Source organism: Apium graveolens, chromosome 11 (assembly GCF_009905375.1).
Source record: "Apium graveolens cultivar Ventura chromosome 11, ASM990537v1, whole genome shotgun sequence".
NCBI classification, from domain to species: Eukaryota; Viridiplantae; Streptophyta; class Magnoliopsida; order Apiales; family Apiaceae; genus Apium; species Apium graveolens.
The window spans coordinates 164,667,359-164,739,447 of record NC_133657.1 but is presented as its reverse complement, the minus strand read 5'-3'; the positions used below and the strand labels follow the sequence as shown (position 1 = coordinate 164,739,447).

Genomic DNA, 72,089 nt, shown 5'->3' with positions numbered 1-72,089 from the left:
ACATTTTTCCTAGAACGTCATTATTCAACTCCAAGCTTCTACATATTTTCTCTTAGTCATGATCATGACTTGATCTTCTTCTAGAGTTTAATCCTTAGCTTGAAACTGTTCACAGAAAAATCCTCCAGTCTAATCTACTAAACATTCTTATAGACTCAAGGAATACAATTACAAAATACAAATATTGATCATCATACAACTTAATTTTATGGTTGTCAATTTGACTTAGTCTTGTTATTATGCAGGCATGTGTTGCACAACAGTAATGCTTTATAAAGAGTAATTAACTTTGTAATTGAAATGGTAGTCTAGGTGATGCTTGAAAGAGACAACCTAGATGAGACCCAATCAATATAACTTGTGATTCATAATGATGTTAATTTGTGTTTAGGATTGGAATATACATAATCACCACAAGTAGTCAAATTAGGGCAATGTGTTAATACTGCTCATGGATTTAAATTCTGCATAGAAATATGGGAGTTAATCTTTGAGTTAGATTCACTTGAGATTCAGAAGGTCAAAGTGATTATTGATGTACCCTAGACTAGAGATCAAAATATTAAAATAGAGATGACGATGGATGCTTGTTAAACTCAAGAGGAAGTTAAAGGCATGGATACTTTCTATCTTGTTTGATTCTCAAGTTGATTTATATATTTTCATATTTTAGGAGTAGTTATTAATATAAATTTTAATTTTAGTTTTATTAACTTGAATTGAGAGAATAATAGTTTTTGATATTTAACAGCTTAAACTAGTCCTCGTGGGAATGAATTATTATACTACTTGTTCGATACGTGCACTTGCATTAGTGTTGGTATAATCGATAATTGTGCTATTAGCGATGGTTGCACGTTAGAATTTTAAACTTGAGTAACTAGATGTGAAGATAGCTTTCCTGCACGGAGAGTTGAAGGAAGAAATTTATATGACTCAACTGTTGGGCTTTTGCTAAGCAGGCCTAACTCCACGTTAGTATGATATTTTCCGCTTTGGGTCGAGCCCGCGCGGATTTAATTTTGGGCACATCCCAAAAGGCCTCATACGAATGGAGTTATATGCTGTTTATATTTCAACAATTTGTCCCTCTCACAAACAATGTGGGACAACTCCTAACAATCTCCCCCTTCACACATTGGGCTCGACACCGGTCGGATCTATCTCCTTCAGTGTGATATGGTTCCCCCTTAACTCATACTGAAAGTCCATCTGACTATCTGCTCCCCTATGCCCATACTGGAATACACGTCTGCCTCCCCCTTTAACCCATCTTGGGGTAGCCCATCTGCCACTTCCTAGGTACATTATGGAGAAGATTGTTATGGACTGTCTCAACCTGAAGCTCTGATACCACTTGTTGGGATTTTGCTAAGCAGGCCTAACTCCATATTAGTATGATATTATCTGCTTTGGGTCGAGCCCGCACGGATTTGATTTTGGGCACATCCCAAAAGGCCTCATATTAATGGAGTTATATGGCTGCATATATTTCAGCAATTTGTCCCTCCCACAAACGATGTGGGACAACTCCTAACATCAACCAAAGGTGTTCGAAGTTCCTAACAAAGAAGACGATGTCTGCAAGCTAAAAAAGTCTTTGTATGGGTTAAAGTTGTCTCCTAGACAGGGGTACAAGAGATCTGATAGCTACATGGTGGAGTTAGGTTACAACAGGAGTCCGTATGATTATTGTGTGTATCACAATGAGTTGGCTGATGGTTCGATGATTTATCTGGTCATGTATGTAAATGATATGCCCATAGTTGTTAAGTCCAAATATGATATAAAGAAGTTGAAGGGTCTTCTCAATGTTGAATTTGATATGAAGAATTTCAGTGATGCACAAATTTTTTTGGATATATAGATTTATGGAGAAAGGGATCAAAAGAAGTTTTTTATGTCACAAAAGGGTTATATTCATAAGATATTGTCAATATTTGGCATGTCATCAGCTAAGCCTGTAACACCCCCAGATCCGGGGTCGGGGATCCAGGTTGTCACGAGTTCCATTTCCCTTAATAACACCCAATCTTAATAATTACTCAACTACTCTGTACTGTGACCCCACAATAAACACACACACCACACGTTATAGTCTCAGAGATGAATACTCAAAAAATAACACAAGTCGTTTTATTCCACAATTATAAGCCATTACACCTCAAAAGGGTTCTGAATAAATTTACATTTCTTTGCCATTATTACAATTCATAGATATACATAAATCTGGTACATCAAAAGTTGAAGCCTAGTCTATTGGTAGTTCCCTACCTCAGCTACAGTGACTTCAATGCCTATAGGAAGCTGCGGAACGCTTCCTATCCGCTCGCGAATTGGGAGTTTGGTCCTGTTCATCTTGTCTATCTGATGTTGTGTGATGAAAGAAGAAAGCAAGGGTGAGCAGCAAGCCCACCAAAATAACATGTATAATGATTAACAATATATGAGCCTTCTCATAGTACTCATGAAAATCTTGGTCAAAAGAAATGAACCAAGTTGATAACTTAATGCGATGAAGTCGCAAAATATTCAGTATATATATATATACATATATACTTTTCAAAATATTGGAAGTCCTCTTCCATGCATAATATACACAAAGTCCCAGTGTATAACTGTATAAAAATATCGTTGCAAGGTGATCTCATATATCTAACCTTGTCTCAACGTTTTTCTGAAAATCTTTGTCATTCATAAGACAATTATTAATTAGATATAAGTTTAAAAGATGAAGTTACAAGATACCCCAAAATACTTATATATTTCCCAAATACTACTTGAACTACCACCGTTCAAGTTATAATTAGTTTCAAAAGTTCATCCCACTGATGAGACCACAAGATAAGACTTGAATAGATTCAATCTTTGAAATATTATTAAAGGAAATGAAGTCATGATATACTTCATTAAGTTCTGATATATATATATATATCCACATATACATCTTCTTTATACAATTTCCTGAAAACCTCTGTCATGTAAAGTATGAACAGAATTGCAATATCCAATAAATTTGGAAAGGAAAAGAATTTGGCATAAACCAGATATCTTGCTGATCAGGCAAAGATACCCATAAGTAACCTTTTCTACTAGTAGATGGACGAATTCCCCACTGGTCATCACCCTGGCCGCATTAGGACCTATGCTGGACTGCCACTCAGCCACTTATGCATTTGATGGACTCCCACTGAGCCACTTACACTATCATGGACGCCCACTGAGCCCATGTTACTTATGCCGACTCAATAGATGGACTTACTTCCCGAACGTTGGGTAAGTAATCAATTCATTAACCAAAACTGCAACCGTGTTGCGAATATAAAATACACCACAGAGCCGGATCCCTCAGGTTTTGAGCAAGTATTTAAATCCCCTTAAAAAGGAAGATCTTAAATATAAAAATAAGTTTTTTGGGATCCGCTCTAACTTTTAAAAATCCTTTTAAGACTCGAAAACACTTTATAGAGTGTTTGGAGTAAAGCTGATTTAATGAAGTAAATCAGTCCCCAGAATATTTAGAAAATGACTGAATATTATTATTTAAATAATATTCCCATAAAGAATAATCTTTATAAAAATAATTGAAGTAGAAGTATTAAAATTTATACTTGAAACGAGTATTAAATAACCAAAGATATACTTATATGAAAGTATTATCTTCATTTGAATAATCGAAAATAAGTTTGATTATCGAAACATTATTCTTTAATAAAATACAAAATATATTTCAGCAAATAATCGGAGTCATAGATCCTCAAATGAATATTCAAATAATATTCATTAAATAATATAAACTGAGTCATAAGCCCTCGAATGAATATTCAAATAATATTCAATAAATAATATAAAAGGAGTCATAAGTCCTCGAATGAATATTCAAATAATATTCAATAAATAATATAAAAGGAGTCATAAGTCCTCGAATGAATATTCAAAATAATATTCAATAATAAAATAAAGTTAAAGTAATCGAATAACCCTTATTCGATTAATAGTTTTGAAAACTATAACCATATATATATATATAAGTATATACTTATATTTATATACATATATACAAAATCTACTCGGGATCCTCGACTCCCGGTTTTAGAAAATGTTTTCACCTTTGGGTCCCTATACTAAGGGTATTTGCAAGTTACCGCTATCCTCTAGCATAGGTATTATCAACAATTATATATGGAAAGAATACGAAACAGGCATGCATATGTATCATATAACATGCTACAATATATCGCAAGAATTTGCTATCATAAATATGCATTTATCGCAAGATCATGCATATACACATATACATCACAACAACAGTTATAACGGGTAGAAAACTTGCCTGAGCGACTGGGGGTTACGAATGGCTCGGGACGAGTCTGGTAACCTATAAGCAACAAGTAAGTTGGAATTAAACCAAAGTCACTTGTAAATCTATACTCTAACAAACTCAGACTCTAACGCTCGCTTTGCGCTTACTGATTCTCTTAAGTCACTCGAGTACCCTCGGCTCCACCATTTTTAATGATTTAACCTTTACGAGTTTTAAGGCGATTCTTTCGCGAGTGTCTTACCAACTGCCTAACACTCTTACCATAATTGTTTCATACATTAATTAACCCTTTTTGGTCTTTAACCTATGTTTCAAAGTAAGGCGAGGGAAAAAGTTTCGTTCGCGAAATGCCGTTACTTGAAACGGTCGTTTCTCCTAAACCGTAAATCGGAATCGAACGAACTACATATCAAAACGAAGCTCGTAACATGAGCTATCTAAACATGGCAGTGGTCATAATCTAGCAGGGGGTTCTCGGGTCCTAATGCTATGCACAAAAACAGTCCAAAGAAAATCGGACGTTACGACGGCTATGTTTACGCGATTACCAATATTTATACCACTCCAATTCTTTACCAATTCACTACAAACCACCCAACCATCATCAATACATCAAACACAACTTATATCAAGGCAAAGTCAGTCCATAATCTCAAGGTTGTCCAACTTATTCAACCACAAACATGATCTACTAACCATAACTTAAGATTCATTAACCATTAACCAAGATTCATATCCAAAATCACCACAAATCCAACCAAACTATCTAACATACATGGATCTTGCTATACATACATGGATATTTCTATATATACATTAATCCATCCATAAACTCATCAAAACTCAAAGTTCAAACTATAAGTTAAAGGTGAAAGTTGTTTTATACCTCCTTGAAGCTTCCTAACACAACCCAAGAGCTTTGAATACCTAAAAGAACCTTGATCCTTGCTTGTATAACCTTAATCTTTCATAAAAATTCAAGAAAACTAAAGTTATTTCTTGAAGGTTACTATTCACCATCTTCTTCCTTGATTTATTGGAAGAGATTGTGAAGGAATTAGGAGCTTAAACTTATAGCATATCCATATCTATGTACAAGGAAGCTTAGATAATTACCTTGTGATTTAACAATGCTTGGAACTTGATTTTTGAAATTCTTGCCCTTGAAAAAGATGAAAAGCCGAGAGCAAGATGATGAGAATGAAATGATTTTGTGTTTTTTGATTTGTTTGGCTTAGCTTGGTTGTTTTTTGTTTTGTTTTTGGTTAATTACCTTAATAACCTTTTATTTGTGTGGTTATAAACCAACCATACCTCCTCCTTCCCTATGTCATGCTTACATCACATTCCTATGTCATCCTCCCTTCCTTGTCCTCTTCTCATTGGTTGGGTGACATCACTTCCTCTAATCCCTTTGCTTAACTTCCTAATTGTTTGCCTAATGACCGCTGATCTGTTATACGGTTCGCTTAACTTTCGTTTTCGTTTATCGTTTGAAGGATCATACCCGGGATTTTATTACTTAGGTTCCCTTAACCTTTCTCAATACATTATATTCCTTTTTATGATCCTCTATCATAATCCTTTAATTTAAATCCTTTTTATCCTGTTACCTTATACTCAATTCTTTCCGCATCTAGGGTATTTCCGGGAAAAATCAAAGTGTTCGGATTTGGATTCTGACGATCTTTACATACACTTATATCCCATATAAAGTACTAATAAAATCTCAGAATATCCATATCAGAACCCCTACATAGTGTGGCATGAAAAGTTTTCTCATTCAGCAAAAACACTATTCATAAGGGTTTCAAAAATTTCCAAAAATTGGGGTTATTACAGTCTCCCCTCCTTAAAAGGATTCCGTCCCGGAATCAGATAGAAAACAAATGGGGATACTTTCTTAGCATTACACTTTCTAACTCTCGAGTCAATTTTCCCACATTGTGGTTCTACCACCAAACTCTGCCTAGTTTGATAATCCTTCTCCTAAGCACTTGTTCCTTTTCACTCTATAACTCTTCCTGGTTGCTCCATATAGGTTACGTCGGGTTGCATATCTATGCGCTCATATGCCTCTATTTATCTGGCATCTGAATTTCGCTTCCTTAACATTGATACGTGAAACACGTTACGACCTGCTACATGTTCGGGGTTAGGGCTAGCTCATATGCTAACTTCCCAAACGTCTTAATATATCCAAGGGTCCAACAAATTGTAGACTTAGCTTTCCTTTCTTTCCGAACCTCATCAATCCTTTCCAAGGGATACCTATAACATTACTAGGTCCCCTATTTCATACTCTTTATCCTTTCGTGTCAAATCAACATACTTATCATGTCCATCTTGGGCTACTACCAGCCGTCCTCTGATTCGATCTATCATATCCTTGGTCCTTTGGACTACTGCGGGTCCGAGCATCTTGCGCTCTACAACTCCATCCTAACATAAGGGAGATCGACATTGTCTTCCCTCAAGGATCTCATAAGGCGACATCTTGATAATGACATATGATCTATTGTCGTAAGATAACTCAATCCGCATTAAGTGATCATTCCAAATTCTTTCAAGTCTATTGCATGGAATTTTATCACAGCTTCTAGCACTATAGCTTTGGCGTCTCAATACCCATTCTTTTCCAGTTCGTAATCGCTACTACCTTCCGTTCCTAATATTATACCGGTTACACTTTTGCTCACTAGCGTTCTATAACCTTTTAATAACCACGTCAACCTTAGTATCACGAATGTGTTTCCATTCCGAATACCACCATAACTTTACTACTCCTTTTTCAGCTGTTTCTATCTTCGAAAGCTTAATCCTTCATATAGAAGTAAAAGAATTTATTGAGAGATCACTATGATCATGAACACTTGTTATATCGCATAGTTAGTACAGAAGGTGGCCAGCCTTTAGTACTTGACAAGCAATTAAACAATAGCTGGTATCCTACTCGGCTTCTATCACACAGATAGATAGTCATTCGGCAATACCTCCCCTTCTGGAAGGGTTGTTCTTCTCAGCTTACATGAAATGAAAAGAAGAGAAAAGAACGAACTGAAGAGAATTGTATATATGAAAAAAAATATACTGCCACAAAATATCTGGTTTGGAACCTACCTCTGAACTATAGAGGTTTGTCATAGGAGAACAAAACATATACGTATTTATATCAGCATCAAGCATTATAGCCTCGTATTTCCCATGCCTAAATATTTTCGCTATCCCGTCCATCATTCTATGGACCCACACTCTTCCTCGAGCTTATACATAATCACCTTTGAAACTCCCTTGATATCGAAAATCGAATCTGGGATCTCATTCTAGACATCATCGTTAATAGAATTCTATGCTTGCACCGCAACCTTCCTCATATAGTAATACGACTCTCTTTTCATAAGAGGGAATAAATATTCAATAGGTAGATACTCTACTTAATTAGTCTATCATTGATAACTTATACACTACCACGACCCGATTAGTGGTACTCAATCTCAACATCCATTCCAATACAACTCTCACGGTTGTAATCAGCTCATTACTCGCAGAATCATTGCTGCATTATTATGGTCCACCACTGACCTACTGTCGTCATTCGTTTTTCATGAAGTCTTAATAGCTAACCATACGGAGTCCATACATATCATATCTAATTCTCCTAAGGAGTTAACATAACCACCAATCACAATTCATGAAGAACACTCCAAACTCTGACGTACTTTCATGACATGAAGCAGATAAAATTGCAGAAGAGTTTCAATCAAAGCAACGATAGCAGGTTAATACCATTCTTAATCGTATGCCTTTAATAGGAGACTTAACTCAAAGGTTCGTCTAGTCCTTTTGGAAACATGGTCCTGGCTTATCCCAAGATAGGACCTCCTAAGATAGATAGCCCGTTCATGGCGATTACACGAATTAAACCTTTACCAATTACTATTACGGTTGGGTATTGCACAGTCATCAGAAGGAATGTCAATCTTCCAAACCATAATTCAACCTTCACATTTTTAACCATCATCACTGTTTTCTTTTGGCACACGCGCCTAGAATTATCCACTTACCTTTAAAGTGTCGGCCACCTCTTTGGCCTTTCCTGATAGTAAAATTTCCTTACAGTCAATCTCTTTTTAACCACCTCCAAATAAATTTTCTACCTTATTTCCGATCACTGCTTGAGTGAAGATGTTTTCCTTAAAATCTGATGAGTAAAAAAAAAATATCACCATTTTTCCATAAGTTATTGCCTCAGTCTTTAGAGGTTAATCACTGTCACGACTGACTCTCAATCATACTTAGAACATCTTTTTATCTTAAGTCCTAATTGCCCTGAATAATTTCGACCTTTACTGGTTCGATCCATACTTTCTCGTGGTTTAACACGTACCCCCCTTGGCATCATTATAATTACGTCATATTTCCTTTATCAACATTTTTATTCTTGAGAATTTTGAATATTACCTTTCTCCTTGTAAACCTCTAAGGTTATCCTTCAATCGTTCTTCCTGTATTCCCTAGATACAGGGCATATCAAAATACCATTTACTAATACCAGAATCATAGTCTATATACTTCTGAAAAAATTTCTCCATTGATCCTTAAAGGTTGTTACTACCTTAACCCTTTCCAATTCATACTGTCAAAACTCATACTATCCCTATTAAGGGTGAAATGCCAACCTTTATGCATTCCCCTAGGATTCATTTTAAGTTACCGATGTTCTATCCTTAATTCCACCTTTAAAAGGTACCTGCATCCTTCCATGGATAAATCAAGTCATATATCCCTGATAAGGGTGTCTTATTCAATCATTCCCACCTCGATAGTACATGTCAAATTTCATAATAACATCTGTATTCAAAATGGGGTCAATCAATATGGCCTCCAAAAGATAACAATGGTTATCCGCTTGTCTTGCCTAATTTGGTAGCGATAACAAGGATGTTCTGGAAGATATTGGTCGTGTTCAACGTGAACTTCTTCTTAATAATTCCTTATTTACTTTTGTTGTTTATCTCAACAGTCATCTCAATGTTGGGATATCTCTCATACCTGGCGTCTCCCTTTCTGGGTATCAAGCCACCGATCTTACCCTTCACATTCTTGAAGGTCACTCCCTTCATCCAATTTTCCTAATTTCTTACTTCCTTGTCTCCTTAGTCTATCCGCGTCTCATTATTTATCCTTCGAACTATCTCAAGGTTTCCTCGAATCCTCCCAACTTACAGGGGATAAACTATATGTATCTCTTATACCTTCAACCATCAACTTTAACTCATGGTGAATCATCCCCATCCTGACGATTACTTACTTTTCTATTTCTATTGCTATGAGTCTTGAGGGTTTCCTCATACCCAACTTCCTTATCATTCCTCAAACTCTATTGCCTTTTTATTCCTTTCCACTTCAGTTTCTTTTTTTATTTTCCTTTCTCTTATCATTATTTCATGAACCAACACAACATAAGCATTGATTTCAAACATCCCGTCATTCTGGATTCGTGTCCTTAGAACGAATCTTGACAACTTTTTACAACTTAGATTCATAATTCATCATACTCGTCTGCCTTTGTTCTGGCTCTTAAGCTTTTACACTATCTCCATAACCTTGGGAAGTACTTTCCCGAAAATAATTGTCTGAACTTAAATCAGTTTATTATAATCTCTTGCTCTGTGCCTTCCTTGGTCTTTCACCAGCGGGTGGTCTCTCTCTTAGGAATGTAAGTGACAAAAACAGTCCTTTGTGGTTCGTCAATCATTTAGAATCTCAAATGATTCCTCTATTTCCTTTAGCCAGGCTCTTGCCTCGGCTGGGTCAGCTTGTTCCATGGAACTCTGAGAGCTTAGCGACTTAAAGGTCCTGCAAGAATTTCTCACCGCACTGTCTCCTCAGGGTGGTGGTTGGGGATAATAGTCTAAGTTCTTTTTAGACAGGTCCATGAATTTCCGTATAGGAGTACCGTCTCGGGTCTCCTTATCTCGCTCGACTTTTGTTTTCTCAGTCTAAATATTTCTTTCTACTCCCCATACTTGGGGTTATCTTATATGTTAAAATCCTCATTTTCCACTTCATTATGTTATGGGTTCCTTCTATCTTGATGGCGTCCTCCCTGACTATCACATTCAGGGTTTGCCCTTAATCTTATTCCTTGAACTATGACTTTCATCTAAGATCTCATCTTTAAGCTCTTGAACATTTGGAATCCAAATTCTATAGGAATACCTCATTATTCCCTTATCATCTTTCTCGGTATTAATCTCATATTTATTTGTTGGCTCTCTGCCTTCATTCATCACCTTTCTCTGGCACCGTATGCTCTTTTCCAATAATTCGGTCTCTATTGCAATCTCAAACAGCTTTTCGGTACCGGCTCCGGTTACCTTCACTACTATTTCCAAAATCTCTTATAAACTCTCCCAAAGACATTATCATCTTGAGTCTCTCCTTTTTACTAAGGGCATCAGCCACCACATTGGCTTTCCCCGAATGATAAAGAATCTCCCAATCATTATTCTTGATTAGCTCTAACTGCCTCCTCTGGCACATGTTGAGCTCTTTCTACGTGAAGATGTACTAGAGCACTTATGGCTTAGGTAATTCTCGCACTTCTCTCCATACAAGTAGTGCCTCCAATCTTTAGGGTAAAACTATTGCCACGAGCCTAAGCTCATGGGCGGGGATATCGAATTTCATATTACCTTAATTGTCTTGACATGTAGGCGATTATCTTGCTGTGCTGTATAAGAAGCACCCTAATTCCTTATGCGAAGCGTCTCTTCCAAATCACAAAATCTCCTTTTCCATCCGGCAACGCCAACATAGGGGCCGTCACCAACCTTTGCTTCAGTTCTTAACAGTTGTTCTCGCATTTCTCTGTCTATTCGAACTTCTCATTCTTATGAGTAAGCCGCGTCAAAGGGGCTGCGATCTTCACAAAGTCTTGTACCAATCTACGATAGTAGCCGGCCAATCCTACCTCTGGGAGTTGCCCTAACCATGGTCATCAATTCCTCAGTGGTCCTTTATTCATTCTTGTCAGGATCCTTCACGGAATCCTCCTCAGCAACAATCCCTTCTAGGACAACATCCTCAACCGTTACATCCTCAATATCAACATCATCCGGTCCTGCGTTAGGACGCTCTATCGGATCCATAATCTGATCTCCAATAAGTAATAATACATCATCGCGTTGTTGCTCATCAACCTCAGGGTTCGGTTTCCCGCTACCATATACGATAACGAACTACGCCTCTATCGCTACATTTATAAGGGTTCCCATAAGGGTTTTAACTGTCAGTACTACATTAGGTAGTCCGACTATGAACTTGGCAAGAGTTCTTATTATCTTAGTGAACTTATTATCTTAACGTCCTATCATCTCTGAGGTTTATAACGCTTAGCTCTGATACCACTTCTGTAACACCCCCAGATCCGGGGTCGGGGATCCAGGTTGTCACGAGTTCCATTTCCCTTAATAACACCCAATCTTAATAATTACTCAACTACTCTGTACTGTGACCCCACAATAAACACACACACCACACGTTATAGTCTCAGAGATGAATACTCAAAAAATAACACAAGTCGTTTTATTCCATAATTATAAGCCATTACACCTCAAAAGGGTTCTGAATAAATTTACATTTCTTTGCCATTATTACAATTCATAGATATACATAAATCTGGTACATCAAAAGTTGAAGCCTAGTCTATTGGTAGTTCCCTACCTCAGCTACAGTGACTTCAATGCCTATAGGAAGCTGCGGAACGCTTCCTATCCGCTCGCGAATTGGGAGTTTGGTCCTGTTCATCTTGTCTATCTGATGTTGTGTGATGAAAGAAGAAAGCAAGGGTGAGCAGCAAGCCCACCAAAATAACATGTATAATGATTAACAATATATGAGCCTTCTCATAGTACTCATGAAAATCTTGGTCAAAAGAAATGAACCAAGTTGATAACTTAATGCGATGAAGTCGCAAAATATTCAGTATATATATATATACATATATACTTTTCAAAATATTGGAAGTCCTCTTCCATGCATAATATACACAAAGTCCCAGTGTATAACTGTATAAAAATATCGTTGCAAGGTGATCTCATATATCTAACCTTGTCTCAACGTTTTTCTGAAAATCTTTGTCATTCATAAGACAATTATTAATTAGATATAAGTTTAAAAGATGAAGTTACAAGATACCCCAAAATACTTATATCTTTCCCAAATACTACTTGAACTACCACCGTTCAAGTTATAATTAGTTTCAAAAGTTCATCCCACTGATGAGACCACAAGATAAGACTTGAATAGATTCAATCTTTGAAATATTATTAAAGGAAATGAAGTCATGATATACTTCATTAAGTTCTGATATATATATATATATCCACATATACATCTTCTTTATACAATTTCCTGAAAACCTCTGTCATGTAAAGTATGAACAGAATTGCAATATCCAATAAATTTGGAAAGGAAAAGAATTTGGCATAAACCAGATATCTTGCTGATCAGGCAAAGATACCCATAAGTAACCTTTTCTACTAGTAGATGGACGAATTCCCCACTGGTCATCACCCTGGCCGCATTAGGACCTATGCTGGACTGCCACTCAGCCACTTATGCATTTGATGGACTCCCACTGAGCCACTTACACTATCATGGACGCCCACTGAGCCCATGTTACTTATGCCGACTCAATAGATGGACTTACTTCCCGAACGTTGGGTAAGTAATCAATTCATTAACCAAAACTGCAACCGTGTTGCGAATATAAAATACACCACAGAGCCGGATCCCTCAGGTTTTGAGCAAGTATTTAAATCCCCTTAAAAAGGAAGATCTTAAATATAAAAATAAGTTTTTTGGGATCCGCTCTAACTTTTAAAAATCCTTTTTAAGACTCGAAAACACTTTATAGAGTGTTTGGAGTAAAGCTGATTTAATGAAGTAAATCAGTCCCCAGAATATTTAGAAAATGACTGAATATTATTATTTAAATAATATTCCCATAAAGAATAATCTTTATAAAAATAATTGAAGTAGAAGTATTAAAATTTATACTTGAAACGAGTATTAAATAACCAAAGATATACTTATATGAAAGTATTATCTTCATTTGAATAATCGAAAATAAGTTTGATTATCGAAACATTATTCTTTAATAAAATACAAAATATATTTCAGCAAATAATCGGAGTCATAGATCCTCAAATGAATATTCAAATAATATTCATTAAATAATATAAACTGAGTCATAAGCCCTCGAATGAATATTCAAATAATATTCAATAAATAATATAAAAGGAGTCATAAGTCCTCGAATGAATATTCAAATAATATTCAATAAATAATATAAAAGGAGTCATAAGTCCTCGAATGAATATTCAAAATAATATTCAATAATAAAATAAAGTTAAAGTAATCGAATAACCCTTATTCGATTAATAGTTTTGAAAACTATAACCATATATATATATATAAGTATATACTTATATTTATATACATATATACAAAATCTACTCGGGATCCTCGACTCCCGGTTTTAGAAAATGTTTTCACATTTGGGTCCCTATACTAAGGGTATTTGCAAGTTACCGCTATCCTCTAGCATAGGTATTATCAACAATTATATATGGAAAGAATACGAAACAGGCATGCATATGTATCATATAACATGCTACAATATATCGCAAGAATTTGCTATCATAAATATGCATTTATCGCAAGATCATGCATATACACATATACATCACAACAACAGTTATAACGGGTAGAAAACTTGCCTGAGCGACTGGGGGTTACGAATGGCTCGGGACGAGTCTGGTAACCTATAAGCAACAAGTAAGTTGGAATTAAACCAAAGTCACTTGTAAATCTATACTCTAACAAACTCAGACTCTAACGCTCGCTTTGCGCTTACTGATTCTCTTAAGTCACTCGAGTACCCTCGGCTCCACCATTTTTAATGATTTAACCTTTACGAGTTTTAAGGCGATTCTTTCGCGAGTGTCTTACCAACTGCCTAACACTCTTACCATAATTGTTTCATATATTAATTAACCCTTTTTGGTCTTTAACCTATGTTTCAAAGTAAGGCGAGGGAAAAAGTTTCGTTCGCGAAATGCCGTTACTTGAAACGGTCGTTTCTCCTAAACCGTAAATCGGAATCGAACGAACTACATATCAAAACGAAGCTCATAACATGAGCTATCTAAACATGGCAGTGGTCATAATCTAGCAGGGGGTTCTCGGGTCCTAATGCTATGCACAAAAACAGTCCAAAGAAAATCGGATGTTACGACGGCTATGTTTACGCGATTACCAATATTTATACCACTCCAATTCTTTACCAATTCACTACAAACCACCCAACCATCATCAATACATCAAACACAACTTATATCAAGGCAAAGTCAGTCCATAATCTCAAGGTTGTCCAACTTATTCAACCACAAACATGATCTACTAACCATAACTTAAGATTCATTAACCATTAACCAAGATTCATATCCAAAATCACCACAAATCCAACCAAACTATCTAACATACATGGATCTTGCTATACATACATGGATATTTCTATATATACATTAATCCATCCATAAACTCATCAAAACTCAAAGTTCAAACTATAAGTTAAAGGTGAAAGTTGTTTTATACCTCCTTGAAGCTTCCTAACACAACCCAAGAGCTTTGAATGCCTAAAAGAACCTTGATCCTTGCTTGTATAACCTTAATCTTTCATAAAAATTCAAGAAAACTAAAGTTATTTCTTGAAGGTTACTATTCACCATCTTCTTCCTTGATTTATTGGAAGAGATTGTGAAGGAATTAGGAGCTTAAACTTATAGCATATCCATATCTATGTACAAGGAAGCTTAGATAATTACCTTGTGATTTAACAATGCTTGGAACTTGATTTTTGAAATTCTTGCCCTTGAAAAAGATGAAAAGCCGAGAGCAAGATGATGAGAATGAAATGATTTTGTGTTTTTTGATTTGTTTGGCTTAGCTTGGTTGTTTTTTGTTTTGTTTTTGGTTAATTACCTTAATAACCTTTTATTTGTGTGGTTATAAACCAACCATACCTCCTCCTTCCCTATGTCATGCTTACATCACATTCCTATGTCATCCTCCCTTCCTTGTCCTCTTCTCATTGGTTGGGTGACATCACTTCCTCTAATCCCTTTGCTTAACTTCCTAATTGTTTGCCTAATGACCGCTGATCTGTTATACGGTTCGCTTAACTTTCGTTTTCGTTTATCGTTTGAAGGATCATACCCGGGATTTTATTACTTAGGTTCCCTTAACCTTTCTCAATACATTATATTCCTTTTTATGATCCTCTATCATAATCCTTTAATTTAAATCCTTTTTATCCTGTTACCTTATACTCAATTCTTTCCGCATCTAGGGTATTTCCGGGAAAAATCAAAGTGTTCGGATTTGGATTCTGACGATCTTTACATACACTTATATCCCATATAAAGTACTAATAAAATCTCAGAATATCCATATCAGAACCCCTACATAGTGTGGCATGAAAAGTTTTCTCATTCAGCAAAAACACTATTCATAAGGGTTTCAAAAATTTCCAAAAATTGGGGTTATTACAAAGCCTATAGATGCTCCTAGTATTGTAAATATTCTAAACTGTTAATCTAGGCCCTGAAGAGCATTCTAAGGCAAAGTGAGTGTTCGGGTACATCTGGAAATGTTGATGTTGCATCTAGTACATCTGTCATCTAGGAGAATTCAAGTCAAAGTGGAGATTTGTTAGATAGGATCTTGAATTGTCTTGCATTTGGGCTCGTTTTAGTCCCAGTCCATTTAGGTTTATTATGAGGGTATTTGTAATATCCCGTAATTTTTAGAATTTGATTAATAATAGAATAATAGAATAAAAAGTATTAAAATTGGATAAGGATTAGGATTTAAAATTTGAATTAGACTAATGGGCCTAAAATTTGGACCAGATTCTAATATAGATAACTTGTAGGTTAATATACATGATTTTGTCTCGTTATAAATACACCATATTCGTCTTCCTCGTTTTAATCATTAAAATTCGTAGGGCTTTGTACACAAAAATCAGCGGTTTTGTAAAATTCATAAAAAATTCATCGTTAGTCGGATTTTGGTGATCCTGGACTTTTTGAAAATCTCTTTTCGTTCTCTTCAACTTTCGTGGTTTATGTTTTTCAAGATAACGTTGTTTAGAGGGTCAAAATCGAGTATTTTCAGATCTGGTCAGGTTTTGAGGTAAGTTTTTGATCGATTTTGCTAGTGTTTTCTAAATTATATGTTACGTGTGTATATTTGATTTAAAAAACATGGGCTAAGTGATGATATATTTGAAAGTATTATATGTTATAGAATATGTATCGAGGTGTATGTGTGGTGTCTAGGCGATAATTTTGGATCTGTGATTTATGCCATGGTTTGTGAAAATATTGAATAAGAACTTAGGACCGCAGTCACCGGATTGTAGTGACAGTTTTCAGAAAATTTAGGACCGTTATCACCGGGTTGTAGTGGTTGTGGCATGAATTATAGGTTTTGAATTATTGGTATTTATGTGTTATGTGTATTGTGTGTATCGAATAAGAATAAGAATAAGAATATGTATCGAAAGTGTTTGTTTCGTATATCGTACCGTATAGATTATCGTTTTTTGTTATATGTGTGTGTGTTACTTGGCCTACTAGTTAGATCGATTGGTTTCTTGTTGGGCTGTATAGCTCATTACTTACAATTTCAGGTTTCGTCGATTTCGAGTCGGATAACATTGGAGTTCGAGGACTTAGTTTTAGAGTATATTGACTTTTGGACTTCCGCTTTTAGTTGCGTTTTTGTAATAGACACCTTTGTAATAGAGATTTTGAATTAGTAAATTGTATTTTGTTTTAGTTTTGATTTAAAAATTAATAGTCCGAAAGTGCGGGTTGTTACAGTATTATATAAACCCTATAGTAATTAACTAATTCTGTAATTTTCGCAAATCTGTATTCCCTCCTATAATAAAATGGTTTATCCCTCTACGTCATGGACGTAGCAAACATGTTGTTAGTGAACCACGTTAAATCTGTGTGTACTCATTATTGTTCTTCTTTCTCTAATTTTGTTTGTAAATTTGATTTATCATAACATTGGTGGGGCATTTAGGTGACTCTGTGCACTATGGATGTATAAACGAACTGTTCTAACACTCGTATCGCTCGTAATCGAATCGTAGTTTGCGGATCATTGCATAATATGGGTTGTGTGCGGATGAAAATTTAGTAATCACTTATTTACGGTTTGGATGTAATTTTAGATTTTTAAAAATCACAACCGCGACCGCAAAAATCATTTATAATAAAATATATATTATAGTATATAACTAATAAGTAAACACATTTAGTTTGTCAAATTTTTAATTATTAAAATATTATAAGATTAATAGATTAACACTCTTTTTTTATGACTTTAAACCTAATTTATTACTTCAAGCCTCAAGGTTCAAGTTCAATTGGTCAATTACCTACCCGCCCATTACCCATTTCACTCTATTAGTCGCACATCTGCCTCTTCGATACCTTATATCTTATACTCTCACTACGCTTCACTATATTATCCTATACTCACACTGCGCTTCACTATATTATCTTTTTGCATTTTTTATTTTCTTAATATTAACTTATCAATCAACTCGAACTCGAACCTAAATTTTTTAAGATTTTGATTTTTTTATTAATTTTTTTATTCTTAAAATTTTATATTAAGTGGTTGAACCGTAAATCGAACCGAAGTAATTGCAAATTCGCAACCGTAAATTATGCGATTAACCGCAACCGCGTTTGCCATTACGGATGAATTTTTTTTAAAATCGCTATTCAGATTTTGGTTTGACTTTTACACCAAGATCAATCCGACCCGAGTCACGTATACTCTTACTATGAATGGTATAGCTACAAAAATTAACAAGTACTACACATATATTTGAACTAGTAATCTTCTATCACTTGGGTAAAAAAAATCTTATCATAACTTTTACCATATACAGCGGGGCTGTAACTTTTCGGAATACTGCTATGTAGCCCAATATTTGTTATCCTCTTTATCATATTATTGAATACTGATAATGAACCTGTATTTATAAATTTTACACTTTACTGCTAAACTAATTTCTAAAATTTATATAAAACTTAAACGATTGTTTTTTATAAAGAAACGGGTACCTGGTACATCAATACATGTCATTCACTGAAAATAAAAAGACTTAATGACCTTTTCGACCTTCCCTAAAGTTTAAAACCATACTTTTTCGTCACCCGTGTATTAAAAATATGCCTTTTTTATCCTCGGGTCGAGAATGAGAAAACGTTACAAAATGGATTGTATTGGTAGGGCTATTTCAGTCATTTAACACTCGAAATTCAGACAAGTTTAAAATCATACATTTTGAACCTTAAAATTTGAAATATTGCACCCATAAATCATTTTGATGTTGTTTCCAAACTCAATGAAATCATGAAAGAAAAAATTAAGCTCAGCAGTGAGACATTCAACACCATTTATAAGGTAGATATGCATTCTGGGATGACCTTATCGCACGAGACTAAACTTTGTTGATAGGATTATTATTCGATATAAGTAACAAAATGATTAGAGAGCTTGAAAGGTTAAGTCAGCTCGTTCATAATAATTTGATTTGACCCATTGGTTATGTAATCTATGAAGATGTTGCTCTTCTATGGTTGGTGAGGTTGAAATATCAATGCTCTTAGACCCTTCAAGAGGTACTTGCGAGTATTAGTTCTGTTGCATGCTCATTTGGCTATATCCCACCAGGTACTGTTAAGTTATACCTTATAATTGACCTGCTTCATTGGTTCTTTTCGTATCTGAATTTTTTTGGTGAAGTGGGTTGATGCAACAACAACAAGGGAAACTTCAGAACAGATACTTGACTCATTCTTGATCTCCTCCAACTTACTCTCATTAGGACATTGTAAATACAAACACGTTAAAATAATTACAGCACAAACCTCAAGCACTAGCTCATGACAAGTTAAAATCCCTAATCCAAATCTTTTCGAAACAAACCTTGATGGCTCACCAGTGGCAAATCTCCATATACAAACAACAATCCTTAGTTGAACCGGAAATTACTAACCGCAATCTTTTCGACTTGTCTTTCACCCACAATCTCCTATGTTGCTGCCCTCCACCACTCTGAACAACACTACACCTGCAACACCTTCTTGTTGAGATCGTTTCGCACGTAATTAATCAAATTTACTCACATCACTGTACTTATCACTCAAAAGGGTCACCTAATCTCCGACTTTCTTGAAAAATTGATTATTTCTAGACTATAAAGTTCCAATCTTTACAGTCAACCACCAACATATTCACTTCAAAATTATATGATACAAACACATAAGAGTTTAAGAGGCTAAACTTATACAATACAAACACGATTAATTTAAAATCAAAAATACAGTTTAAGAGTCATACCGGGAGATTGTTCATCACTACCCACTAGTCCTAGCCAAAAATTTTGGGGTGCCCTTCCCCAACCATGGTTGGTTGGGGTCTATTTCGTAGCCAACCAATCTTTCCATAATGAATCATTACGGAAGGACTCATGGCTTCCGCAATGAATCAATGCGAAAGTCCAGAGGCTTCCGCAATGAATCATTGCGGAAACATTGAAATTACCCTTTTGCCCTTAATACTTCCGCAATGATTCATTGCGGAAGTCGTTAACTGATAAACACAACTAGCGACTGTTAACAGTTTTCATTCGATTAAAACACTAAAAACACACACAGCCACACCGATTTCAGGCGATTTCAAGGTTATTTTCAGGAGATTCATTATTCTTCTTCCTCCTCGATTTTCTGAGGTTTGTTTTTCTCACCGTATACACACACACGAGATGTATGTATATATACGACTATAAACACATACACACACAAGATTGTTCTTGATTATACACACACATGATGTACTTGATTTTTTTTAAAATTTGTTTCGAATTATATGTTGACTTGATGATTATTAGTTCGAATTTTGTGTTCTTGATTTTTTTGGTGATTTAATTCAAATTTAGGTTTATTTAACAATTAGGGTTAGGATTAATTAGAAATAAAATGCATCATGAATTATTATTTCGAATTAAATGTTGATGTTATGCTTTTTAGTTCGAATTATATGTTGATTTGATTCTTTTTAGTTTGAATTTTATGTTCTTCATTATTTGTGGTGATTTAATTCGAATTTAGGTTGAATTTTGGATTTTATAACAATTATGGTTAGGATTAATTAGGACATTTTAATTCAAATAAACTAGTTGAGAAATTAGTTTAGGTTTAATTTTGAGTTGTGAATTTCATTCGAATAATTAGGTTAATTATATACATATTAATTCAAATTATTAGATTAAATTTAGTATTAATGATAGATGATTTGGGATAATTATGGGTGATTAGGCATGCTTTTAGTATTTAAATATATGAGTTAGGCATACTTGTTTATTTGGGCTAATTAGGATGACTAAATATGATTAGAATAATTAATTTGAATTTAAAGTAATAATTTGAAATAAGCATTAGGTCATTTTAATTTTTTAATTTGAAATAAATTAGTTAAGAAATGAATTTAGGTTTAATTTTGAGTTGTGAATTTCATTCGAATAATTATGTTAATAATTAAAATTAATGATAAATGGTTTGGAATAGTTATGAATAATTATTAGGTTAATTTGAATAAATAATTTCAATTAAGGATATTTCTTAGTATTTAAATATATATTTGTTCAAATACTTGTTTAATTGGGGCTAATGAAAATGACTTTATATGATTAGAATAATTAATTTGAATTTGAAATAAAGATATATTTAAAGATATCCTTGTTTACACTTATTTAATTGCAAATTACTTGTTTAATTGTTAATTAATTGTTCATAATCTATCCTTATTTAATTACTTGTTTATTTGCAGTTATTTGTTTAGTTTCTTGTTATTCTGCCCTTATTTGTGCATTATAATATCAAACTGAAATAATTCTTGTTTTGAAAATTGCAGATAAAATGAATATGGAATGCGGGCCTATGGATCGATCATTGCTGACTTTAATTAAAAATTAGAGGAGACACTGAAATTATCAAAAAACAGTGTCGCTAATTTTTTCTCACCATTTCTGAGTTTTTTCCTTTTTTGATTTTTTTCCTTTAATAATATGTATTAATTCGAATTAAAAATAAAGAAAAAATAAAAAAATGGACTTTTCTTAAAAATTAATCAAAAATTAGAGGAGACACTGAAATTATCAAAAAATAGTGTCACTAATTTGTTTTCACTATTTCTGACTTTTTTCCTTTTTTTGATTTTTTTTTCCTTTAATAATATGTATTAATTCGAATTAAAAATAAATAAAAAATAAAAAAATGGACTTTTCTTAAAAAATAATCAAAAATTAGAAGAGACACTGAAATTATAAAAAAATAGTGTCACTAATTGTTCTTCACCATTTCTGACTTTATTCCTTTTTTTGATTTTTTTTCCTTTAATAATATGTATTAATTCGAATTAAAAATAAAGAAACAATAAAAAAATGGACTTTTCTTAAAAATTAATCAAAAATTAGAGGAGACACTGAAATTTTCAAAAAACAGTGTCACTAATTTTTTTTCACCATTTCTGACTTTTTTCCTTTTTTTTGATTTTTTTTCCTTTAATAATATGTATTAATTTGAATTAAAAATAAAGAAAAAATAAAAAAAATAGACTTTTCTTAAAAATTAATCAAAAATTAGAGGAGACACTGAAATTATCAAAAAAAATAGTGTCACTAATTTGTTTTCACCATTTCTGACTTTTTTCCTTTTTTTGATTTTTTTTCCTTTAATAATATGTATTAATTCGAATTAAAAATAAAGAAAAAATAAAAAAATAGACTTTTCTTAAAAAAAATCAAAAATTAGAGGAGACACTGAAATTATCAAAAAATAGTGTCACTAATTTTTTTCACCATTTCTGACTTCTTTCCTTTTCTTTTTATTTTTTTTCCTTTAATAATATGTATTAATTCAAATTAAAAATAAAGAAAAAATAAAAATAATGGACATTTCTTAAAAATTAATCAAAAATTAGAGGAGACACTGAAATTATCAAAAAATAGTGTCACTAATTGTTTTTCACCATTTCTGACTTTTTTCCTTTTTTTTTTATTTTTTTTCCTTTAATAATATGTAATAATTCGAATTAAAAATAAAGAAAATATAAAAAAATGGACTTTTCTTAAAAATTAATCAAAAATTAGAGGAGACACTGAAATTATCAAAAAACAGTGTCACTAATTTGTTTTCACCATTTCTGAATTTTTTCCATTTTTTGATTTTTTTCCCTTTAATAATATGTATTAATTCGAATTAAAAATAAAGAAAAAATTAAAAAAAAATGGACTTTTCTTAAAGATTAATCAAAAATTAGAGGAGACACTGAAATTATCAAAAAATAGTGTCACTAATTTTTTTCACCATTTCTGACTTTTTTCCATTTAATATTGAATTTTTTAAAAAATTTAAAATTGAGTTAATTCCTCAAAAATTCGAAGCTAAGCAAAAACAGGGGAAACGGGGGACCTTCCGCAATGAATCATTGCGGAAGCAAAACATTTCCGCGATGAATCATTGCGGAAGTGGGCTCTGCTGCTCCCCTGTTTTTTTCAATTTCGAATTTTTTAAAATTTGTACTTATAAAAATGTAAATAATAGCTCAAATACATACCAAATAATATTTAAAAGCCAAATTCAAATATTACATTCCAAATTCAAATATTACATTCCAAATTTAAATTTCTACATTCAAATAAATTGTGAATTAAATCATTTAAAATTTCTATTTGGGTTTTTTAGACAACGCCTCCTATCATGTCCGGCCACACCACAAAAGCCGCAATAACGGATTTTTTCAGTTGACGTCTCAATACCACTTTTAGACCTTCCCGAATTCTTCTTTGTTGTTGACGTCTCAATGCCACTTTTATACCTTGCTGAATCCTTCTTTCTTCCCTTTGTTTGTGACATTGGAGGATTAAATATTGGATCATGTTCATCGTAAGCTTTGAACTCCTCCTCCATTCTTGAATTATTTTCTTCTTCACGAAACTTTTCAATCACGTAATATTTTCTTTTCTCAATCAAATCCATCACATAATTGTATCGTGGTTTTGAACAACTTCCAAGAGCACCCAAACCTTGAAAAGATTTACACAAAGCACTATACCTTGCCGTTGTTGAATCACCAACATCAACAAAACGGGAGGATTATAAGGCGAAAAACCATCAATTTTATTTGCGCTCGCCGTCCATCTTGATTTGATAAAATTGTTGGTATCATAATTTTTTGTTTCTTGTCAAGATAGCGTAGGATATGTTTGCAAAACATCCCGGAATGTTCAAATTTTTTACATTCACAATCAATATTTCCTTCCAAAGAAACCATTATCCGATACCTTCTTCTAAGATTCTCCGGCACATTATACTTCTCAACTAAATATAACTTCCACATGTAATTGGAACCATCTTTGCAACTATTTACCACATAAGATGTGCTCTTTCTAAGCTCATTTTGAAATTGCCTAAGCATTTCTTTTGTGTAAATAGAAGAAGCATGATTTTCCAATGCGGAATTAAATATCAATCTCCTTTCCTTATACTCGGTCCTCGTAGTCGGCTTTAACCTCATTAAGAATTTGTGTTTCCAAAGCCTTTTGTGAATTCTCAATGAATTCTTTCAACCCGGTTGAAGCTTTCACATACTCGTCAATAAATGAATTCATGGACTCGCTTCTTGAGGTGGTGGTCATATCGGCGGAGAAATGTTGTTTTGTGTAAGCACGAATCCATTTATCTTGTATGGCACACATATCGTTTAGCCAAACATGATCCTGGAGTCCATACTTATCAACCAAAACCTCACACTTACCAACAAATTTCGTGGGTGACAGCGACTTGTACAGACAATCATTAAAATCCCCTTTAAATTCTGGATATTGTGTGTACAAATCCGACAATTTTTCAGAAAATTTATTACTTATGTGCCTACGAACATAATATGTGCTTGGTATCCGGAAAAATCTCGGCAATAGCATTTCCCAATGCTATATCTTGATCCGTAATAATAGTGAGGGGAGGTTTGTTTCCGACGGCTTCCAACCATGTCTTCAAAACCCATTTATATGAAATCTCCGTCTCATCCCGCATGAGTGCAAACCCGAACAAGATATTTTGGTAATGGTGATTGACCCAGGTTATTGGTATAAACGGCATACAATACCTATTGGTCCTATATGTGGATTCAAATGAAACAACATCTTCAAAATTCGTGTATGCGTTCAATGATCGATGATTAACCCAAACCAAACCTCTAACTTTATTTTCTTCATCCAAATCAACTCGATAGAAAAAGTTTCCAAAACTTTTTTCTTTCAATTGTCGTAGCAATGCCATCCCACTCCCCGCATCACCGGAATCGAACACCCGTCGTCGAATATCACGAATTACGTTACGAACATCTTGATTAGAAAATCCAAGTTTTTCCACACCACCCCATGTTTCACCAAGAAATCTCATCGCTTTAGCGGTTTTAATGCCTGATTTATCAAATAACTCAAGCAATGCTCGGGTAACCAGATCTATATTTTTGGACATTTGCATGAATTGTACTTTATCTGAGGTTACCATATCATGATCATGCTCTAATTTAACCAAAGTTACTTCCCATTTATCATTTTTAACTCTACGAGTGATACACATTCGAGCACTATAATTTGTTCTCGGAATTACATCTCTAATCCTTCTTTTTTCCTTTCTTTCATCATCAACATCCAATGTCGTACTAGAACCTAGTCTTCCACCCTTACGATAAATATACAAACGAGAGGAGATACCATTACCCAGTGAATATCTATGATTACTCCTAATAATAATCTCAAATCCAACACTTCTACCATAATCTCTATAAAAAATTTCGGCTTCATCCAAAGTGTTAAAAAATATACCAACGCAAGGCACAACACTATTCATATTTGATTTTGAAAAACCGTAACCTTTTTTGTCAAAACTCATATCATCATCTCCATCATCATCATCAACATCATCATTACTTTTTTTTCATTTTCTCTTCTCTACAAAAATTCATCATCATTCATTTTTCTTTTTCCCTTACAATCTCCCTCTTCTTTTTTATGATATTTCTCTTTTTCCATATACTCAATATCATCATCATCCATATTCTTTTTTTCCATATACTCAATATCATCATCATCCATATCCAATTTTTTCTTACATTTATAATTATCAACATCTATCAATTCATTAGCATCATCTACAATAAGCTTACGATAAACCGGATTTTTCCCAACGGGTGTAAAATAATCAAAATCATCATGCTCACTAGATGAACTTGAATAATTAAATAAATGAGATACCATTAAAAGTATTAAAGAAAAACTAACCTCTTTTTGGCTCCAAATTGAAAAATGATAGAGAAAAATGGTGAAATTGGGTTTACAAAGCAAAAAATGACAAATTTAATGCACACTTCCGCAACGAATTATTGCGGAAGGTGTATTTAATGCTTCAGCCAACCCACGCGCTAAAACGCGCAGAAATTGTCAAAACATTAATTCCTTCCGCAATGATTCATTGCGGAAGCCAAAGCTTACGCTATGGTTCATTGCGGAAGCAATTTTGATAATTGTTTATTTTTTGATTTTTTTTTGTGAAGAAAATAATTAGTAAAAAAAATTTAAAATTCATAATAACATTCATATTACTTGTCAATATTACATAAATTTTTTATATCAAAAAATTAATTTTTTTTTGTAATTATTATTGTATATTTTGCCTTTTGATGAAAAAAATACATTAAATATTTAAAAAAATGTCTAAACATATAATACTTAATTTTAATTTATTTTTTATAATATATAGGTATGTGAAAAAATAAATAAATATTATTTTGTTGAGAAAATATATTAAGCACTTGATAAGTATAAATGGAGTACAATGTCTATAAGTAAGTTATATCATTTTATTTGAAATTTCTAATATTGAATGTTTAATGTTATCTTCAACACTTAAATCTTCATTATTAAATTTGATGATAAATAAATTTGAATTTATAGTCTTATGTTTGATTTTTATTTTTTTTTAAATAAAGTACTTAATAAAATTTAAGAAAGAAATTTATATTGAATTAAATATTGAATAATTTTTTTTTTAAAAAAAAGAACCTACTTCCCTTACTTACCATCATATTAGTTCGAGGGACGTATACCCGGGTACCACTTCCCTTACTTACCATCATATTAGTTCGAGGGACGTATACCCAGTACCCGGGTATACATCCCTCGAACTAATATGATGGTAAGTAAGGGAAGTGGTTATTTTTTTTATTTTAAATTTTATTCAATGTTTAATTCAATATAAATCTCTTTCTTAAATTTTATTAAGTACTTTATTTTTAAAAAATAACTTAATTGTTTTAAATTATAAATATTATATTTGTTTTAAATTATAAATATATTTAAATTAGAAACACATTTAAAGCACTTATTATTTAAATAAATAATTAAAAAAAAAAAACCCTTGTGCATTGTATCAATGCGGCTTCCGCAATGCATCATAGCGGATGTCTTCCGCATTGTTTCATTGCGGAAGCTTCCGCAATGTATCATAGCGGATGTCTTCCGTATTGTTTCATTGCAGAAGCGTTTTTTCTGTCCGGAATGTATCATAGCGGATGTCTTCCTGCATTGTTTAATTGCGAAAGCCTTTTTCTGTTGGCTCCCAACCACGTGGAGTCAACCGTGGCTGTGGAATTTTGCCCAAGATTTTGATCCAGATTAAAAGGGGACGAGAGGAGATGAAAGGATAGGGGTTAAGGTTTATAGAGTTCATATTTATGTTTGTATAAATATATTATATGTATCTACTATTAAATGAGTTAAATGACCCTGTCGATTTGGTCCTTTCTTTAATCAACTCGGCCCACTGTTAAACAGACAACTCGACCATAGGTTAAACATACATATTTTTTATACCAGAGTGGCGAAAATGTAGGGTTTTAAAATTCAGGAATTTATAGATTACACCGATGCAAACACTAAGGCCGAAAATGTCATTAAACCTAAATAAAATGTTACTTCTACATTTTTAAAATTAAATTACAATGTACACATTTTACGTATTAAAAGAATTAGCTTAAAACCAATGCGATGCAAGGTTTCCTTTAATATTTATATATTTATATTTATATTATATATATTTTTTATTAAAAATTTGATGTAAATAATCAAATATTATTTATTAATCATATGAATATTATTTTAATTTATAACCTCAAGATTATATAAAATAGTATATGATTGAAACTTGAACTATTAACTTTATTTTTTTAATTATAAATAATAACATAAATACTTGTTGGTGTGATTCGACCATTAAATATATAAATGTGTGTTGTTGGAGAGATTCGAACTTGAAAGTTGGGGAATGTATTATTTATTTATTGAATAATATTTATTGTTGGTGTGATTCGAAACTTGGAAACTCATTTGAATCTCTATAAATAATAGTATAAATATTTGTTGTCGGGGATTCGAACATATGAGCAGCTTGAGTATTGTATTATTTAAATATTTAGATTTAACGGTTATTTAAATATTTAGATTTAAATATTATTTAAAAATCAGTGGTCTCCCAGTTCCCCCTATTTCATCTCCCCGCCATTTCTTTGTCCCGATAAAAAACACACATGCACCCTTCTCCTCTTTCAATACTCACAAACTATCTCCATCTCTCAATCAATTCTCACCCAATATCATTACCCAATACTACTACATTTTGCCATGCAAACTTTTACATATCAATCACTATGACCTGAAAATATTAAAACCATGAAAACAATTTACATTTTTTTGACATTTACGATCGCTACGGTGATCGTAACACTCGTTTCCCCGGTACGTTCAGCTAATTCTGCTTATGCCTCTATGGCGTCTTCCGATGAGGATTCGTCATCTGCAGCCGAGGATGTGGTTGCACAAGCAGCCTTTAAACGCTTCAGTAATTTCACGTCGTTGTTCGGTCCCGAGGCTGCCAAGAGATTAAAATTCTGTATCAAGGACGTGTACGTGTGGTTTGCTTTTTTTTATCTGTTTTTGTTTCTTGATTGATATAATGTAAATCTTTTTGTTTGAGTGATTTTCAGGGATGCTGAATGGAAACTCGCGTTTGATTTCTCTAAGAATACGCAGTTTTTGAGTGCATGCATGAAACAGACCAAAGGTACATTTACAAATTAGATTTACCATTTATTCAAGCATAATTGGTTTAATGAATTAATATTCAAATGTAGGATCGAATAATTTTTTTCAAGCATATGTTTCAGGATTATTTTATGGTAATTTCTTGTGATATATAGGGGATCTTCAACAGCGCTTATGCACGGCAGCTGAGCTAGAGTTCTATGCCCACAGTGTATTTGGCAGTGGTGGCTCTGCAGATAACTATGTGAAACCTAACAAAAATTGTAATCTAACTTCATGGTTGCCTGGATGTGAGCCTGGATGGGCTTGTAGTGCTGGTAAAGGCAAAGAAGTCGACATGAAAAATAAAAAAGAAATGCCTTCTCGAACTCTTGACTGCCTACCTTGTTGTGAAGGCTTTTTTTGCCCACACGGGCTTACCTGCATGATGCGTGAGTATATATTTTGAAAGACATCATAACTTACAAATGCAGTGACCATAATGTATACTGTGTATGTTTGAAAGAAATCTCACTGTTCTAATATATTTGTTTTGTTGAATTTATTGTATCTGTAGCTTGCCCTCTAGGTGCTTATTGTCCCGTTGCAGAACTCAACAAAACTACTGGTGTATGCGATCCGTAAGTTGAAATTCATCCTTCAACTTATTTCTTTTAAATCTCATTAAATGTGATTTTTCTTACACAAGTGCACAAAACAAAATCTCCAGCTATACCTATCAACCACCTTCTGGCGATGAAGGCCATAAGTGTGGAGCAGCAGACATGTGGGGAGATGTTATGTCTACCAAAGAGATATTCTGTTCAGCAGGATATTATTGTCAAACTCCTACAAAGAAAACTACTTGCACCAAGGGGTACTCATTCTAATCTCTAACTTAATTTTTCTCTTCTTGAAAGTGATATAGCTCATTTTTTTGTTATCCATTTTTTAATCACGCAATATGATCTGCTTAACAGTTTAATGACGTGTGTTTATTACAACGCAGGCATTATTGCAGGACTGGATCTACAAAACAATCAAGTATGTCTCTTCTTTTGTCCATGAAAATGTTTAGTTCTTGTTCATCTTTTGATCAGAAATGTGTTTCACAGAAAAGGTGAATTTAGGAAAATGATAATTAGCCCACCTGATAATACATATGAACCGAGCTAGCATGTCATTCTGCTACGTCTCCTTTTGCTTCTGGAAATATGTTTTGTATGCAACAGAGGTCATGCATGAAATTTACTCTATCCTTGATTACATTTAGAATTTGTACTAAAAAAATTACTGAAGATCAAATTTTATGAGCCTAAAAAATACAGACTCGGGTCCTTGACTGTCTACAATCATACCTGATTATGCACTTCTGTGCCTCGCGGAGGTCAAGCATGTAAATTTTGCCAAAGCTCCTTAACTTTATCATCTTCTCCTCAGCTATTGAGTATTTGTACTCAAATTAAGGTTGAAGAAAGAATTGACTACGGATGAATTTTCAGGTTGTTTCAAGCTGGCCACCTGTGATGCACAAACCGAGAATCAGAATATTACAGCTTATGGCATCTTGGTTTCTGTAAGTTTATTGTTCAAAGAAAGTTCAGTTTTCACTTCAGATTGTCCATTTCTGTGATCTACAGATTATATCATATTTCTCTTTTTGCTAATTTAGAGTATATATCCTTTGTAACCCAGAAGTATTTTACCATACACGTAGATTTAGATTGTGAGAATGCACGTGTGTGTGAGTGTGACCATACCTCAGTTTAAGTTTTAGGTGGATAGCTTTAACTAACCCTGTTATCGATCGATATAGGTTGGTTTGACACTCTTACTTCTGATCATCTACAACTTTTCTGATCAAGTTCTCCATCTTAGAGAAAAGAATAAAGCAAAGTCCAGAGAAGCTGCTGAAAGGAGTGCAAGGGAAACAGCTCAGGTGCGAGAAAAATGGAAATCTGCAAAAGATGTTGCCAAAAAAGGACTCCAGAGTTCGTTATCAAGGACATTTTCTCGGCAAAAATCTAACAAGACAACGTCCCTACCACCCGTACCTAAAGGCAAGAAAAAAGACAACCTGCCAGCAATGGGGCATGATTCTGATGATAATTCAGATCATGAAGGCTTTAACGTGGAAATTGGAGATAAAAATCATAAGAAGCCAAAGGGTAAGCAATTGCATACCCGCAGCCAGATTTTCAAGTATGCATATGGTCAAATAGAGAAGGAAAAAGCATTACAGGAGCAGAATGAAAACTTAAGCTTGTCCGGGGTGATTTCATTGGCTACTGATATTGAGATCAGGAATAGACCTCCTATTGAAGTTTCTTTTAATGACTTAACACTAACTCTGAAAGGGAAAAACAAGCATTTGATGAGATGCGTTACAGGAAAACTTTTGCCAGGCAGAGTCTCTGCTGTCATGGGTCCATCCGGGGCAGGGAAAACTACGTTTCTTTCGGCTTTGGCTGGAAAAGCAACTGGTTGCACAATGACTGGTTCAATTCAAATCAATGGGAAAGTAGAAACAATGAACTCCTACAAAAGGATTATTGGATTTGTTCCCCAAGACGACATAGTGCACGGAAACTTGACAGTGGAGGAAAATCTTTGGTTTAGTGCAAGATGCAGGTATGTAACCCAACGCTATTCGTGCAAACTCGTGCTTCGTGTTACTTTTTCGGGTGTATCCTAATTTTTATTTTTGTAACATGTTTAACTAATTTTATGCACGCGGTAATCTAAAACTGTAGTTTACTCTTGTGCATTTGTAGATTACCTGCTAGTTTGGCAAAGGCAGAAAAGGTTTTAGTTGTTGAAAGAGTTATTGTATCTTTGGGGCTATCAAACGTGAGGGGTTCCATTGTCGGGACAGTGGAGAAGCGAGGAATCTCTGGGGGCCAGAGAAAACGAGTAAACGTTGGGCTGGAAATGGTTATGGAACCTTCTCTGTTGATCTTAGATGAGCCTACTTCTGGCTTGGATAGTTCGTCTTCTAGTCTACTACTGAAAGCACTTCGCCGTGAAGCTGCTGAAGGAGTAAATGTATCCATGGTTGTACACCAACCGAGGTAATTACTGCATCAAAATTCTCCAAAAGCATTGCACTTGATAGGATTCTGTTGACACACGAGTTCATGTCATGTATTCTTCAAACAATGAATAATGTTCTGGTACTTATTTTTTGCAAAGCTAATTGCTATTTCCTGTGCTTCAGCTACACCTTGTACAAGATGTTTGACGATTTGATACTTTTAGCAAAAGGAGGTCTTACTGCATATCATGGGCCAGTGAAGAAGGTAGAGGAGTACTTTGCTGGGCTTGGGATCGTTCTCCCTGAGCGTGTTAATCCTCCGGATTACTTCATAGACATTCTGGAAGGAATAGTTAAACCAGAGTCAGAAACAGGAGTTGACTACAAAGAACTTCCTATGAGATGGATGCTTCATAATGGATATCCTGTACCACCAGACATGCTAGGTTCTACTGGACTGGCATCACCATCTATAGACGAATCTTCTGCTCATGGATCAAGTCCTGCTGCACACTCAGAAGGAAAATCATTTCTCGGGGAAATGTGGCAGGATATAAAGACTAATCTTGAGATCAGGAATGACCATATAAGACATAATTTTTTAAAATCATCTGACAAGTCCAACCGCAGAACTCCTGGTGTATATCGGCAGTACAGATATTTTCTGGGAAGGTAATGTCTTCTATTTAAAAAAAATCTACAATTCTGCATTACATTTTGTATCCAATTTTACGATGGCAACTATATTTTCAGAGTTGGCAAACAGCAATTACGAGATGCCAGATTACAAGCAGTTGATTATCTTCTTCTATTGATTGCTGGAATATGTTTAGGAACACTTGCCAAAGTGAGTGATGAAACCCTGGGGTCAACTGGATATACTTATACTGTCATAGCAGTTTGTAAGTTCAAACCTTGCCTCTCTTCTCTAGCATCATAATTATTTCAACCTATGCCATTATGATATAACTATTTAATTCTCTACTTGGCCAAAAACTTGTTATTAGTATATACAGGAAATTGTAGAATTAGCTGAAAACTTCTCTGATATCTGTAGTATGTTTCTTATCAGCTCTCCTGGGTATGATTGCTGCATTGAGATCATTTTCTCTGGATAAATTGCACTACTGGAGAGAAAGTGCCTCTGGCATGAGCAGCTTGGCTTATTTCCTTGCAAAAGATACAGTTGACCATTTTGCTACAATTGTAAAGCCTGGTGTTTATCTCAGCATGTTCTACTTCTTCAACAACCCGAGATCGACTATATACGATAATTATTTCGTTTTAGTTTGTCTGGTGTATTGTGTGACCGGCATTGCTTATGCACTTGCCATTTACTTTGAAGCTGGTTCAGCTCAACTGGTACCAACTGAACTGCTGTTTTGCTTCTCTTTTATTCATCTTAACTGCTTCAGGTAATGACTGTGTACATTTCTACACAGTGGTCCGTGTTACTTCCCGTTGTCTTAACTCTAATCGCAATTCAAGAGGACGAAGACAATGGATTTTTCAACAAGGTGAAGAAATTTTGCTACCCTCAGTGGGCAATAGAGGCATTCATTATCGCGAATGCATCAAGGTCAGATCAAGATCCCTCTATACTCGTTCATATTTCTAGATGCAAAAATAGTAAAATGCTTCTTGTTTTCTTTTCGATAAACTTTGTTCTCCTTTAATTGTTCAGATATTCTGGTGTGTGGCTAATTACAAGATGTGGGGCACTGTACAACTCAAACTATGAACTCGATCATTGGACTCCTTGCTTAATTAAGCTGGTCTGTACTGGCGTAGTTAGTCGAATTGTAGCTTATTTTTGTCTGGTAACTTTTCAGAAAAAATAAATCCAGTACATCTTGTCTGGCTTCAATTTTGTACAAACATAACAAATATGCAATACCTTGGACATACTGGCGTACATCCCTCTTGAATTTCAACTTTGCTCGAGCTAGCTGTCTAGTTTCCAGCTTCAACATTATCGTGCAGATATCACGCCTATCTGCAGAATGCGTCAAAGGTGTTAGATTTTGAAGAAATTCATTGTCGAATAACCTGGTAGTTATACCAAATGGTATGTTTGTTATTAGATGCGAGTTGTAATGTTTGCAGGGGACTAACTGAGAACTGTAAATAGCTCAGACAGTAAGCTAGAGGTTATGGTGTATAAAGGATAACTATTTTAGCAGTCATACATGAGAATAATAAAAGTTTCTCAATATTTGATCATTTACCATTGTCCTCCTTGTCAGCTGTTCTGGTCTGTTTAGGTAAAGCATATGCCACAAGTTACAAATGTAGCTAGACATAAATGTCTTCCTCTATTGCAGTAACTTAACAATACCAAATTATAACTAGCACGCATCAAGGAAGCTCGTCAAATTACAGAAGAACTGTTCCTACTGAAAAAAAAACGGGAAACTGTGTTGCCTCATAGTACATGAAAACCATTACAGCTGGAAGCTAACATTCCATTTTCTGCCCCTATATTCGTTCTTGCCAAACCTCTAAATTCTAAATGTTAAAACCCGCAGTTTTATCTTTTGTTTTTGCTTCCCAGATCTGAAACAGCAATAAGCTACTAAATATTAGTTTCATATTCTCTAAAACAGTTTAATATTCTATTGTGTAAATCAGCATTCAGCACTAATTGTGTCCTCATTTCCAGATCATGTCCCCGAAGAATTTAAGAGCTGGAACACCCCTTATCTCTACATCAGTTAGCTCTGCCTTCAATACCATTAAACTTGCTAATTCTGGATCACTTCTGATCATTTCAAGCGCACGCATCTGGTCCTGCAATATTAAGTGATCCCGATTGTTACATAAGAGAAATGGAAAGATAATACAAGTTCCCTGTATGCTGTAACAAACCTAACTGATAGTACATATTCTGCTACTACTTAGATAGGATTCTACAACATACTACAGAATGAAAAAAAAGAAAAGAAAAGAAAAGAAAAAGACAAAATACCAATTCATCCAATTTGAAATTTTAGCAGAAGAGTTTCAGTTATTACCTTCCTTCTCGTTGCACAAAATTTGCAGTCTGTTGCAGATGGAGGTAAGATCTGATTAACTATAAGCCTTTGAACTGGAACTTTTTCCTTTTTCAAAGAGAAATGCAACCGTGAAGATTCACTGATTGCCATAACCTTTGTACACACAGAATTATGTTATAGAGTTAGATATGACAATGAAAGCATTAGAATCATTTAAATATGAGCAAATACACAATTTTAATAACGAGTTAATTTATTTTTACATGGACTTAAATTTCTGTATTTCTGATCAAACATAGACTTTCAGAATGCTTGTGAAGGGGTTGGCACATTATAGTTACAATTCCATGGCAGGGAATTTTCACTTTTAGTAGCGATGAAAGAATTACGGTCTTAGATGCATTACGCTGAGGATGTGAATTATCTTTCTATATATTAGTCCTGCTCATACTTTTCCTTGAAATGAAGGAAATTTTTGGGGGACATGATTCCACACCATGAAAATATGGGTCCTCCACAAGAAAGATTCTTGAGATTACCCTATGATAACACAAAAGAGACCGATAGAGGGTGAAAAATTGGACTATCGCAATACTTCATAGGACTTATAAGAGAGAGTATACAAATAAATGTATACGGGACTCAATAACAAAGACCAAAAGCTTTTATCAGCTGTATCAAATTCACAAGTAAAAACTTATCAAACTGCATATATCTGCACCTTCTTCCTGTTTTTATTAGCAAGGGATCTCAAGAAAATTACAATGCTTCAATAAGGGTGTAGAAAAATGATTATAAAAACCATCAACATGTAGCGTAAAGAGAAATGATGCTTGCAACATAGCATGGAAACAGAAATCAATAGAAACTAAAAAAGAAAAGCACCAAGCCAAAGCCTGAAGGGCGCTCATAAGAAACAATGATTTGATTGAGTTGCTTAAAAATCCTAAATATACATTATAAATTATTTTTCCATAATTGAAAGGGGAAAAAAGAAGTTAGAGCATTACAGTTGGTATTGTCACTATAACAAATTCTGTGGTTTTTCTGTCACGGAAAAGCTCTCTAACTTTTACCATCCTTTCCCTTAGTTGCTCCAACTGGTCACTTCTATAAAAGAAAACGTGCAACTCTTTAGTATTGACATGCTTCGAGTAAATTGTTATAATTCACAAAAGTCTGATGCTTACAGCATCCCGCTGTGGCTCTGATTTCCCCAAAACAGATTTAATAGCTGAAGTTGCTGAATTTATCTTCTTCTTCAGCTGAATATGGTTAACCAGTGGCACTTGAGAAGTCAGTGAGACAGTACTTTAAATAGAAGTCTAGTACATAAATTACATATAGTAAATTAGATAGAATAATGGAATTAAAAAATTGCACAGACCTATATCCGCTAGAGTTATCAGTATCATCTGAGTAGAACAGATAATAAAGCTTTTTATGGCTTGATTATGAAAAAAAATAACAAACAAGGAAAACAGCATTAAATTTTCAATTATCAGTTCTGGACTGAGAACATGATCACTTTAACATAACTTTTCCACCACACTCATGCAGACCAACGTACTAATTGAATGACTAAAATACAGTAATACATGTAATTTTACAGGTACGCCATATAATTCAATCTTGTACACGTTGAAGCTCTTTGTTTCTAGTTTATACTAACCTTGCACAGTACTAATTGCACGAGACCTATATTGTGACTATCAATCGCTTTAGAGTTGGAAACATTTTTTTTTTGAGGTGAAGTAGATGTTCTGAAAGCTCAAACAGGGAGGTCTTTAATCTATAAGAGGGCATCAATCTATAAGCAGTAAAACTAAGATTCGTAAGATGAATCAAAGATTTCAGTGTAAAATAACTTGCCCAAAATTATTAAACACTATAGAATAGCTTAAATAAAGATTGAAACATCAACGAGAAGGGAAAAGAATCATTCCCAGAATATATTGAGAGAACATAAATCATCAAAATTCTCCACAAGGAAGAGTTGAAAGGGAGAAAACCTAGATATGAAAGTTAAGATGCTCAAAAGTGGGGAACTGCCCATGCTTCCCAGAAGAAATATTTGGGAGAAAATAGAACTAAAAAAACTTAAAGCAACATGGGAGGGTTTGAAGAGAAGAAAACTTGGGTCAGAAAGTTAAATATGATCAAACAGGAGAAATTTGAAAGGAGAGAAACAAAAAAACCTTAAAGATGATTTTCCAATAATTCTTTAGCGTATGCGAATCATATGATCATATTTTGGTTAACTTGATGGTTTCAATTAGCTTAAATTGAAACCAATAAGGTCCGATGTGTGCCAAAATAATCTATGAAGATTTTAGTGTACACATGTAAGAACTACAAGGTCTAAAGTATATGTCAGGCATTACATAACTCTTAATATGAATTCAATCGATTTAAAGACAAAATCAGGTACACACCTTCATCATCTTCCCTAAGGATGCATCCAGAAAGTCAGGCAAGGACAAAAGACGCAAAGTATGCCCCTATTAAAACATTTGACAATTAGGAAAGTGACTGATGGTCAAGAAACAATTAGGTTTCATAATATGTACTGACCGTGGGAGCTGTATCAAAAACAATCCGCGTGAATTTGCTATATTCTTGTGAATCCGCAAATTGCATAACCTACAAATCAGCACTAAAATTACTTCTGATTATAAAATGAAAATTGATAATTTTCAGGTTTTTGGTTAGGAATCATTAATCCTTGATGAAATCCATAATGACCAACTGATAAGTTTATAGAAGCCAATCAAATTTGCATGCCTTGAATATTGCAAGAGCCTCATCAAGACCTGGCGGAGGTGTATCCAAAAGCTCTCCTAGTTTCAGGTCCCCCAACTACATGGAAAATTCAAAAAAGAGAAGTAATCTTGTAAATTTGAAACATGTGAAAATCTAACATTCTTAAACTAGATAAATTATAAGCATAGAAATATAATATTTGGGGGGAGGAGGATAAAAGTGAAGCTAAAGATCCGACATAGGAAAAGATGAGTTCAATTTCTTAGGTGACTGGTGGAAGGTTAATCTGCGCAGAATTATTAGAAAAACATTGCTTTATACTTTACGAATGACTTGAGTATCACTTAGATCTGGTTTGGCTTACCTTTATAAAAGTTAATTGTTACAAATTATATTCATAACTTATAAGCAGAAGCAATTTCCAACTTATTACTTATTATCAGTTTGGATAAAAAAATTATTATTACATTATATAACTTACAAGATGGTAAATGCTATCTTAGAAATAGCCATGTATGTCTTTAGAATGATTTCTGAGACCTTGACCAACTTAAACAGATTCACTAAATATACAGAAGGTTATGGGGTGATCGAGCATCCAGCAGTCATCTGCTCCTAGTGCACATAAACACTAGAAGTCTGAAGACCAGGTATTTATAAAACTTGGCATCTAAATATATATACCTGCAGTTATTATTTCCATATGATAGAAATGTGTATTATCAGGAAGAGAAATAAAGGAAAAGGTAACAAGTAATTTATTACATGCTCTCACCTGCTCACCAAGCATTCCAAGCCCCATGCTATCCATTAAATTTTTCATGCCAGTGTCACCATGATTCTTACTTGCGCTCCGGAATTCTTCTCTTGAGAGTTCGGGATTAATCTTTAAAAAAAATGATTCGAGATTTTATATTACCTCATTTACTTTACCTAGCAAGCTCAGATTAGGAAAAAAAAATTGTCAGCAATCTGTATATACCTCTAATGCATAAAGTGGAGAATCTAATCCTTGAACTGGAACAAGCTTCCCTCCAGCCAAATCCTAACAAGCTAGATATTTCAGTCAACACTTTCCTAAAAGATAAAGGGATTTTTGTTATCTAATAGTAAAAGGTAGCTCAATTCAGAAGCAAATCTTACTACCTGACCAAAAGAATCACTCAGGGAGTGAGCAGGATCAGTAGAAACCACAATAGTGGGATGGCCATGGCTCGCAAACTTTACTGCAAGGGATGCAGCACAACTTGTTTTACCTACCCCACCCTTTCCTCCCAGCATGTAATACTTTCTTTGAATACCATCAACCATTGCATTAAACTGTGAACCAGCTTCTGACGGACTAGTATATGATCTCACTACAAGAAAAGCTGGGCATCACGGATACAGTATATAGGTTTAATTAGCTGTACTATAGAAAATCTTCTGACACATCAGACAATGTGGGGCAAAGATCTAGTCAGCTCACTTTGATCCTACTCTTCCGAGGTGGATTTTTAAAGCCCAAGTCAGGCTCTGGAAGCTACTTACTTGACTTAAAGCCATACACACAGTGATCGACTATTCTTAGTTGTGTCGTTCACTACCATTTATGTTTAAATAATGCTGCCACTATTGCATCATGTACAATTTTATAATCTTAGTTGAGTTTTGTGTGAATCTCATCCCCAAAAGTAACCCCAATTTTCTGAAAGTGACTAAAAATAACAGAGTAAGAAATCATTTGCCAATTGCCATAGCATGAAACTTTTTAATTTTTATTTTTAAAAAACAAGGCTCTTACTCTGGCACTCGCAAACACATGCCTGTACTATGGCCAGAAACCTTAACATCTCAACAACGACCGAAGAGGGTATCCGCAGAGCTACATTGCTAAAGACCATACTATAAATTCAGCACTAAAAAAGTACTAGCTAGATTCTATAAGCATAAAGTTAAAATTAGCATTTCTCATACCAATTTTTCAGCACAGAAGATTTGAAATAAAAGTATAGAACATAGCATTGAAGAAGAAAATGCAAGAAAAAACCAATATATTACATCAGACATATTCACTCATATAGCCATCATTGACTTAAATACTGACACTACAGTAGAACCTCGGATAAATTAATATCCATAAATGGATAACCTCGATTAATTAATATTTTTTCCCGTCCAAACATATACTTAACGTAGATATTGCATTTTAAATAATCTGCGCAAGTGAATAAAATTCTTCTGTCTGAGTTTTTAAATGTGAATGTATATAGCCCATTAATTAAAAGCCATATTTTTCTAGCTAAAACGGTTTTGGTAAACCCAAGCAACAACAGCCTGTCTAAAACAGTACAAAGAACTCACCCCACACACAGTATTACATTGAAATTTATACTGGCATTATTTCATAATGTATCATTTACTATTCCTAGTTAGATTTTGTGTGAATCCCATTTCCAAGAGTAGCCCCAATTTTTTAAACGTAACTGAAAATACCCGAGCATGAAATCAATTGCCAATTGACATTGCATAAAACGTTCAATCTTTTTTTTTAAATACAACAAGGGTTCAACAGGACGCTAACTCTAATACTCGCACACACATGTCTCTCCTAAGGCCAGAAACCTTAATATCTTGATAACGAGCGAAGAGGGTATCCGCAAAACTACAATGCTAGAGACTATACTACAAGTTCACAGCTATCCAAGTACTAGCTAGATCCTATAAGCTTATAGTTACACTAAGCATTGCCCATATGAATTCAATAGCACATAATATTAGCAAAACAAAAAAAATGCAAAAAGAAAACCCATTTTATAACATCAGAGACACGAAGATAATCACTCAAATCACTAGCATTAACTTAAATAAATACAAATAAATGTATAATTTCGATAAATTAATATATTTTTTTCGGTGTCAGATATAATAACATAAACATTGTAACCCCAAATGTTAAAACCCAGAAAACCCTCATTTTTTTAGCTTAAACCTCAAAGCAGTTCAAAGAAAAAAGACATACAAACACATAAATATTATATATATTACCTTGAAACTGATGGCAGTGAGTATAAGATGGAGAAGAGAGGAGAGATGAAGGTTTTAGAGCAGCTAAAAAGAGAAGAATACGAAGTTTTTGATTTATGTAAGTGACGAAACAAAGCGCGAGCAGCCATTTTTATTTTCTTGAAATTGCAGCACAGCAGGGGGGTTTTATTGTAGTGACGACACAAAACATTGAATTAAAGGACCAGGGTTTAACCATAAGTATTTTTTATTTTTTATTTATACTAGCTTTACAACCCGTCTTTATTATATTTTTATATTATTTAAATTTATAATAAATTTCTTTTTAAATCACTACATTATTAATCTATTTATAAATAATAATATAAATATTTGTTGTTGTGAAACCTGAATCTTGGGTAGTGTATAAATAATAATATAAATATTTGATATTAGGTGAGGTTCGAACCTGAGAGTTTATAGTAGTGTATAAATAATAATATAAATATTTGTTATTGGCGGGGTTCGAACCTGTGAGTTTAAGTAGTGTATACTATTTTAGTATTTTAATCTAACGATCCTGGTCACTTAAATTAAGAGATCTTAATTTAAGAGATCTGACGGTCATAAACGAGGATAACCAAACCAACTAAAAAAAGACATAACAACAAAAAAAAAAGGCATACCAAATTATAACTAATTCCGGTTATTATAATATAGTATAGATTATTTATAATTTTAATAAACTTGATATATAATAAGATACTGAAATTAATTAAATTATAATTTTAATGTTATTATGAAAACTTTAATTTTAATGTGCATAATTTGTAATATTAAATATCATCGATCAATGAGTCAATATCTTTATTATATACTAGCTGATAACCGTGACAAGCACAGGTGAAAAATGATTAGTCATATTATTTGGTTTTAATACTTAACTATTAGCAATTAATCTTTTTTAATTATAATATATATTTATTTGAAATCGAAGCCGAAATTATGATTAAATCTAATAAGTGAAATTAAAGCTTTCATAATTACATAGTTACGGGGAATTAAAACTGCGAGTTTGAAATGAAATTAATTATTAGATTATATAGTGATAACCAAACATTGATATTTTAATATTATTTCATCATTATTTAATTATAATGTTGCTATGCGAAATTAACCTGAAATTACAATAGAACTAAATATATAAATCTTGTGTAACTATGTAGTTACGTGGCATCGATTTTAATTTTGAATTGAAATTAATTAATTAGATTATGCAATAATAACTATTATCTGGTATTTTGGTATTTTATAGAAAAATGACAAAAATACCTCATTTTTTAAATTTTGTGACAAGAATATCATTTTTTAAAATGTTTGACCAAAAATACCTAACTAATACGTATTTTAAAATTGGGTATTACTAATATGCATTTTATAGATGGGTAACTTAAGTAAAAAAAATAATAATTTTGGATACGTATTCGTGAGATGCGTATCATGACTTTGCAATACATGATAGGCATATCAGGAATGCGTATCATGATTTTACTTTGTTTTTTTAAAATAATATTCATTTGTCAAATGCGTAATAACTTATTCCATTTTTGAAATGATTATTAGAAATGTATTTTTGGCCATATCTTTCAAAAACGGATATTCGTGTTACATTTTCCAAAAAAAAGTATTTTTGGCCATTACCCTACTTTATAATACTATGATGTACGGATTACTTTTAATATTATATTTTTTTAAAAATTATTTTGAATTAAAATTTATAAAATATGATATTTGTTCCTATTCTACTATTTTATTTTATGCCGGATAAAAGTATATATATTATTTTGTTTTGTTTACTTTAATTAATTTGATTTCAATTATGTTTTACCTTTTTTTAGTTGGGTGAATATTTTATATTATTTTATTTTAATGCGACGTTATTATACAAATAACAATTTATCTCTAGTTTCTTTAATAAGATAGCATAGATCTTATAGACATAAAAAAACTTGTAATTATATAAACCCGTTATATCAACCAAATTAAGTAATTGTATTTATTCATTTATATTTTATTTTATCTCTGTTTGAATATTATTTTATTTTAACCCAAATGAAAAGGGGATATTATTTTGCTTAGCCCGATCTCATTACTCGACCAACAAATTATCTTTCTATTTTAATTTTGTTTTAACCCAATTCAATATTATATTTTTTAACCATGTTAGTGTGCAAATACAATAACTATATCCGTTTTTTATTTTGTATATTAGTCCGAATTAATAGGATCATTTTGTTAAAGTCCGGATTAATATGGCATATCATTTTCTTTTATCCCAAGATTATTATACCTAACGAAAAATTATCTTTTAATTTTTAATTTTATTTTAGAGTGGTTCAATAATATTTTTTTGACCCGGGTGAATATATATATATATATATATATATATATATATATATATATATATATATTGCATTTGAACCCGAATCAATAGGATGATTTTTTTAAGTCCGAATGAATATTACATATTATTTTCTTTTATCCCGGTACCATTATATCTACCAAAAAAATAGCTTGTAATTTTAATTCTGTTATGGAATTGTTCAATGATATAATTTTACTTGGCCCGAGTAATTATTATATATCATTTTTTTGGGCTGAGGCCATAATACATATTTAATTTTATATGTATTTAATTATTTATATTTTATCAATATTATTTTATTAATGAACGTATGACCAAACTACATGCCTAATAGCAAAGTTTTCAATGTTTTGAAATAGCATAGTGAAATGTTGTTAGAAAAAAAAGATCGGGGGAGTGATATGGGCGAAAAAGATTTTAAAAGGAAAAAAAACGTAAACTACCAATATATATTCTAAATATAAGATTAAAAAATAATTTAAGTAGGTTAAATATAATTAATTCAATAATGTATTTGAAGTAAATATTACACTAATTAGGTTTTACAAATTGGTAAAATGCTTGTAATAATTTTGTAACTTTACCAAACAGAACCTGACTGTATTAGATCTTAAATTCCCGCGCATGATGAAGCAAACATGCATAGGAAACCTTGATTGACCATATAAGAATATGAAATTATGTATGATAAAATATTTAAGTGTTTATTACTATTGAAAATTTTATATAAGGTTATTATGGTGTTGGTATCTATTTATAAAATTTATTTTTATAAATATATATAAATTAGTAAGGATAATTCGGTAAAATCAACGCGTATCAAAAAATAGGTACTGTATCAAAAATTTTAATATTTCATCTTTTATATAATAGTAATCATAATATATATATATATATATATATATATATATCTATATATATATATATCTTAATAATAATATATATAAAGTAAAATCCCTGGAGTTTCAAATCACTCGAATCATATTTATCTTTTTTTAGAGCTCCTCTGTTATAAATATTAAAATCAAAATTTTCTTCTTTAACTCCTGTTTTTTAGAGAACAAAATCGATTTTTTTTGAAATTGGATAATAGATTAATTTTTTTATTTACATTAATCTTACGAACTATAAATTATAAACCTGATTGGTTTTGATCTTTTATTTCTTTATATAAAGTCTTTATCATTGATGCATCTATATATTTAGATTTCCATTCCTCAAATCCAACATAATTGCATGCATCAAGAATTTTCGTATAACATCACGCGTCTATATTTTATAATTGAGTTAATTGCACTTTGCAACCCCAACTTTCATTTAAAATCAAAACAGTATAACTACTTTGCAAAATACAGTTTGCAACTCTTAATTTTCAATATCAACTACAACATGCATCTCTTGCGGTTATAAAATTGAAATTAAGATGTTAATATTAATAACTAAAATTTCAAATTAATTAAAATATTTATTTTAATAAATTTTTTACATGAAAAAAATTATTTTGTATTAGTAATACCCTAAATTAATCATAATGCTAAATACTTTAAATATATTTATTAAGCAAAATATATGTTTATATATATAATCATAAAGTTTTTAAATATATCTATATTTTAAAATTTTAAAAATTATACTGAGTAATAAAATAATTGACATTAATATTATTTTTATAATTTGAAATTCTAAATTTTAGTTTAATTTAAAAAATTTAAAATTATTATTTAAATATTTTGCTGAATTTCAATTTTACCATTCATAATATAAATATTTTTAACAAAATGGTTAAACAGATGCATATTGTATTTGATGTCTAAAGTTAGAGGGTTGCAAACTGTATTTTTGAAAGTAAGTATATAGTTTTGTTATTAAATGAAAGGTAGGGGTTGCAAAATGTAATTAACTATTTATAATTTTGTATTCTATCTTTGAATAATCCGTTATTTTTTTATAATTTTGTATTGATCTTTCAACCCATGCGTGATTATTGTTTTTATTAATTCTTTTGCTCTTGATGCATGAAGCATTATCTGAACCAAGATTGATGTATTTTAATGATTTGCACCGGTCAATCTCTGCCAAGAAGGTAATTTAACGCTATTAAACCTCAAATAACTGTTACAATAATAATTACAGTAGCCAATTCAAGTTTTTTTACTGTTTGAAGAACAGTTGTAGTGTTCATTAAAATTTTCGTTATTTTCTTATGCTACCTCAATTTTTTACATCCATTTTTTTTAGCAAAACAGACATTAAATCAGCTTAGAAATTTTAAAGAATATATTGATGTAGTATATTGATATAGTCCATTATAAAAGCACAAAACATACTTTTGAGAAAATAAACAAAAAAATATGCTAAATGGATGTTCTATGTGGGAAAAATATAATCTTACAAGTTCTAATAAAGATGATGGTTAGCGATGATGTCGATAAGTTATTTTGAATCTCGTGAAATCAGAAAAATATAGTTCCTAGCAGAGATTATTGCCCATAAGTGGATCAAAACAAGTAGTTGCAAAATTTACTTACAAATTTCCTAAAAATATTTTTTGGGAGATCTAAAATCGCACGAATCATACATATATATTTTTCTAGAGATACTCTATTTTAAATAGGGAAATCAAAACTTCCTTCTTTAGTTCCTTACTTTTAGGATTTAAAATTCGAATCCCTTTTTAAGTTAAATAAATATCTTTTTTTTCCAACAAAAATAATCTCCTCTTTAGTTTTATAAATATTGAATCATCAGTTTATCTATTTATAAGTTTATCATTAAAATATACGTGGACATATATACACTGAAACGATTACAACAATTATTTTGAGCAATTCTTTGTATTTTCAAATCTACAAGTAAGTGCATATCTTTTTTTAAATTATAAATTTGTTATGTTTTTTGCTGAATCGCTACTGTATTTTTTAAAAAACGTATTAATAACCAGTTATCTGGATTTTTCTTAGTTCAAAAATTTAATGTTGCTGGCTGTTTGATGCATACAAAGAAAAAAAAAGTTTTGTACAACGACGGTGTACAAAGAATTAAACATTAAGTTTAAAGAGATTTATAATTACGTCTAGCTAATGCAAGTTCAAGTCCAGAGCAAAATTAGAAGCAATAAGTAGAGGTTTTTTCACATGAGAAGAGTTTCAACTTTATTTAATTAACTATAAGATTTTATTCCCATTCTCTTTTCCTTCTTTTGCTAAATTTTTAAGTCTCAATCTTTATATTAACGGTAACATAGTTCAATATGTATAAGTATAATATACATGAATTTTAGATAATAATAATAATAATAAAATAATAATAATAATAATAATAATAATAATAATAATAATAATAATAATTGGACTAGAATTAGAATAGAAAAAGTTATTTTTAATAAATATAGTTAAATTAGAAAAGGAAAAGGAGTGATTATTGTGTTTAGTCGGTTATTAGACTTTTACAGGATACGTTGTGCAATTATATATACCAACACAGTGCACAAGTCTAAAGAAAAAAAAAACCTAAGAGTAAGCTGCGGCGCAATTATATATACCAACACAGTGCACAAGTCTAAAGAAAAAAAAAACCTAAGAGTAAGCTGCGGCACATAGGTTGGAGAGAAAAAGAGACAGAGGCGCATGGCTGATATTATACTTTGTTATAACAGGTACTAGTTGTTGTTGTGTAATTAATTAAATAAAGTTATAATAGTATTTTATTTAATAAAGTATATGCATGTGTTTTTGCTTCAGAGGGAGTAGAATAGTGTCATGTCATGACATTAAAGTCAATCTGCATGCACAACTGTTTTACATTGTCTTGTTTGATTTTGATTTATTATTATTTTATTAACACAAACTTGTGTCTCTATGATTCAAGTGTTGGAGTATTCTTACATTATTATTATTATTAAAGAATCTAAGTTTCAGTACCATCACGCTTCCACTTGCTTATTTTAAAGTTCCTTTTCTTATGATAGTGTGTGAGTTAATCTGATTAACGTTCTCTCATTTAATTTATATTTACATGTATTAATTAATTAACATATATCTAATTTATTATATTATTGTTTTGTTTAGTTCCTTTATGTCATGCCTAAGTTCGTTTTAAATTATTAATGTATAGATGTGAGTGTTAATATGGTCGGGTGTGTTGTCAATAAAAAAAATTTATTTTCGGGTGTGTTGTCAATAAATAATTTTATTTTCCTTAGTGTTTCTAAAGAAGTTTGTTTGCACCAGGTTGAAACACTATATACTAAATCATGCATTATGAATTTTATAAAGCCTGGTTAAAATTTATGTACATTAGGCTTTAGTTTTACTATTCTAGTTTATATGTCAAGTGTGATCGTAGAGTCTGCTATACAATAATTTAAAATTGGTTGTTGTATCTTGTGATATTTTGCATGATTATAAATATATGATACGATGAATTAATTGACATCTGAAGTACATGATTTTTTAATACACAAGCATGCTAAATGAATGCGCTAACGTATAAATATAAATGTATATATATATATAAAAAGAAACTTATATTGGTTATGAATTATATTTTTAATTAGATTGGGAGCCAAGAGTTTAGAGGATCATTTAAAGATTTCGTTTGTATTAGAGATTGCCATTTTCGAGGTACGGATTCTATCCCCTTTTTATTCAGCGCTACTTATCTTAAAATTGAATGTCTCTGATTCACTCAATTCCATATTTTATTTGCTCCGTTAATATTATCTGATCATTTTGACTTCCGAAAATTATTTTAAAATTTGATTTGGAAAATTTTAGATATCTGTTTATGCGATTTTCAAAAATTATTTATGACACCCTTTGTTTTGGAAATCTGAATTACTTGTATCAGGTGATTTTAAATTGGGAGAATATTTTATTTTGTACCCTTAGTGATTTAGGCTATACCGAGTTAACCAGCTGTAGGGGTACTACAACCATGTCATTGCGGCACCAGTGACATGACACTTCCGTGACAGTGTGATTGGTCACGGCGTATCCTTCTGTTAGCTCTTGGGAGGAGCTTTTGCGCATTTGATATTTGTTCAGGATACGTGGGTGCACCCAGAGTTTGATTTGTGATTTGATTTATGGTGACGTTGTATATGCCGTACACGTTATCCATTTTGTTGCACACATTAGGTACCCTATGATGTGTGTATTTGTATCTGTTCTGATCTCGGTATAAAATGTCCTAACCCCTCGTTGTTTCAGCCTTACTTATTTTTAAAATTGTTGTTTTATTGAAAATTGCTGATTATTTATTTCTGATCTTTTATTTTATAAATTGTATTTCAAATCCGTACTGGGCATTTGGCTCATGCCGTATTCTTTTTCTGGCAGGTGCTTAGGGGGATCTGGGACTGTGTGATGGAGAGCTTCCCTTTATTTCGTTCTTAGGATTTCAGACTTCTATCATTATTTAGACTTAATTTCTTATTAGAGATTTCAGCATTTATATTATTGGTTTAGACATTTCGGAGATTTAATATTATTTTGGAGATTTTAGACTGTTAAATTATTGTTAGAAATATATTAGTGATCTTTTTGCAAGTTTTTGGATTTTAGGTAATATCTCCCTTCTAAATTAAAGAAGGGGGTGTTACAGAGATGGCATCAGAGCTTAGGTTCTTTCTTGTAGAAAACCTACTTAGGTTGACCTGTGAGTTTGGGTAGACGATAGGATGTGTGTTCAATTTATTTTTGTTTCATTCTGCTCCTTATCATTTAATTCTGCTTCATCATTCTAGAATCTGTTTATAACTGCTTCATCATATTTATTCTCGTAATCTTCATTCGTTCGCTATCTTATATTGTAGATGCCTCCTAGACGTGATCCTTTTCATATTGACCCCGCTCGCCTTACTGAGATGATAGGGCAAGCAGTGGCTCAGGCTGTACAGTAGACTTTGGCAAACCAAGGAAATCAGAATGGCGAGGAAAATCAGAATGGACAAGGAAATCAGAATGGCGATGGAAACCAGAATGGACAAGGAAATCAGAATGGCAATGGGAATCAGAATCAGAATGGTCAGGGCCATCAGCTGGAGCCGTTTGTATGGTTGGAGAGGTTTGGAAGCAGAAACCGGACTCTTTTAGTGCAGCACCGACTCCTATTGATGCTGAAAATTAGATTGTTCATCTCGAGAAGATTTTTGATGCACTGGGTTGTGATGAGATTCAGAAGGTCAGGTTAGCTGTGTATAAGTTGGAGGGTGATGCTCAGAGATGGTGGAGAGGAGTGAAAGCTACTAGAGGGGAGCAGTATGTAGAGGCTTTGGAATGACAGGGATTCAAGGAGGTATTCTATGAGCAGTACTTCTCTAATGCTGATAGGGAGGCGTATTTGAGGGAGTTTCATTCGATCGCGCAGCACCATAATGAGAGCATTACTGATTATATGGCGAGATTTATAAGGTTGGCTGGATTTGCTGGGACAGTTGCAGGGACTGCTGCGCAGCAGGCTGATAAATTTAAATGGGGGTTGAAGTCTTATCTGAGGGGTTCCATAATTTCTTTTAAATTTGATAATGTGGCAGAGGCGGCTGATGCAGCAAAGGATGTTAAGAAGGAGCGCATAGATTTCAGGACTTCCAGGTCTAACAGTGGCAGTAAGAGGACTAGGGATGATCAGGGTTTTGCACAGGGTAGACAGTGGTATGGAGGTCAGAATGGTCAGCAGGGACAGTGGCGCAGACAGAATCAGAATAGGGGTGGTCAGTCATTCCACGGCCGGAATCAGTATGTAGGTCAGAATCAGAATCAGAATCAGCAGTTTCAGCGACAGAAGCAGCCTAGGCAGTGGCAGAATCGTCAACAGGGGCAGAACCGTTACTCAGTGCATGGGGGAAACCCCAATATGATTCCAGTGGCTCCTTGTGCTACATGTGGTGGACATCATCCAGGTAGAGCTTGTTACAGACAGACTGGGGCTTGTTTCTTGTGTGGTAGCATGTCCCATAGGGCAAAGGATTGCACAGTGTCACGCAACCCTGGTGGAGGAGGAGCTGGCGGTGGTAGTGGCAGTGGAAGTCAGCAGAATCCTACAGCCAGAGTGTTTGCATTGACGGCAAATCAGGCAGCAGCTAATTCAGGTACCGTTTCAGGAACACTTCTTGTTGGTAGACGTGATGCTTATGTGTTATTTGATACTGGTTCGACCCATTCTGTTGTGTCTTTATCATTTGTTCGTCATCTTGACGTTGCACCTTCATTATTATATCCTCATATGTCTATTTCTACCCCGATGGGGAATTCTGTTGTTATTTCTGATGTGTATCGAGAGTGTCCGATAGCTGTTGGAGATAGAAATTATAAGGTTAACTTGCTTCCGATGGAGATGCATGACTTTGATGTTATCTTGGGTATGGATTGGTTGAGTGAACATCGTGCCACAATTGATTGTCAAGGAAAAAGGGTGATCTTTGGGGATGCAGATAAACCAGAATTTGTATACCAAGGGTCTCAGCCGAAGGGGGATGTTAAGTTAATTTCTACTCTAAAGGCGAGTAAATTATTGTCTAAGGGTTGTGATGGCTACCTTGCTTTCGTGAAGGATACATCGAAGGATGAACCTCGCATCGAGGATTATCCAGTTGTGAGGGAGTATGAAGATGTGTTCCCCGATGAGCTACCGGGTTTGCCACCACATAGAGAGGTGGAGTTTACTATTGAACTTGTTCCAGGTGCCGAGCCTATTTCTAAGGCGCCTTATCGAATGGCACCACTTGAGTTGCAAGAATTGAAGGAGCAGTTGCAAGAGTTGTTGGATAGAGGATTTATTAGGCCAAGTGTGTCTCCTTGGGGCACTCCTGTGCTGTTTGTGAAGAAGAAGGATGGTTCCATGAGATTGTGCATTGACTATAGGGAGTTGAATAAGGTGACTGTCAGAAACAGGTATCCTTTGCCACGCATTGATGATTTGTTTGATCAGTTACAAGGGGCGAAGTACTTTTCGAAGATAGATTTGAGATCTGGTTACCATCAGTTACGAGTTAGAGAGGGGGATATTCCGAAGACTGCATTTCGCACTCGTTATGGTCATTATGAGTTTCTCGTGATGTCCTTTGGGTTGACGAATGCACCAGCGGTATTTATGGATTTGATGAATCGGGTCTTTCATGATTATCTGGATAAATTTGTTGTGGTCTTCATCGATGATATCTTGATATACTCTAGGAGCAGAGAGGAGCATGAAGAGTATTTACGTACTGTACTTGAAATTTTGAGGGAGAGGAAGTTGTTTGCGAAATTTTCCAAGTGTGAATTCTGGTTGGAGGAAGTGGCATTCTTGGGGCATGTTGTATCTGGTAGGGGCATTGAGTTGGATCCTGCGAAAGTCGAGGCTATTACTAATTGGCCCAGACCTAGCAATGTGACGGAGGTGAGGAGTTTCTTGGGTTTGGCAGGCTACTACAGGCGTTTTGTGGAAGGTTTCTCTTCCATAGCTTTACCATTGACTCAGCTAATGAGGAAGGGAATTAAGTTCGAGTGGAATGATGATCGTGAGAAGAGCTTTCAAGAGTTAAAGAAGAGGTTGGTGTCAGCTCCAATACTTGTGTTGCCATCAGGGAGTGGAGGTTTTCAGGTGTATAGTGATGCTTCTAAGAGAGGATTGGGGTGTGTTCTTATGCAACATGGGAAAGCGATTTCTTACGCTTCTAGGCAGCTTAAACCATATGAGGTGAATTATCCTACCCATGACTTGGAGTTAGCAGCAGTGGTCTTTGCTTTGAAGATCTGGAGACATTATCTTTATGGAGAGACTTGTGACATCTTTACTGATCACAAGAGTCTCAAATACATCTTTACTCAGAAGGAGCTTAACATGAGGCAGCGGAGGTGGCTTGAACTTCTTAAGGATTATGATGCAAATATTCAGTACCATCCGGGGAAGGCGAATGTAGTGGCAGACGCTCTTAGTAGGAAGAACTTGGGGAGTGTTGCATCTCTCATTACTCAGCCGCACCTTATTTCAGATTTGGAGCGCTTGGGTGTTGATTTGTATGTTAGAGGATCAAGTGGTAGCATTGCAAATTTGAAAGTGGAACCGAATCTTGTTTCAAGGGTTAAGGAAGCTCAGAAGAGTGATACAGGTTTGGAAGCTATTAGATCCGAGGTGGCAGGTGGAAAGCAAACACAATTTCATGTCGATGATGAGGGTGTGATGTGGTTGGGTAGTAAATTGTGCGTGCCCGCAAACCCGACGATTCGTGAGGAAAATTTTAAAGGAGGCTCATAGTTCTTCATTCTCTATTCATCCAGGTTCAACCAAGATGTATAGGGATTTGAAGAAGCACTTTTGGTGGAGTGGAATGAAGGGAGATATAGCAGAATTTGTGGGAAAATGTCTTACATGTCAACAAGTGAAGATAGACCATCAGAGGCCTAGTGGATTGTTGCAGCAGCTAGATATTCCAGTTTGGAAGTGGGAAAACATTACTATGGATTTTGTGACTCATTTGCCGATGACTTTCAAGAAGAACGATGTCATATGGGTGGTGGTTGATAGACTTACTAAGTCCGCTCACTTCTTGCCTATTAAAGAGACTATTCCTGTTCATGAGTTGACAGATATTTTTCAGCGAGATATTGTTAGACTTCATGGTGTGCCGGTGTCGATAGTTTCTGACATGGATACTGAGATTTACATCGCGTTTTTGGAAGGGATTCCAGCAGGCTTGGGGTACGAGGCTTAATTTTAGTACAGCTTATCATCCGCAGACCGATGGACAGTCAGAGAGGACGATTCAGACATTGAAGGATATGTTGAGGGCTTGCGCGTTAGAGTGGACAGGTGATTGGGATAAATATCTGTATCTTGTCGAGTTTGCGTACAATAATAGTTGGCACGCGAGTATTGATATGCCACCATTTGAGGCCTTGTATGGTAGGAGGTGTAGGGCACCATCTTGTTGGGATGCAGTTGGTAAGAGAGTCATTGAAGGACCAGAGTTGGTTAGAATCACAAATGAGAAGGTGGAAAAAGTTAAAGAAAGTTTGAAGGAAGCTCGATCTCGTCAAAAGAGTTACGCGGACCAACATAGGAAGTTTGGTGGATTTGAGCCAGGTGATCATGTGTTCTTAAAGGTGTCACCTTGTAAGGGTGTGAAGCGTTTTGGTATGAAGGGAAAGCTTAGTCCGAGATATGTTGGACCTTTTGATGTTATGGAGAAAGTTGGGGAAGTGTCTTACAGAGTTGCATTGCCGCCACAACTATCTCATGTACATAATAGTATTTCATGTGTCGGTTTTGAGAGGCTTATTATAAATATCATCCATTGCACATAGTACAGTATCCATTGCATAAGATTAGAGAGGATCTTTCATGTGAGGAAGAAGCTGAGGCTATCTTAGCTCGAGAGGAGCGAGTTTTAAGGAAAAATACTATTCCGTTTGTGAAAGTTTTGTGGAAAAATCATTCTGAGAGAGAGGCGACTTGGGAGTTAGAAGAATCTATTCGTGAGAAATATCCGCATTTATTCGATCCAGGTACGACTATTTAGTTTAGTTGATTCCGGGGACGGAATCCCATTTTAAGGGGGTATATATGTAATATACATGAATTTTAGATAATAATAATAATAATAATTGGACTAGAATTAGAATAGAAAAAGTTATTTTTAATAAATATAGTTAAATTAGAAAAGGAAAAGGAGTGATTATTGTATTTAGTCGGTTATTAGACTTTTATAGGACACGTTGTGCAATTATATATACCAACACAGTGCACAAGTCCAAAGAAAAAAAAACCTAAGAGTAAGCTGCGGCACATAGGTTGGAGAGAAAAAGAGACAGAGGCGCATGGCTGATATTATACTTTGTTAATCCTGTATTGACAGAACAGGTACTAGTTGTTGTTGTGTAATTAATTAAATAAAGTTAGAATAGTATTTTATTAATAAAGTATATGCATGTGTTTTTGCTTCAGAGGGAGTAGAATAGTGTCATGTCATGACATTAAAGTCAATCTGCATGCACAACTGTTTTACATTGTCTTGTTTGATTTTGATTTATTATTATTTTATTAATACAAACTTGTGTCTCTATGATTCAAGTGTTGGAGTATTCTTACATTATTATTATTACTAAAGAATCTAAGTTTCAGTACCATGACGCTTCCACTTGCTTATTTTAAAGTTCCTTTTCTTATGATAGTGTGTGAGTTAATCTGATTAACGTTCTCTCATTTAATTTATATTTACATGTATTAATTAATTAACATATATCTAATTCATTATATTATTGTTTTGTTTAGTTCCTCTATGTCATGCCTAAGTTCGTTTTAAATTATTAATGTATAGATGTGAGTGTTAATATGGTCGGGTGTGTTGTCAATAAAAAAAATTTATTTTCGGGTGTGTTGTCAATAAATAATTTTATTTTCCTTAGTGTTTCTAAAGAAGTTTGTTTGCACCAGGTTGAAACACTATATACTAAATCATGCATTATGAATTTTATAAAGCCTGGTTAAAATTTATGTACATTAGGCTTTAGTTTTACTATTCTAGTTTATATGTCAAGTTTGATCGTAGAGTCTGCTATACAATAATTTAAAATTGGTTATTGTATCTTGTGATATTTTGCATGATTATAAATATATGATACGATGAATTAATTGACATCTGAAGTACATGATTTGTTAATACACAACCATGCTAAATGAATGCGCTAACGTATAAATATAAATGTATATATATAAAAAAAAGAAACTTATATTGGTTATGAATTATATTTTTAATTAGATTGGGAGCCAAGAGTTTAGAGGATCATTTAAAGATTTCGTTTGTATTAGAGATTGCCATTTTCGAGGTACGGATTCTATCCCCTTTTTATTCAGCGCTACTCATCTTAAAATTGAATGTCTCTGATTCACTCAATTCCATATTTTATTTGCTCCGTTAATATTATCTGATCATTTTGACTTCCGAAAATTATTTTAAAATTTGATTTGGAAAATTTTAGATATCTGTCTATGCGATTTTCAAAAATTATTTATGACACCCTTTGTTTTGGAAATCTGAATTACTTGTATCAGGTGATTTTAAATTTGCGAGAATATTTTATTTTGAACCCTTAGTGATTTAGGGTATACCGAGTTAACCAGCTGTAGGGGTACTACAACCATGTCATTGCGGCACCAGTGACATGACACTTCCGTGACAGTGTGATTGGTCACGGCGTATCCTTCTGTTAGCTCTTGGGAGGAGCTTTTGCGCATTTGATATTTGTTCAGGATACGTGGGTGCACCCAGAGTTTGATTTGTGATTTGATTTATGGTGACGTTGTATATGCCGTACACGTTATCCATTTTGTTGCACATATTAGGTACCCTATGATGTGTGTATTTGTATCTGTTCTGATCTCGGTATAAAATGTCCTAACCCCTCGTTGTTTCAGCCTTACTTATTTTTAAAATTGTTGTTTTATTGAAAATTGCTGATTATTTATTTCTGATCTTTTGTTTTATAAATTGTATTTCAAATCCGTACTGGGCATTTGGCTCATGCCGTATTCTTTTTCTGGCAGGTGCTTAGGGGGATCTCGGACTGTGTGATGGAGAGTTTCCCTTTATTTCGTTCTTAGGATTTCAGACTTCTATCATTATTTAGACTTAATTTCTTATTAGAGATTTCAGCATTTATATTAGTGGTTTAGACATTTCGGAGATTTAATATTATTTTGGAGATTTTAGACTGTTAAATTATTGTTAGAAATATATTAGTGCTCTTTTTGCAGGTTTTTGGATTTTAGGTAATATCTCCCTTCTAAATTAAAGAAGGGGGTGTTACAATAAGAATGATAACATAGTTTGATAGTTGTTGGAATTTGTACTGCGTTCTAAAGTTTAAATCACTAAAATCTATACTATCTACTAAATCAATATCCCTACATTAACGAATCGATAAGTGTCGTTTTATAAACTTTTTTCTTATATTATAATGAATGTCGGCAAATAAAAGTGTGAGATAATATTGATTTATTTACTAGTATTGATCAAAAAAACGTGACACATATAATTATATAATTTATTTTATTATTTACATATATTCAGTTTATATAAATTTATAGATATTATTTTAGAAACTTATTTTTACGGCTGCAAAATATGGCTTAATTGATTATCTTTTAAGTCATGTTTAACTCTTTTTTCTAGAGCCCTTTTAATTTAAATATTTAAAATCAAATTTCCATTTCTCACGTCTTAAAGAAATAATCAATCAAAAATTTTGAAAATTGAAAAAATATTCAAATTTAAAGTAAAAAAGTAAAATTTACAACGGGCGTCGCCTCAAGAAAATATGATACAAATTCGTCGCCTCAAGACAATATGATACAAATTAGTATTAATATTCAAAACTTCGGATTTGTGAATTCCAATCAGATTGGAATTTACAATGAGTGTCGGCTCAAAAAAATGTGATAAAAATTAGTATTAGCGAAAATTTAAATACATAATTTATCGCCTATGTATATTTAATTTGTACGCTCATTGTGATCTCTAATTTATATAATGTTATAGATACAATATTGATTTATCAACGAGGGTCGGCCCAAGAAAGCGTGACACATATAAGTGTTGACGGAGGAATTTGGGAACAACAAAACTTGAGGTTAGCAGCCGGAAACAAGATCTATGATGGCAGTTCTTCGTCGGAAATGTGAACAGTAACCGATGAATCCGATGAACAATGTTTGCTGGAAAAGATGAACAGTGTTTGGAGGTGGTGATAATTGGGGGTTGAGATTGCTTAGGGTTAGTGGTGGCTCCTTTGCGCTCTCGCTTCTGACCCCTTACAATGTGCCTACGTACCCCTATTTATAGGGGATCAAGTCCACGTAGTTCTTGGGGAACAAGAAACCTAATGGGCTTAGATTTCTTATCCCGAGGCCCAATGGGAAACCCACTGGAAACCGTCTTCTACTAGCTTTAGGAATGTCCGCCGATGAGACCCAACCACAAAGGCCCAAGGCTCGTCCGCGGCTTCGAGACTTCACGGATGAGGCATCTCCCTGGCCAAGGATAACCCTCCGCTACCAGCTGTTTCTCTAATCCATGGACGCAGGTATAGCCGTGGTTCACCCCAAATATTGGACGCATCCTTGTCCCCCGATAAGGAGCCCCTACCAGATTGCAGGACAAGTGATCCCAAGCTTTTGGGTGCAAAGTGCAGGATACTCCAAAGTCTCCCAACGAGGACACCCGTTGACTACAGAGACAGAGCTCCCAAAGCACACACCAGATTTCACCCCACATCCCCAATGAGGACATCCATTGACTACAGGAGGAGGCCTTCAGTCCAGGCATACCCCTGGAGGTCTCTGACCATGGACACCGCCTTTCCTGTAGATATGCTACAAGAAGGAGTTCTTCAACAGAGTACCTGCATCAAATATGTTAGTAATAACATTCTCCATCTTCCTTGAGTCTTCAAGAGAATCCATCCAAGCAGCATATAAAAGTTGCATTTATATGTCAAGTGGAAGTTGAGGGCGCGCCCTGATATTTCTGTATGTTGGCGCCGCCCTGTGTCACCAGCCTCTGGTCTCTTCTTATATCATTCTATATCATAAGGCACGCCCTAAACTATTCATCGTTAGGGCTCGCTCCAATTCTGTTCAAGCCAATGAGCAAGTCTGTCAAAGCAATCATGTCCAAACAATCCGTCCAGGGAGCCTCCCTTGCCCAAGGCGCGCCCTAAGGCTCACTACACTACAGGTTTCAATTAAGAAAATTATCTCCTCCTTCTCGATAACTGGGCACGCCTCCTCCACCTATTTGAAGGCGCGCCTTTAATACATGATAATTACAACCGTTAATCAACTACTTAGTCAACGGGGCGCAATCTCTGGGCGCGCCTTCTATTTATGGAAAGTCAATCTCATCTTTTCCCTAGATTTCAGGCGCTTCCCCTTTGACTCTGCTCATTTTATTGATCTTAATCTGAATATTGTTTATACCAATTTTTGGGCATAACAACTACCCCCCAAATTCCATATGTCATTGAAAATGGGATTGGAATTTTTCTCCACCTTTATTAAAACCCGTATAAACAAATCTTCCAATACTTTTTACAGGGCGCGCCCTGAATAGCAGAGGGCTTTTATATACTCAATATTCTTATTTTGCATGCATTCTAGATTGATGCCAACTTATAAGGCGCGCCTTCAAGAGGGCGCGTCTTAAAATTTAAAATAATTCGAAACGGTTTTCCTTATTCTTCACGAATCGTGACTAACATGATAGTTTTGACAGCTGTCCTTTTCACCTATAAATACAAGTCACCGTCAATCATTTTCATTTTTACTTTTACTCTCCCCTTCCTTTTTATTTTCTCTTTCTTCACCAAAAACTTCAACTCCGGCGACAGACTTTTGCTCACAACCAGCCTTCCCTGTTATCACACTCCCAATCTCTTCCAGTCAGCTTCTTCCCCGTTCGAAAAGGTATGTAAAACTTCTTTCTTCTCTGGATTTCACCGCATAAACCATACTGCATGTCCCATTTGTCCTTTCAACTTCCTTAACTGTTCTTGATGGTTTACACAAAATGATGTATATCTGTGTATGTATATTGTATATGCGTGATTTGTAGTTCTAGATCTAAAATCGTTGGGTCTAATTTTCAATTTTATGTTTCTGGGAATCCCAAACGTCTATCCCCCAAAAGTATACGCCTTATGGTAAGGCGCGCCTCTTTGTTGATACGAGGCGCGCCCCCTTTTATTTTTAGCCACGCCATTGTCGCCTAATTTTCTAGTCTTTATAGATATTTTTTACTCATTATTGTTTAATAGAATATGACGCGCCTTCTTAGTATATGGCTCGCCTTGCCCTTCTTTTAAGTCTATCCCTACCTTTTCTGTTTCCTTCATTCTTTCGTATCTCGTTCTTTCGTATTGGGCGCGCCCTCAACATTTCTTTTGGTTTTCTTGATAGCTGGAAGACGAGGGCGCGTCCTCTCCTTTTCACCCTTTCAAGAATTTTCTCACCAATTTGGGGATTTATTCGCCCCCAAATACTTACTTCGATCCTCAACCTCCAAACGCCCACCACACTCCTGAATTTCTGAACCGGGTGGCGCGCCTTCTTCAGGATTCTAAAGAGGGTACCTTGATGGCAGATCCTTCAGATAATCCGTCCACGGACAATATTCTTTTATCTCGTTGGCAAGGCAAGCAAAAGTTGGTCCAAAAGGATAGATCTCCAATCCCAGATAGGACAGAACTGGACGATGATGATTGGTTCGAGAGTTTGAATGTTGATAGATATAGGGGTATTGAGAGGGGCGTCAACGTAGGTGCAGGACCCTCTAAAGTATCCTACATAACTGTCCCCAAGTCCGTCTCCCCAACACACAGAGGGCGCGCCTACGTCTCCCGTTCCTGAGGGCGCGCCTGAAGCAAGTGCGTCCCCTCTTCGTGATGAAGAAAATTTCTTTGATGAAGACTCCTTCCAATTTTCCACCTCTCCTGAACCTTCTCCAATCCCTTTTCACCACTGGGAAGTTTCTGATAGTGAATTGGATTTTGACTGGGATGAATTTGAACAATGCACTGAAGCTGTGAAGAAGCGTTTCAGGAAGGAGCATGGGAAGCTTTTCTGTGTGGGCATGTCTTCAGCCTGTTCAGATGAGCAACTAGGATGGCTTATGGAGTTTTATGACATGGAAGCCATATGGACGCGCCCTTTAAGCATGATGCGACCCCATATCTTTAATTATGGGAGGAACATTAAAATCCCCAGAATGGTGACCAGCCCCAAGCTAGTATCTTTGGGTATAGGCACGCCCTTGTTGGATTTTTAACGCAGCGGGGCATGGCAAAACACTTTTACACATACAAAAATCCAAATAAAAGCATACAGATCATGAATAAAAATTCGAGGGATCGAATCTAACCTTTAAAATTAATTTGGAGACAACGATCAGAGATCCTTAGCAGTTGCTCCTCAAGTGTGAAGCACTCCACCGGTATCCACCAAGAAAACGATGTTAAGGAGGAGGAAGGAGGTGGAGAGAATTGAGTTTTCCAAACTTTTTGGGTTTTCGGGTTCGATGTGGGTTCGAATAAAATAGGGTCTATAATAGTGTATTTATAGGCAAAATTTTCAGCTGAAATTTTCCCATAAATATTATTATTATTATCCCATTTATTATTCTCATTAATAATTAAAACACCTTTTAATCATTAATCCTTTTTTCTAAACACTTTAGAAATAATTCTCTCTCTTGATTTAATTTCCAAAAATTAAATCCTTTAATTAATAATATTAAGAACTTTTCTTAATTAATTTATAATCAATTAAATCTCATTTAATCAATTATTAAATTTGCCAATTAATTATTTAGTTCACAAATAAATAATTATTAGCCATTATTAATTAATTCCTCCACCATTAAATCATTCTCTTTTTATGGTGTGACCCTGTAGGTTCAATATTAAGCCGGTAGTAGAAATAAATAATAATAAAACTATTTTATCATTATTTATATAAATTCTCTAATTTATTAAATATGATTAATTATTTAATCACATTTATTCTACATCGTGAGTGATGCTTCTCAACATATCGCGACTATCCGGATAATATGAATTCACTGCTTTGAATACCAAGAACCTGTCAGTGAATAGTTACCGTACAATAAACTCCTTCTACCCTACAATGTCCTGATTAAATACAAGGCATTGATCTCGTGTCAAGCCTATCTAATTCAATCACTTGCTTACCATTTACTATGCGTAGTTCTATGCAAATTAGAAACTCCTTTCTAATTTCATTCACTCTGGCCAGAGATTCCTGAACTAGCATAAGTGGATCAGCCTTGAACATTCGCTTCCTTCACTGGAAGGGGTAGATCCTTTATTGATCATACACTATCTTCGTGTACAAATTCCTATACCCAGAAGAGCCCTAATAATTGTCCCTGGAGACTAAGAACTAAACCAAAGCATAGTTCAGTGTACACAAGATGACTATGAAGACCTCAAATCTAAGGATACTTGTACAACTATCACTAGGTGAACAACTGCTGACACGTGAGTGAACTCCATCAGTTGTTCAGCTGTGCGAGTCATGTTCAGTGAACTTATTCTATAATAAGCACCTACATACTAGCTATAGTATCACCACACAAATGTCTATGAGAACAGACATCCTTCATAATGAAGCAAGCATAGTATGTACCGATCTTTGCGGATTATTAATTACCAGTTAGTAATCCTATGACCAGGAACTATTTAAGTTTAGAGTTATCATCTTTTTAGGTCTCACTATTATGATCTCATCATAATCCATAAAAAGCTTTACTCTAAACTATGGTATATCTTATTTAAACACTTAAATAGATAAAGCCCGTAATAAAAACAAAACAAGTCTTTTATTAAAATCAATGAAATCAAAACAGATTACATAAAAGTTATTCCTAAATCCTAATACATGATTGGCACTTAGGACATATTCCTTTCAATCTCCCACTTGTACTAAAGCCAATCACTCTGGTATCTAATACCCATCTTGTCTTTATGACGATCAAAGTGACTTTCATAAAGTAGCTTTGTGAGTGGGTCTGCTATGTTGTTATGTGTGTCAACTCTAATTCAATACAATATAAGAAATGTTACCGCACTCCCACTAACCCTTTTGTAGACGCATGGTTCATCTTCGTTTTTGATAAAATCAAACTCTTTGATTGTCTCATCAAAACGAATGTCCCATCTTTCGAGAAGCCTGCTTTAAACCACATATGGTTTGCAGCAGCTTACACACTAGGTTTTCATTTCTCTTGGAAAGAAAACCATCTGGCTAATTGCCAGATCTCATAGTCGTAGTAAGCAGCATTCGCAAGCAAAATCCGAACTGATTTTAACAGGGCTACAGGTAAAAGGTTTCATCAAAGTCAATCCATTGCCTTTGTTTGAATTCTTTTGCCACAAGCCTGGCCTTAAAGGTCTCCACCTGGCCATCTGCTCTAATCATTCTTTTGTATCCCGTATACATAGATTTCTTTCCGGATTTTATGGCACTATGCCATTTCTCTGAGTCAACACTACTCATAGCCTCATTATAGGTCACAGGGTCGTCATCATCAATGATCGACAACTCATTGTCATTCTCAATGATAAGGCCATAATACCTCTCAGGTTGGCGAGACACTCTCCCTGATCTATGAATGGGCTGTTCCACAAAAGGTTGTTTAGTCAGAACAGGTGTTTCCACTTGATCCGTAGTAGTTTGTGCTTCTTGAACTTCATCAAGTCAATTTTGCTCCCACTGTTTCCTTCAAGGATAAACTCCTTTTCCAAGTAGGTAGCATGTCTGGAGACAAACACCCGATGATCGGTGTAAAAGTAATACCCTAAAATCTCTTTAGGATATCCCACAAAACTACATTTTACGGATCGATATTCCAGCTTATCTGGGTCAACTTACTTGACATAAGCTGGACATCCCCAAATCTTAACGTGTTTAAGACTCGGTTTCCTTTCTTTCCATATCTCATACGAAGTTTGAGGAACAGATTTTGGAAGGCACCATATTTAGTAAATATGCTGAGGTTTCCAATGCATAACCCCATAGGAATACTGGAAGATTTGCATAGCTCATCATGGACCGAACTATGTCTAACAAAGTTCGATTTCTCCTTTCAGATACCAATCTGGAGGAGTCCACTGGGATACTATACCATTTACTTTGAGATAATCTAGAAACACTCCATTAAAGTATTCACCACCTCGATCTGATCGAAGAGTTATAATACTATGTTTGGTTGTTTCTCCACTTCATACTTATATTCTTTGAACTTTTCAAAGGCCTCAGACTTGTGTTTCATCAAACACATATCCGAATCCAGATCTATCATCTATGAAAGTAATGAAGTATGAAAATCCACCCATGGCTTGCGTAGACATTGGTCCACATACATCTGTGTGTACCATTCCTAGCAAATTTGCAGTCCTCTCTCCATGTCTACTAAATGGAGACTGCTAGTGCCACAATGAAGTGAGATTTTCATCATCCCTTTTCTTTTATAAGTTTGTTCAATCTGAAGTAAATTATGTCACATTTATACAGACCATTATTTAAAGTACCACGTCCATAAAGAATATTATCTCTAAGAATAGAACATTCATTATTCTCAATAATAAATGAAAATCCAGCCAAGTCTAACTTGGGAATAATATTCCTCACAATCGAGGGAACAAAATAACAATTATTTAAAACAATAGTCTTGCCCGTAGGCTTATGTAAATGAAATGATTCTACATCTTCAGCAACAACTCTTGCTCCATTTCCATCAGTAGAATCACCTCCTCTTCCTCAAGAGTCCTACTTCTCCTTGGTCCCTGCAACAATTGCAGATTTGAGAACCACAGGCGGTATCTAATACCCAAGTAGAAATTTGATTTAATGACATATTCACTTCTATCATGAACATACCTGAATCAGAAGCGGTAGTCTCACTACCCTTCTTCTTCTATTCTGTAAGGTAAACCTTGCAGTTCCTCTTCCAGTGCCCCACCTTGTTATAGTGAAAGCAAACAACTTTGCTCTCAGGGTCTTCAGCTTTTGGTGGAACCGGCATTTTCTCACCTACTTTCTTCTTCTTGGAAGAGTTCCTCTTCCTTTTCTTAGGATTGGAACCTTCACAAATTAGAAGAACAGAACTCTTCTTAGGGGGAAAATTCGATTCCGCAGTCTTCAACATGTTGTGGAGTTCAGGTAGGCTGACATCCAACTTATTCATGTGAAAGTTCACAACAAACTACGAGAACGAACTCGGAAGCGATTGCAAGATCAAGTCTTGGCTCAGCTCCCCATCCATGGCAAAACCAAGTTGTCCAAGACGTTCAATCAAATTGATCATCTTAAGTACATGGTCATTCACAGATGATCCCTCAGACATCCTACAACCGAACAACTCCTTCGATATCTCATATCGAGCTATCCTCCCCGCCACATCATACAACTCTTGTAGATGCATGAGGATAGTGTGAGCATCCATATGCTCATGTTGCTTCTGTAGCTCAATGTTCATGGAAGCTAGCATGATGCATTGAGCAACATTTGCATCATCTAACCACTTACGATACACAACATGTTCATCATTATGTGCATCACTAGCAGGTTCAGTAGGCTTAGGTGAGTCAATCACGTATTCCAACTTCTCAATCCTGAGAACAATTCTCAAGTTTCGAAGCCAGTCAGCATAATTAGGACCAGTCAATTTGTGAGCATCTAGTATGCTCCTGAGTGATAGTGCAGAAGACATAACGTACAAAGTAAATCTGTAAATGATAAACACATAACAACACTTAGCAAATATTCGATTTCATTTCAAAACACTATATGAATCGGGTCTTTATTCATAAGTGGCTCCCACTAGTTTTCCTAATTTATTCAACCCCCTACGTGAAAAATTAAGCATTCATAATGCTAGTGGGAATAGGGATCCTACATTCCATTACACGACCCCGGCTGTAGCACGAACCGCCATGTAATGTTCAATAGGCAGACAACTCTTGTCAATTACATCTCATGTTATTCCCTAATCAAACTTTAGCCTCTTAAATAATTGAGTCTCGGCTGTAGCATGACAAACTCAATATTCTAAGTCAAGTCTAACCCAACATTCCGTACAGTTGAATCAGTCCCCAAAGGCCCACGGTTGTAGCACGTACCGACCTTTAGATTCTTATTCAATGTACACATCTCTATGTAATAGACAAGTATTTCTTATTTCGAAATCAAAGCCCTCGGCTGTAGCACGAATCGACAATGATTCAAAAATAAGAACTACTTTCTATCATGTTGGAAGGCTATGACCGACACAAGCCCGTTGTATCATTGGCCAATTACTACTTGATATTATTTAATTTTAGAGGGATTATATTACGTTACAATCATAATCATATTATAAAGAAATCCTTCCTTTTAAATTAAATATTTCAAATCAATAATCAATAATCAGATGATTCCCAGATCAGGTGGAGCATTGTCAAGAGGCGTCACTTAATAACCCTTTCTTACAGATAGAAATCTGTTGTTGACAGAATCATCCTTTCTCTCATATCGAAAATTCATATTCAATTACGTGTTTCATAAACACAAGAATCTCATGATTGTATTCATAATATTATTATTAAGGTTATGAAACAATTTCACTATACTAGGTTGTCTAACAAACGCCTTATGTTTATTTAAGTTCACCTAAATCTATCATCGCATGATAAACTAAGTATATATCACATATATCAACATGAATAAACATCAAGGTAGGCATGTTATATCATCTAGCACATTAGTCTAAGCATTATACATCTCTATGTATCACATAAAGCATTTAAAAGCAATTAAAAACAGTTAAAAATAGCTTTAAAACACTTCATGGAAATATAAACAGTTCAAAACTTTTATATAAACTAAATTGATCACTCCATTAGATCCGTCTCGGAAAAACGAATCCAACGGTATATTGCACGCCCAAAACGGAGTTACGAAACTCCCAGAAAATCAATTTTAAAATTAACAGACGGGCTGTAACGCATTACAGGAACGCGTTACAAGCCCTGTAACGCATTCCGGTGATGCGTTACACACCTTTTAATTACGAATTTTAATTGCAAATATGCATTACAGTAGAAGATGTGCAGATGTATATATATATATACTATATATACATATATTTACTTATTTAATTACGAATTTTAATTGCAAGAATTTTAAAAATTCATAATAAAAAATCTATACATCCTAAAATTATGAAAAAAATACCCAGACGATCTACAACACTTGTAGAACCCAGATCAACATACAAAATTATTCTGAGAAATGATTTCTCATCAGACAAAATTAATCCATAATATAACTTATAAAAATCATAATTAATTCATACAAGCACATAAAATTCTGAAATTTTTACCACAGATCTATATGCATACAACCTATGCTCTGATACCAATGTTGGATTTTTAAACGCAGCGGGGCATGGAAAAAATACTTTTACACATACAAAAATCCAAATAAAAGCATACAGATCATGAATAAAAATTCGAGGGATCGAATCTAACCTTTAAAATTAATTCGGAGACAACGATCAGAGATCCTTAGCAGTTGCTCCTCAAGTGTGAAGCACTCCACCGGTATCCACCAAGAAAACGATGTTAAGGAGGAGGAAGGAGGTGGAGAGAATTGGGTTTTCCAAACTTTTTGGGTTTTCGGGTTCGATGTGGGTTCGAATAAAATAGGGTCTATAATAGTGTATTTATAGGCAAAATTTTCAGCTGAAATTTTCCCATAAATATTATTATTATTATCCCATTTATTATTCTCATTAATAATTAAAACACCTTTTAATCATTAATCCTTTTTCTAAACACTTTAGAAATAATTTTCTCTCTTGATTTATCTTCCAAAAATTAAATCCTTTAATTAATAATATTAAGAACTTTTCTTAATTAATTTATAATCAATTAAATCTCATTTAATCAATTATTAAATTTTCCAATTAATTATTTATTTCACAAATAAATAATTATTAGCCATTATTAATTAATTCCTCCACCATTAAATCATTCTCTTTTTATGGTGTGACCCTGTAGGTTCAATATTAAGCCGGTAGTAGAAATAAATAATAATAAAACTATTTTATCATTATTATATAAATTCTCTAATTTATTAAATATGATTAATTAATTAATCACATTTATTCTACTATCGTGAGTGATGCTTCTCAACATATCGCGACTATCCGGATAATATGAATTCACTGCTTAGAATACCAAGAACCTGTCAGTGAATAGTTACCTGTACAATAAACTCCTTCTACCCTACAATGTCCCGATTAAATACAAGGCATGGATCTCGTGTCAAGCCTATCTAATTCAGTCACTTGCTTACCATTTACTATGCGTAGTTCTATGCAAATTAGAAACTCCTTTCTAATTTCATTCACTCTGGCCAGAGATTCCTGAACTAGCATAAGTGGATCAGCCTTGAACATTCGCTTCCTTCACTGAAAGGGGTAGATCCTTTATTGATCATACACTATCTTCGTGTACAAATTCCTATACCCAGAAGAGCCCTAATAATTGTCCCTGGAGACTAAGAACTAAACCAAAGAATAGTTCAGTGTACACAAGATGACTATGAAGACCTCAAATCTAAGGATACTTGTACAACTATCACTAGGTGAACAACTGCTGACACGTTAGTGAACTCCATCAGTTGTTCAGCTGTGCGAGTCATGTTCAGTGAACTTATTCTATAATAAGCACCTACATACTAGCTATAGTGTCACCACACAAATGTCTATGAGAACAGACATCCTTCATAATGAAGCAAGCATAGTATGTACCGATCTTTGCGGATTATTAATTACCAGTTAGTAATCCTATGACCAGGAACTATTTAAGTTTAGAGTTATCATCTTTTTAGGTCTCACTATTATGATCTCATCATAATCCATAAAAAGCTTTAGTCTAAACTATGGTATATCTTATTTAAACACTTAAATAGATAAAGCCCGTAATAAAAACAAAACAAGTCTTTTATTAAAATCAATGAAATCAAAACAGATTACATAAAAGTTATTCCTAAATCCTAATACATGATTGGACTTAGGATATATTCCTTTCAGCCCTTACATCCCTACCTTAGGGAAGTGATAGAACTGTATGATGTGGCTCCACTTCAACTTTCTCCCAACAGTTACAAGTTTATCCTGGCTCTGTTTATCCTCTATATGGACTTGGGTTTTCCTCAACCGTCAATGGCAGAGGTTGCTTATTTTTTCAATCTAAGAAAATCTGACCATGGGTACTACTATCTGGTGGTGGACAAGCAGCATAACAAGAAGGGTTTTTCCTCTGGCAAGCTTAGCCATGAGAAAGGTTGGAAGGAAAACTTCTTTTACCTGTATGATGTTCCCAGAATAAGGATAAGATTCAACAAGTCACCGAGTAAGGGCGCGCCTTTTTGTTTCCTTGTGTTATTTCTATATTTTTTCTTTCTTTCCTCATCCTTATACTTTTTCAGACAGACCAGCGTCCAAACCCCTCAAAGGCGAGCCCAAAAAATGAGCTGAAGCCCTCCTTAGAGCGGCTACTGACAGGTGGAACTTAAAAACCTTAGTCACTCGAACCAACTTGATGCGAGTAGGGATCCTTTCTGACCAAGTAGGAGTGAAGTGCAAATACGTAAAATTTAGGAAGGGTGCTCCTGTTTCTCGTGTTATTGACTTAGACAGTGAAGAAGAAGCTGAAGAAGAAGAGGAAGAAATAGAGGATGGCTCCTTACAAGGCCAAGATCCTTCAGGTTCAATCATTGTAGAATCTAAAGGCGCGCCTTTTCACTATTGGCGCGTCCTACTTCTTTTTTGTTAACTCTTCATTGCCGTATTGGATAAAAAACTTTCGTTCATTTAATCTTTTCGCGTCTTCATGGGGCGCACCCTTTTACTCTAGGCGTAGCATTTTACACATGTTTACCAATGTTGTCTTTATCAACTGCTTTTATTTAGTGCTCCACTCAACGTACTTAACTGTCATGCCTAACTAACATGTCTTATGTTTTGTGCAGAAATGGCACCTCCAAAAATCCCTAAGTCTTTTGGGGAGCGCCCTGGTGACAAGCCTAGGCCCAAGGCAAAGAAGGATGCTCCTGCAGCTCAGGCGTCTGTTCCAACTTCCGCCCCATCCCTCAAACAGCACCTGTTCCAAAAAATCCCATAATTGATCTCACAGAGAAACAGGGCGCGCCTAAGAGGCAAAGAGCAGAGGGCGCGCCTCCCGGCTCTTCTGCTGCCTTGAATGCTCTAGGCCCCATGGGTTCCCTTCATGTTTCGGATGAAGAAGTGGAGCAATGGCAAGCCATGGATTTGGGAGATGCAGCTCGTGCTTCAATAAAGGCATCTTGCCAATTGTTTATCCACTCCACTCGAGTGATGGATAAGCTGCTGGAAGAGGGGGCGCGCCTGGAGAGGCTGCAGGGGGACAACAATATTTTGAGGAATACCCTCAGGGACAAGGATTTTTTGCATGCTAAGGACATCAAGGCCAAGGATTCTGAGATTTCTTTTCTCAAGGATGAGGTTGCCAACCTTTCTTCTCAGCTAGAGATTGCCAATAAAAAAGCCACCTCTCTCCATAATGAGTTTGGTGCAACCAACCTGAGGGTTGAGTATCTGGAGGAGCAGCAGAAACTAGGCTGGCCTGATGAGAAAAGGGAAATATCTGATGAGGCATTTGCCAGTGGTTTTCATTTCTACAGAGTTGGTTTTGTGGCCAATGATCCAGATTATTCCTTTGAGAAGTTTGGGGAAGAGACTGTTGCTGAAATGGTGGAATTTAAAAAGGAGCATGTTGCTGAAATCAAGGCGAGGAGGATAAAACTTGGGTTGGAAGAAGAAGAAGAAGGGGAGGGCGCGCCACAAGAGGAAGTCTCCAAGGACGCGCCTGAAGTTGATCCAACTGTCCCTCCTCCAATCTATTCCTCCAACAGACCAGTCCCAAGGCGCGCCTTGATTATTTACAGCTTTAAATTTCTAATACTTATGAGGAGCCAACCCTCTTTTGATGCTGTGCAAAGTTGTATGACTTGTTTTCTGCTACTCTTTTATTCTTGCATGTATGACTCGTTAATTTCATCTTTACTCAAAAATTTGTTAAGGCACTTTGATTTTTCCCTCGGCAATCATATGTTTCCATGGAGTATGTTACTATATGGCGCGCCCTTTAACATATTTTTAGTGTAATTAATTTTTGTGTGATCTCAAAGTTTGTCATTATGTTTCTTTCTTCGTAGTGTTCAGATATAATGGCGCGCCATATTGCAGAAAATATGTACTTTTTCCTTTCCATTAGTACCTTTGTGATATTTTAATTGACTTATTAGTTCAAAGGCGCGCCTTTATTTGGGAGGCTTTTGCTTAGTCTTATTTTGCCTGCCATGTGCATTTATTTCCTTCATCCTCGTCTACAATGTCTGTCTTGATTATAAAGCAGGAGCTATCAGATAGGGCGCGCCTCTACATAAGGCGCACCATTGATGTTTTTCAGATGAGAATTTTTATGTCAAGCAAATTTTTGAAGTAACTTTTCTCTTTTATTGATAATGCGCTCTAGTGTGTATATTACACCAGTCCCGTGGCTACTATGCTCTATGGGGAAATTATTTGAAAATTTTTCTTCCTTCTGCTAGTTCCAAGGTTCGCAGTCATATGTACTACCCCCTAGGCTAGAAGGAATTTATTTGCTTCTAGCCTATTAAATAAGAATCAAAACAAAAAAATAAGGGGGACAAAGCCACACCCTACTGGTAATACTTCCGCAAATGTTCTGCATTCCATGCTCGAGGAATAAGTTTACCATCCAGATCTTCCAAGCGGTAAGTCCCTTTCCAGAGTATAGCTTTAACTTTGTATGGTCCTTCCCAATTAGCTCCAAGCACCCCGTGCTGAGCTATCTTAGTGTTAGGCATAACCTTTCGTAACACAAGATCTCCAACCTTGAACGGTACAGATTTTACTTTTTTATTAAAATACCTTGCGACCCTCTGTTGGTACGCAGCGAGTTTTAATTGAGCGTTTTCCCGAGCTTCATCTAGCAGATCCAAGTGGAGCCTCTGGTTAACTTCCGCATCTTCCTCGACGAACGCATCTCTCCGTAGAGACCCTGCTCCTACCTCCACGGGAACCATTTCCTCATACCTGTAGGTCAGCAGAAAAGGGGTTTCACCTGTGGTCGACCTAGGTGTCGTGTTGTATGACCAAAGGACCATGGGCATTTCTTCTGGCCAATCCCCTTTCTTCTCTTCTAACTTTGCCTTCAAGGTACGTTTTATGATTTTGTTTATGGCTTATGTCTGACCATTACTCTGCGGATGATAAACCGCGGCGAAGTCTTTTTTAATTTTTAAGTCTTCACAGAGCTTCCTTAATTCTTTGCTATCAAATTGTTTTCCATTGTCTGAAATGAGCTTGTAGGGAATACCAAACCTGCATACTATGGAATTGAACACGAAATCCCTTATCTTCTTTGCCGTGATCGTGGCTAGTGGCATAGCCTCTGCCCATTTGGTGAAGTAATCCACAGCCATCACGGCGTATTTCACACCCCCCTTTGCTTTGGGTAACTCTCCAATGAGATCAATCCCCCACATGGCAAAAGGCCAGGGGCTTGTCAATGAGGTAATGGTGGATGTCGGGATGTTGGAATAGTTGGCGAACCGTTGGCAATGATCACAAGCCCGGACAAAATTGAAAGCATCTTCCCTCATAGTCGACCAGTAGTACTCTTGTCTGAGCACTTTTAATGCCAAGGAACCACCCCCCGAGTGATTGCCACAAATCCCTTCGTGCACCTCTCTGAGGATATAATTTCCTTCTTCCCTATCCACACAACGTAACAGTGGCTGGTTAAATCCTCTCTTGTATAGTACCCCGTCATACTCGACATACTTTGTAGCTTGGTACCGAAGGCGTCGAGCCTGTAGTTTATCCTCTGGTACAACCCCTGTCTGAATATAGTTATGAATGGGGGTCATCCAGTTTTTTTGTGGGATTTCTTGCGTTTGAAACACTTCCACCTCCGGGATACTTGGAATTTCCTGGATTCCCAAAGGGATTTGTCCAAGTCAAACGTTGTCCATCTGTGACCCCATCTTGGCCAAAGCATCCGCATTACTATTCTCTTCTCGCGGAACACTTTCTAGCCTGGCACTTGAAAATTATCCCAGTAGACGTTTTGCACATCTCATATATAGCTCTGTTCGCGGTCCCCGGGCTTGGAATCCTCCGTTGACCTGGTTAACAACTAATTCGGAATCACTCCGAACTATCAAATTCACGACCCCTACCTCCAGAGCTAATTTCAGACCGTTGATCAAGGCTTCATACTCCGCATCATTGTTGGTAGCATAAAACTTGAAATGGATAACACTCATCAAGCGGTGCCCCTCCGGAGTGATCAAGACTATCCCGGCACCTGACCCGTTGTTGTTTACGGCCCCGTCCACATGTAATGTCCACCAAGGGTGGGGGAGTTCCTGCTTCTTTTCGTCCTGATGACTTTCTTGCGGGGTTGGTTCTGCCAGCACTATGGCCTTATCATCAACTTCTTCATCGAACTCAAGTACGAAATCGGCCAGCGCTTGTCCTTTGATTGCCGTGCGAGGACAATATTCCAAATCGAATTGCCCTAGCTCTACGGCCCATTTTAACATTCTTCCTGATGATTCGGGTTTATGTAAAATATGCC

At 34.6% G+C, this 72,089-nt stretch overlaps 4 protein-coding genes across 5 annotated transcripts; 1 reads left to right on the top strand and 3 right to left on the bottom strand.

Annotated features, from left to right (window-relative positions):
- Positions 1 to 24,032: 24,032 nt before the first annotated feature.
- On the bottom strand, positions 24,033 to 25,407 carry LOC141696092 (protein FAR1-RELATED SEQUENCE 5-like). Its single transcript, XM_074500280.1, has 2 exons — positions 24,539 to 25,407; positions 24,033 to 24,423 (listed from the first exon to the last, which is right to left on the bottom strand). Exons 1-2 carry the CDS (start codon positions 25,405 to 25,407, stop codon positions 24,033 to 24,035), a joined length of 1,260 nt encoding a protein of 419 aa, XP_074356381.1.
- A 2,794-nt stretch (positions 25,408 to 28,201) lies between these two features.
- Positions 28,202 to 33,895, top strand: LOC141695139 (ABC transporter G family member 28). Its single transcript, XM_074499394.1, has 14 exons — positions 28,202 to 28,516; positions 28,598 to 28,674; positions 28,811 to 29,086; positions 29,212 to 29,275; positions 29,365 to 29,511; positions 29,644 to 29,678; positions 30,137 to 30,210; positions 30,451 to 31,265; positions 31,409 to 31,705; positions 31,852 to 32,340; positions 32,422 to 32,570; positions 32,741 to 33,030; positions 33,111 to 33,247; positions 33,353 to 33,895. Exons 1-14 carry the CDS (start codon positions 28,284 to 28,286, stop codon positions 33,507 to 33,509), a joined length of 3,240 nt encoding a protein of 1,079 aa, XP_074355495.1. The 5' UTR covers positions 28,202 to 28,283; the 3' UTR covers positions 33,510 to 33,895.
- A 60-nt stretch (positions 33,896 to 33,955) lies between these two features.
- LOC141695140 (ATPase GET3B-like) lies at positions 33,956 to 40,622 on the bottom strand. Of its 2 annotated transcripts, none has more exons than XM_074499396.1 (11): positions 40,455 to 40,622; positions 38,574 to 38,797; positions 38,410 to 38,472; positions 38,203 to 38,313; positions 37,449 to 37,523; positions 37,239 to 37,307; positions 37,100 to 37,165; positions 35,855 to 35,929; positions 35,675 to 35,773; positions 34,683 to 34,817; positions 33,956 to 34,458 (listed from the first exon to the last, which is right to left on the bottom strand). In XM_074499396.1, exons 2-11 carry the CDS (start codon positions 38,736 to 38,738, stop codon positions 34,321 to 34,323), a joined length of 996 nt encoding a protein of 331 aa, XP_074355497.1. In that variant the 5' UTR covers positions 38,739 to 38,797; positions 40,455 to 40,622; the 3' UTR covers positions 33,956 to 34,320. The 2 variants fall into 2 exon arrangements, with proteins under 2 accessions (XP_074355497.1, XP_074355496.1); XM_074499395.1 differs by having other exon boundaries at positions 33,959 to 34,458; positions 38,574 to 38,785.
- A 29,521-nt stretch (positions 40,623 to 70,143) lies between these two features.
- LOC141696091 (uncharacterized) lies at positions 70,144 to 70,617 on the bottom strand. Its single transcript, XM_074500279.1, has one exon. The coding sequence runs from the start codon at positions 70,615 to 70,617 to the stop codon at positions 70,144 to 70,146; it is 474 nt and encodes a 157-aa protein (XP_074356380.1).
- Between the last annotated feature and the right edge of the window lie 1,472 nt (positions 70,618 to 72,089).

Excerpts from the sequence above, each read along its gene's own strand:
- LOC141696092 (XM_074500280.1), bottom strand. The coding sequence starts at position 25,407 with ATGAATAGTGTTGTGCCTTGCGTTGGTATATTTTTTAACACTTTGGAT. Across the intron at positions 24,424-24,538 it reads AAATGGGTTTTGAAGACATG|GCACATAAGTAATAAATTTT; the intron begins GTTGGAAGCCGT and ends TTATGTTCGTAG.
- LOC141695139 (XM_074499394.1), top strand. The coding sequence starts at position 28,284 with ATGAAAACAATTTACATTTTTTTGACATTTACGATCGCTACGGTGATC. Across the intron at positions 29,512-29,643 it reads AAAACTACTTGCACCAAGGG|GCATTATTGCAGGACTGGAT; the intron begins GTACTCATTCTA and ends ATTACAACGCAG. Across the intron at positions 33,248-33,352 it reads ATTATCGCGAATGCATCAAG|ATATTCTGGTGTGTGGCTAA; the intron begins GTCAGATCAAGA and ends TTAATTGTTCAG.
- LOC141695140 (XM_074499396.1), bottom strand. The coding sequence starts at position 38,738 with ATGGTTGATGGTATTCAAAGAAAGTATTACATGCTGGGAGGAAAGGGT. Across the intron at positions 37,524-38,202 it reads TTGGAATGCTTGGTGAGCAG|TTGGGGGACCTGAAACTAGG; the intron begins GTGAGAGCATGT and ends TTTTCCATGTAG. Across the intron at positions 37,308-37,448 it reads AGGCTCTTGCAATATTCAAG|GTTATGCAATTTGCGGATTC; the intron begins GCATGCAAATTT and ends GCTGATTTGTAG.
- LOC141696091 (XM_074500279.1), bottom strand. The coding sequence starts at position 70,617 with ATGCCCATGGTCCTTTGGTCATACAACACGACACCTAGGTCGACCACA.